Source organism: Lolium rigidum, chromosome 6 (assembly GCF_022539505.1).
Source record: "Lolium rigidum isolate FL_2022 chromosome 6, APGP_CSIRO_Lrig_0.1, whole genome shotgun sequence".
NCBI classification, from domain to species: domain Eukaryota; kingdom Viridiplantae; phylum Streptophyta; class Magnoliopsida; order Poales; family Poaceae; genus Lolium; species Lolium rigidum.
This window is the reverse complement of record NC_061513.1, coordinates 59639836-59710892: the sequence shown is the minus strand read 5'-3', so window position 1 is coordinate 59710892 and position 71057 is coordinate 59639836. Positions and strand designations below refer to the sequence as shown.

At 44.1% G+C, this 71057-nt stretch overlaps 5 protein-coding genes and 1 non-coding gene across 6 annotated transcripts; 5 read left to right on the top strand and 1 right to left on the bottom strand.

Annotated features, from left to right (window-relative positions):
• Positions 1–22945: 22945 nt before the first annotated feature.
• On the top strand, positions 22946–26872 carry LOC124665957 (extradiol ring-cleavage dioxygenase-like). The gene is made up of 3 exons (XM_047203314.1): positions 22946–23477; positions 25898–26268; positions 26390–26872. Exons 1-3 carry the CDS (start codon positions 22974–22976, stop codon positions 26580–26582), a joined length of 1068 nt encoding a protein of 355 aa, XP_047059270.1. The 5' UTR covers positions 22946–22973; the 3' UTR covers positions 26583–26872.
• A 1325-nt stretch (positions 26873–28197) lies between these two features.
• LOC124659452 (extradiol ring-cleavage dioxygenase-like) lies at positions 28198–29213 on the top strand. The gene is made up of 3 exons (XM_047197328.1): positions 28198–28452; positions 28548–28912; positions 29021–29213. The coding sequence occupies exons 1-3, from the start codon at positions 28216–28218 to the stop codon at positions 29211–29213; spliced, it is 795 nt and encodes a 264-aa protein (XP_047053284.1). The 5' UTR covers positions 28198–28215.
• Positions 29214–40037: 10824 nt separating this feature from the next.
• On the top strand, positions 40038–44153 carry LOC124668355 (amino acid permease 1-like). The gene is made up of 5 exons (XM_047205516.1): positions 40038–40101; positions 42332–42565; positions 42662–42755; positions 42843–43206; positions 43317–44153. The coding sequence occupies exons 1-5, from the start codon at positions 40038–40040 to the stop codon at positions 43962–43964; spliced, it is 1404 nt and encodes a 467-aa protein (XP_047061472.1). The 3' UTR covers positions 43965–44153.
• A 101-nt stretch (positions 44154–44254) lies between these two features.
• On the top strand, positions 44255–44328 carry TRNAV-AAC. Its single transcript has one exon. It is a non-coding gene; the product is annotated as a tRNA-Val (tRNA).
• Positions 44329–55372: 11044 nt separating this feature from the next.
• Positions 55373–57792, top strand: LOC124661130 (amino acid permease 6-like). The gene is made up of 6 exons (XM_047198987.1): positions 55373–55502; positions 55660–55893; positions 55981–56074; positions 56195–56546; positions 56766–56990; positions 57118–57792. Exons 1-6 carry the CDS (start codon positions 55439–55441, stop codon positions 57544–57546), a joined length of 1398 nt encoding a protein of 465 aa, XP_047054943.1. The 5' UTR covers positions 55373–55438; the 3' UTR covers positions 57547–57792.
• A 1147-nt stretch (positions 57793–58939) lies between these two features.
• On the bottom strand, positions 58940–60996 carry LOC124666238 (receptor protein-tyrosine kinase CEPR2-like). The gene has a single exon (XM_047203585.1). It carries the CDS (start codon positions 60991–60993, stop codon positions 59038–59040), a length of 1956 nt encoding a protein of 651 aa, XP_047059541.1. The 5' UTR covers positions 60994–60996; the 3' UTR covers positions 58940–59037.
• Positions 60997–71057: the final 10061 nt, after the last annotated feature.

Below are 71057 nucleotides of genomic sequence, written 5' to 3'. Positions count from 1 at the left end.
CCGCCCTGTTGTGGCGGCGCCTCGTGGCCCCACTTCGTCTCTCCCTCGGATTTCTGGAAGCTTCGTGCAAAAATAGGACACTGGGCGTTGATTTCGTCCAATTCCGAGAATATTCTTACTAGGATTTCTGAAACCAAAAACAGCGAGAACAACGAAGCGGCTCTTCGGCATCTCGTCAATAGGTTAGTGCCGGAAAATGCATAAATATGACATATAATGTGTATAAAACATGTGAGTATCATCATAAAAGTAGCATGGAACATATGAAATTATAGATACGTTTGGGATGTATCAAGCATCCCCAAGCTTAGTTCCTACTCGCCCTCGAGTAGGTAAACGATAGCAAAGATAATTTCTGAAGTGACATGCTATCATAATCTTGATCATACTATTGTAAAGCATATGAGATGAATGCAGCGATTCGAAGCAATGATGAAGATAATGAGTAAACAAATGAATCATATATCAAAGACTTTTCATGAATAATACTTTCAAGACAAGCATCAATAAGACTTGCATAAGAGTTACTCATAAAGCAATAAATTCGAAGTAAAGGCATTGAAGCAACATAAAGGAAGATAAAGTTTCAGCGGTTGCTTTCAACTTCAACATATATGTCTCATGGATAATTGTCAACACAAAGCAATATAACAAGTGCAATAAGTAAACATGTAAGAATCAATGCACACAGTTGATACAAGTGTTTGCTTCTAAGATAGAAAGAATAGGCAAAGCTGACTCAACAATAAAGTAGAAGATAGGCCCTTCGCGAGAGGAAGCATTGATTACTATATTTGTGCTAGAGCTTTTCATTTTGAAAACAAGAAACAATTTTGTCAACGGTAGTAATAAAGCATATGTGTTATGTATAAGACATCTTATAAGTTGCAAGCCTCATGCATAGTATACTAATAGTGCTTGCACCTTGTCCTAATTAGCTTGGATTAACACGGATTATCATTGCATAGCATATGTTTCAACCAAGTGTCACAAAGGGGTACCTCTATGCCGCTTTGTACAAAGGTCTAAGGAGAAAGCTCGCATTGGATTTCTCGCTTTTGATTATTCTCAACTTAGACATCCATACCGGGACAACATAGACAACCGATAATGGACTCCTCTTTGATGCATAAGCATTCAATAACAATTAATATTCTCATAAGAGATTGAGGATTAATTGTCCACACTAAAACTTCCACCATGAATCATGGCTTTAGTTAGCGGTCCAATGTTCTTCTCTAACAGTATGCATACTCAAACCATTTGATTGTGAGAACCGCCCTTACTTCAGACAAGACGAACATGCATAGCAACTCACATGATATTCAACAAAGGTAAAAGAGTTGATGGCGTCCCCAGAAACATGGTTACCGCTCAACAAGCAACTTATTAAGAAATAAGACACATAAGTACATATTCTTCACCACGATAGTTTTTAAGCTATTTGTCCCATGAGCTATATATTGCAAAGGTAAAGAATAGAAATTTTTAAAGGTAGCACTCAAGTAACTTACTTTGAAATAGCGGAGAAATACCATGTAGTAGGTAGGTATGGTGGACACAAATGGCATAGTTATTGGCTCAAGGATTTGGATGCACGAGAAGAATTCCTCTCAATACAAGGCTAGGCTAGCAAGGTTGTTTGAAGCAAACTCAAGTATAAAAGGTGCAGCAAAGCTCACATATGAACATATTGTAGCTATTATAAGACTTTACATTGTCTCCTTGTTGTTCAAACACCACAACCGAGAAAATATCTAGACTCTAGAGATCAATCATGCAAACCAAATTTTAACAAGCTCTATGTAGTTATTCATTAATGAGTACAAGGTACATGATGCAAGAGCTTAAACAAGATCTATATGAGCACAACAATTGCCAAGTATCACATTATTCAAGACATTAAACCATTTACCACATGCGGCATTTTCCGTTTCCAACCATATAACAATGAATGAAATAGTCCAACTTTCGCAATGAACGTTAAAGATGAAGCTAAGAACATATTTGTTCATACGAAACAGCGGAGCGTGTCTCTCTCCCAAACAAACAATGCTAGGATCCGATTTATTCAAACAAAAACAAAATAAAAACAAACAGACGCTCCAAGTAAAGCACATAAGATGTGACGGAATAAAAATATAGTTTCACTAGAGGAACCTGATAAGTTGTCGATGAAGAAGAGATGCCTTGGGCATCCCCAAGCCTAGACGCTTGAGTCTTCTTAAAATATGCAGGGATGAACCACGAGGGCATCCCCAAGCTTTGACTTTTCACTCTTCTTGATCATATTGTATCATCCTCCTCTTTTGACCCTTGAAAACTTCCTCCACACCAAACTCGAAACAAACTCATTAGAGGGTCAGTGCATAATTCATATATTCAGAGGTGACATAATCATTCTTAACACTTCTGGACATTTCACAAAGCTACTGAAAGTTAATGGAGCAAAGAAATCCATCAAACATAGCAAAACAGGCAATGCGAAATAAAAGGCAGAATCTGTCAAAACAGAACAGTTCGTAAAGACGAATTTTAAAGTGGCACCAGACTTGCTCAGATGAAAATGCCCAAATTGAATGAAAGTTGCTTACATATCTGAGGATCACGCACGTAAATTGGCAGATTTTTTTGATTTTTCTACAGGGACTACTGCTCAAATTCGTGACAGCAAGAAATCTGTTCCTACGCAGTAATCCAAATCTAGTATTGGCTTTACTATCAAAGACTTTACTTGGCACAACAATGCAATAAAATAAAGATAAGGAGAGGTTGCTATAGTAGTAAACAACTTCCAAGACTCAAATATAAAACAAAGTGCAGAAGTAAAATAATGGGTTGTCTCCCATAAGCGCTTTTCTTTAACGCCTTTCAGCTAGGCGCAGAAAGTGTGTATCAAGTATTATCGAGAGATGAAGCATTACCTCGGGCATTACGCCTAACTTTCTTATTCTTTTTCTTACCCTTAGATTTAGGGAATACATGTTTACCTCCTGGTGTAGAGGTGAATTTAGGGTGCCTTCTCCCACATCTATGACTGCTCCCAATAGTTACAGCAGGGATCTTCCGAGTGTGATTTGTCCTGTTCCTACACAATCAATAACAAGATAATCAGTGGATATTGTTCTTCCAAGAATGGTTGTATGCACACCCTTGGCTATTCCCTTAGGAGTTATAACAGAGTTATCAATAAGAGTTATTCCTTCTCCCCCTTCAACAAGTCCCCAAAGTGTCAAAGATTCATAAATACTCTTAGGCATAAGGCAAAATTCAGACATAATATCACAATTGGCATGAAAAGTTTCACCACCAATAACAACTTTAATAGTAGGGTCCCATGTTGAAGGTTCAGAGTTCACCAAAACTTGATCAAGACGGTTACGAACATAACTATAATTTTTTTTCCAAGCAAGATGCACTTGTCTCAAGAGTGTTTAATCTGATCTCAAAAAAAGAGTGTTTAATCTATTATAAATGCTAATAAGGGCAGAATCAAAGTTATTAGCTGAACTATGTGATGCAACCAATTTTTTTATGGCATTAAAAGCTTGATCCCCATAGCAATGAAGGAAATCTCCTCCCACTACAACATCCAAGGCATATCTATAGCGAATCATAAGCCCAAAATAAAAGTTACTAAGGAGCAAACTTAGAGTCATTTGAGGTTCGACTTTACGATAAGAATCAAAAATTCTGGACCAAGCATCTTTAAAACTCTCCTCATCCCCTTGTTTAAAAGTGAAGACTAATTCCTCAGGTGAAGAAGTAACAGGTGCAGAGCTAGACATGATAACAGAAGTAAAAATGCAAGTAACTAATTTTTTGTGTTTTTAATATGGAGAGCAAGACAGTAAATAAAGTAAAACTAGCAACTAATTTTTTGTGTGTTTTTAATATAAGAGCAAACAAAGCAGTAAATAAAGTAAAGCAAGACAAAAACAAAGTAAAGAGATTGGAAGTGGAGACTCCCCTTGCAGCGTGTCTTGATCTCCCCGGCAACGGCGCCAGAAAAAATGCTGGCGTGTAGTTGACGTGGGAGTTAGAAATCTTTGTGGTGTAGCTTTTCTTCAGTTCCCCGGCAACGGCGCCAGAAAAAAATGCTTGATGGCGTGTAAGACACACGTCCGTTGGGAACCCCAAGAGGAAGGTGTGATGCGTACAGCAGCAAGTTTTCCCTCAGAAAGAAACCAAGGTTATCGAACCGAGTAGGAGCCAAGAAGCACGTTGAAGGTTGTTGGTGGAGGAGTGTAGTGCGGCGCAACACCGGGGGTTACGGCGCCAACGTGGAACCTGCACAACACAATCACGGAACTTTGCCCCAACGTAACGGCGAGGTTGTCAATCTCACCGGCTTGCTGTAAAAAAAGGATTAGATGTATAGTGTGGATGATGATGGTTGTTTGCGAAGAACGAGTAAAGAACAATTGCAGCGAGATTGTATTTCGGATGTAAAGAATAGGACCGGGATCCACAGTTCACTAGCGGTGTCTCTCCCATAAGATAGCAGATGTTGGGTGAACAAATTACGGTTGGGCAATTGACAAATAAAGAAGGCATAACAATGCACATACATATATCATGATGAGTACTATGAGATTTAATCGGGGCATTACGACAAAGTACATAGACCGCTATCCGACATGCATCTATGCCTAAAAAGTCCACTTTCAGAGTTATCATCCGAACCCCTCCAGTATTAAGTTGTAAACAACAGACAATTGCATTAAGTATGGTGCGTAATGTAATCAACACAAATATCCTTAGACAAAGCATCGATGTTTTATCCCTAGTGGCAACAGCACATCCACAACCTTAGAACTTTCTGTCACTGTCCAAGATTTAATGGAGGCATGAACCCACTATCGAGCATAAATACCCCTCTTGGAGTCACAAGTATCAACTTGGCCAGAGCCTCTACTAGCAACGGAGAGCATGCAAGAACATAAATAACATATATGATAGATTGATAATCTGTTATCACCAGATTTTAACAAAGTCCGGAGATGGGCCGTGATCGAAGAAGGGCTTAGAGGACATGCATATGAAGTGTCTCTGAATCGGCCTTGTGTGAGAATTTGGGCTAGATTGCCCGTGTATCTGTATATTATGGTAGATTTAGAATTAAGAGATAAAGTTTAGTCGTACACAGCTAGGTTTATTACTAAGATAGAAAGTCCACGGACTATAAATATGTACCTAGGGTTATTGAGAAAGGAGGACGATCACGTTCACGACAAACCAATCTAGGCGCATCGCCACCCCTTGTTTCGAGGGTTTCTCCCGGGTAAGCAACATGCTGCCTAGATCGCATCTTGCGATCTAGGCAGTATTAGTTTATTCGTTGTTGGTGTTGCTCGTGCTGAAGCCTTTTTGATGGCGAGTAACACCCTTATTGTTGATGTTTTGGGGTTGACGTCGATACTTTCATGACATGCTTGTTTAGCTATGCTACCCCTCAATGTCTAGTTGCCCTTACACCTATCCTAGGTGTAAGGGCAGCATCTTGCTTGTTCTTTATTTAGTAGATCTGATCCGTTATAGTTGTTCCTTGTACTTCAAGGATTATTTTGATATCCGCATGGTTAGGCCTTACAAACGGGTTGAACGATCCGGTAGCGCGTAAGATATGGTTTATTAAGCCCTAGAGGGATTGTTCCGGGGATCAACTTCATGTTGGTTTTTAGGCCTCTTTAGGACTGGTTTTCCATCATCTTACGTATCTGCTAGGCTCAACTACGCGTAGGATGTTCCGGTTATGCTGTGAAAACCCTAGACTATCGTAGATTGGTTTAACTTGATATTGATAAAGCAGGATCCCCATGTCATTGTAAATCTAATGTGAACCATGGCGCAATCGGCTCTTTCAGCCGATCCACAGGGCAACCTAAGAGCCGATCGGGGCTCGTATTTAATGTTTACGTGTTTGCCATGCAGGAAACTAGTCGAAGTAATCCATCACCTTCCTGACCAGGTATAGGTCAGGTGGCACGCTCTCGCATCGGCATCCGGGACGTGTGCCGGAGCATTGCGGGCCGTTGCCCGAGGGACCGGGATCCACCGGCGATCCCGGGAGCCTCCCGGCTCTCCGTGTTGCCCGTCGCTGCTCGCCGGTGGGTTTTGGTAGGCAACACATTCTGGCACGCCCGGTGGGACACTCTACAACAACAACTACGTCGACATCTGCAGCAACCATGTCAAAAGCCGCCGACGAGGTGGTTGACGAACCAGTCACGTACGCAGATCTGCCTGAGGAGCACAAGAAGAAGTATGAGGAGATCAAAGCCCTCTTAGAAGCCGATCTCATCGGCTCCTTCACGAAGACCCGTTCACATGGCATCAGGTGGAAAGGGTTCTCCCCAGAAGGCGTTCTTGACGAAGTAGACCTGTCTACCCCTTCAGAGGAACGCACCAGAGCTCTGCGCCAGGAGGTTAATTACATGGTGGCTCATTCTCTACACCGCCATTCTGAGAGCTTGGTGAACGCTTTCGAGCGCGTTGCGGTGCGCGTGGTGCAGGAAATCATGAAGGATCAGTATGACCGACGTTGGCAGTACGACAGAGATGCCAAGAGAGATCATCGGTCTGACCTAGACAATGGAAGATTCTGTCGGTATGATAGAGACGACGAAGGATATGAGCGCCGCGCTAAGGGGAGGTCAAGAGAGCAGGAGGACATGGGTAGACACTGGGACTGTCCTTTCTTTAAGCACTGCTGGGATTCAGGAATGAGCCGATTGCCCACAATCGATAAGCGCCCGGAGTGTAGACGGCAGAAGAAGGACGCTGGAGAAGTTTCAGTTTTCAAGCGTCTAGGGCCCCTCCCACCACAGAACAAACGAGCTGAGTCATCTCAAGATGAAGACTTTGAGGAGTCAGAAGATGAAGAAAATGATAGATACCACCGGCCAAGGTGGTGTCCTGATGGACTCAGCCACTCCCAAAAGCGTAGGGTTCAGCGGCTACGTAGCTTGGAGCAAGCCGAGGCACAATACCTCCACACGTTGAGGAAAGCGCGGCCCGATCTGGCCGTGAAAATTCAGCAAACTTTGGACGAGGAGAGTCGTCCACATAAGAAAGAATGGCGCCCCAAGCAAGTAAAAGCCGATGCGAGTGCATCGGCTGGCACAAATGGTGTTCATACTTCCATCGGAGTTTCGTGCTCCAGGAACCGAAGAAGTGCCGATAGCACAGTTTGACTGCGGTCCACGGCCAGTCATCTTTGAAAAGCCACGAGAGAAGGGCTACAAACATATGAAGGCCCCTGTACCTAAAAGGTTATATCAATGGGCAGCCTGTCGGCAAGATGTTGGTTGACACAGGAGCGGCAGTCAATATAATGCCATATTCCATGCTACGGCGTTTGGGACGCTCCAGCGCAGATCTGATCAAGACCAACGTCACACTAAACGACTTCAACGGCCAAGCATCAGGGACGCAAGGCGTTCTGAACGTGGATCTAACCGTAGGCCGAAAGACCATCCCAACAACGTTCTTCATCGTCGTCAGCAAAAGCACCTACGCTGTCCTGCTAGGGAGGGATTGGATTCACGCCAACTGCTGCATTCCATCTACAATGCACCAATGCCTGATACAATGGGATGGAGATGAAGTGGAAGTCGTGCATGCGAGACGACTCGATCGAGGTCTCAATAGCCGGCATGAACATTTGGGACTCGGAAGACCAAGAGCCGCTCTCTGGAGTCAGTTTGGACGGCTGTGAGTGCATCGAAGTTACAAAAAACGGGGTGAGGCTGGTCTTATCCACCGGCCTGATAGAGTAGCAAGAGCAACATCCATCGACATACGTGGCAAGGCCGATCCCTGCGATCGGCCCCAAAAAATAAAAAGCAAGGATCTCACCTCAAGCATGTCACGTAGTCGTAGTAGGAAGACTCCCTCCTGTAAGGGAGCACATATAAGTTGTAAACCTTCATTGAACAATACAATCAACAAGGAGGCCGATTCCAGCAATCGGCCAAAATTATCCTCGCCATACGTTATGCCTGTGTTCAGCATCGAACTAACAGGCGACGGAAAGCTAGGGTATGGGTTTACGTCTGCTGATGAGCTAGAAGAGATTGACATTGGTCCTGGGGATAAGCCACGACCAACATTTATCAGCAAAAAGTTGGATCCGCATCTGAGGGGCCTGATGATAGCTTTGTTGAAAGAATACCCAGATTGTTTTGCCTGGGATTATACAGAGATGCCCGGGTTAGACAGGAGCATCATTGAGCATCGGCTCCCTCTTAAGAAAGGGTTTCGGCTGTTCCAGCAGCGAGCACGACAGATGAAGGCCGAAATTTTAGAAGAAGTCAAGAAAGAGATCGAGAAGATGTTGAGCGCCGGGTTTATCAGGCCATGCAGGTATGCTGAGTGGATATCTAGTATCGTACCTGTAGAGAAAAAGGACGGCCGATGGCGCGTCGCCATAGATTTTCGGGATCTCAACAGAGCCACTCCGAAGGATGAGTACCCTATGCCAGTAGCCGAGACGTTGATCAATGCAGCTGCTGGTCATAAGGTTTTAAGCTTCATGGATGGCAATGCCGGTTACAACCAAATTTTCATGGCTCCAGAAGATATACACAAGACTGTATTCAGAGTACCAGGTTCGGTGGGCTTGTTTGAGTATGTAGTCATGACATTTGGACTGAAAAATGCCGGCGCAACGTACCAACGAGCCAAGAATTACATCTTTCATGATCTGATCGGCAAGTTGGTGGAGATCTACATTGATGACGTGGTGGTCAAGTCTGTCTCAGTGGAGGGACACTTGGAGGATTTGCGACGCATCCTGGACCGAACTAGAAAGTTCGGACTAAGAATGAATCCAAAGAAGTGTGCTTTTGGTGTGACGGCCGGTCAATTCCCGGGCTTCTTGGTTCATGAACGTCGAATTGAGATCGGCCCGAAAAGTCAAGAGGCGATACGAACAATGAAGCCGCCTACCACGAAAAAGGAACTCCAATGTCTCATCGGCAAAATCAACTTCGTCAGAAGGTTCATCTCTAATCTGTCAGGGCGAATTGAGCCGTTCATGGGATTAGTAAAAATCAAACCTGATGAGGAGTTTCACTGGGGGCAGAGCAGCAGCGAGCGTTTGATGAGATTAAAGAATATCTAACGAAGCCACCCGTGTTTGTTCCGCCCCAGCAAGACATGCCATTCTATATTTACCTGTCAGTAGCTGACACTTCCATCGCCTCAGTGGTGGTGCAAGTCTATGACGGTCTGAAAAAAGTCGCTTTCTACCTCAGCAGAAGGATGTTGGATGCAGAAACTAGGTACCCTGAGATCGAGAAGTTGTGCCTCTACCTATTTTTTACCTGCACCAAGCTTCGTCACGTCTTTCTGACGGCAGAAATCGTCATCATATGCAAATCAGACGTCATCAAACACATGCTGTCGGCTCTGATGGCGTGTAACTCACACGTTCGTTGGGAACCCCAAGAGGAAGGTATGATGCGCACAGCAGCAAGTTTTCCCTCAGAAAGAAACCAAGGTTTATCGAACCAGGAGGAGCCAAGAAGCACGTTGAAGGTTGATGGCGGCGGGATGTAGTGCGGCGCAACACCGGGGATTCCGGCGCCAACGTGGAACCTGCACAACACAATCCAAAGTACTTTGCCCCAACGAAACGAGTGAGGTTGTCAATCTCACCGAGCTTGCTGTAACAAAGGATTAATCGTATTGTGTGGAAGATGATTGTTTGCAAGAAAACGAGTAGAAACAAGTATTGCAGCAGATTTGTATTTCGGTATTAAAGAATGGACCGGGGTCCACAGTTCACTAGAGGTGTCTCTCCCATAAGATAAAAGCATGTTGGGTGAACAAATTACAGTCGGGCAATTGACAAATAGAGAGAGCATAACAATGCACATACATGTCATGATAAGTATAGTGAGATTTAATTGGGCATTACGACAAAGTACATAGACCGCCATCCAACTGCATCTATGCCTAAAAAGTCCACCTTCGAGGTTATCATCCGAACCCCTTCCGGTATTAAGTTGCAAAGCAACAGAGACAATTGCATTAAGTATGGTGCGTAATGTAATCAATAACTACATCCTCGGACATAGCATCAATGTTTTATCCCTAGTGGCAACAGCACAACACAACCTTAGAACTTTACGTCACTGTCCCGGGTGTCAATGCGGGCATGAACCCACTATCGAGCATAAATACTCCCTCTTGGAGTTAAGAGCAAAAACTTGGCCGAGCCTCTACTAATAACGGAGAGCATGCAAGATCATAAACAACACATATGTAGTAACTTGATAATTAACATAACATGGTATTCTCTATCCATCGGATCCCGACAAACACAACATAGAGTATTACGGATAGATGATCTTGATCATGTTAGGCAGCTCACAAGATCCAACAATGAAGCACAATGAGGAGAAGACAACCATCTAGCTACTGCTATGGACCCATAGTCCGGGGGTGAACTACTCACTCATCACTCCGGAAGCGACCATGGCGGTGTAGAGTCCTCCGGGAGATGAATCCCCTCTCCGGCAGGGTGCCGGAGGAGATCTCCGAGAATCCCCCGAGATGGGATTGGCGGCGGCGGCGTCTGCGGAAGGTTTTCCGTATCGTGGTTCTTCGCATCGGGGGTTTCGCGACGGAGGCTTTAAGTAGGCGGAAGGGCAACGTGGGGGGGCCACACGGGGGCCCACACTATAGGTCGGCGCGGCCGGGGCTTGGGCCGCGCCGCCCTATAGTCCGGCCACCTCGTGGCCCCACTTCGACTCCTCTTCGGTCTTCGGAAGCTTCGTGGCAAAATAGGACACCTGGGTCTTGATTTCGTCCAATTCCGAGAATATTTCGTTACTAGGATTTACGAAACCAAAAACAACGTAAAACAGACAAGCGGCTCTTCGGCATCTTGTTAATAGGTTAGTTCCAGAAAATGCACGAATATGACATAAAGTGTGCATAAAACATGTAGATATCATCAATAATATGGCATGGAACATAAGAAATTATCGATACGTTGGAGACGTATCAGCATCCCCAAGCTTAGTTCTGCTCGTCCCGAGCAGGTAAAACGATAACAAAGATAATTTCCGAAGTGACATGCCATCATAACCTTGATCATACTATTTGTAAACATATGTAATGAATGCAGCGATCAAAACAATGGTAATGACATGAGTAAACAAGTGAATCATAAAGCAAAGACTTTTCATGAATAGTACTTCAAGACAAGCATCAATAAGTCTTGCATAAGAGTTAACTCATAAAGCAATAAATCAAAGTAAAGGTATTAAAGCAACACAAAGGAAGATTAAGTTTCAGCGGTTGCTTTCAACTTGTAACATGTATATCTCATGGATAATTGTCAACATAGAGTAATATAACAAGTACAATATGCAAGTATGTAGGAATCAATGCACAGTTCACACAAGTGTTTGCTTCTTGAGGTGGAGAGAGATAGGTGAACTGACTCAACATAAAAGTAAAAAGAATGGTCCTTCAAAGTGGAAAGCATCGATTGCTATATTTATGCTAGAGCTTTTATTTTGAAAACATGAAACAATTTTGTCAACGGTAGTAATAAACCATATGAGTTATGTAAATTATATCTTACAAGTTGCAAGCCTCATGCATAGTATACTAATAGTGCCCGCACCTTGTCCTAATTAGCTTGGACTACCGGATCTTTGCAATGCACATGTTTTAACCAAGTGTCACAATGGGGTACCTCCATGCCGTCTGTACAAAGGTCTAAGGAGAAAGCTCGCATTATGGATTTCTCGCTTTTGATTATTCTCAACTTAGACATCCATACCGGGACAACATGGACAACGAGATAATGGACTCCTCTTTAATGCATAAGCATGTGGCAACAATTATTATTCTCATATGAGATTGAGGATATATGTCCAAAACTGAAACTTCCACCATGAATCATGGCTTTAGTTAGCGGCCCAATGTTCTTCTCTAACAATATGCATGCTCCAACCATAAAGGTGGTAGATCTCTCTTACTTCGGAAAAGACGGACATGCATAGCAACTCACATGATATTCAACAAAGAATAGTTGATGGCGTCCCCGAAGCATGGTTATCGCACAACAAGCAACTTAATAAGAGATAAAGTGCATAAGTACATATTCAATACCACAATAGTTTTTAAGCTATTTGTCCCATGAGCTATATATTGCAAAGGTGAATGATGGAATTTTAAAGGTAGCACTCAAGCAATTTACTTTGGAATGGCGGAGAAATACCATGTAGTAGGTAGGTATGGTGGACACAAATGGCATAGTGGTTGGCTCAAGGATTTTGGATGCATGAGAAGTATTCCCTCTCGATACAAGGTTTAGGCTAGCAAGGTTATTTGAAACAAACACAAGGATGAACGGTGCAGCAAAACTCACATAAAAGACATATTGTAAACATTATAAGACTCTACACCGTCTTCCTTGTTGTTCAAAACTCAATACTAGATGTTATCTAGACTCTAGAGAAACCAAATATGCAAACCAAATTAGCAAGCTCTAAGTGTTTCTTCATTAATGGGTGCAAAGTATATGATGCAAGAGCTTAAACATGAGCACAACAATTGCCAAGTATCAAATTATTCAAGACATTTTAGAATTACTACATGTAGTATTTTCCAATTCCAACCATATAACAATTTAACGAAGAAGAAACTTCGCCATGAATACTATGAGTAGAGCCTAAGGACATACTTGTCCATATGCTACAGCGGAGCGTGTCTCTCTCCCACAAAGTGAATGCTAGGATCCATTTTATTCAAACAAAAACAAAAACAAAAACAAACCGACGCTCCAAGCAAAGTGCATAAGATGTGACGGAATAAAAATATAGTTTCAGGGGAGGAACCTGATAATGTTGTCGATGAAGAAGGGGATGCCTTGGGCATCCCCAAGCTTAGATGCTTGAGTCTTCTTAGAATATGCAGGGGTGAACCACCGGGGCATCCCCAAGCTTAGAGATTTCACTCTCCTTGATCATATTGTATCATACTCCTCTCTTGATCCTTGAAAACTTCCTCCACACCAAACTCGAAACAACTCATTAGAGGGTTAGTGCACAATAAAAATTAACATGTTCAGAGGTGACACAATCATTCTTAACACTTCTGAACATTGCATAAAGCTACTGGACATTAATGTATCAAAGAAATTTATCCAACATAGCAAAAGAGGCAATGCGAAATAAAAGGCAGAATCTGTCAAAACAGAACAGTCCGTAAAGATGGATTTTATTAGGGCACCAGACATGCTCAAATGAAAATTCCCAAATTGAATGAAAGTTACGTACATATCTGAGGATCATGCACGTAAATTGGCTTAATTTTATGAGCTACCTACAGGGAGGTAGACCCAGATTCGTGACAGCAAAGAAATCTGGAACTGCGCAGTAATCCAAATCTAGTACTTACTTTACTATCAAAGACTTTACTTGGCACAAAAAAACATAAAACTAAGATAAGGAGAGGTTGCTACAGTAGTAAACAACTTCCAAGACTCAAATATAAAACAAAAATACTGTAGTAAAAACATGGGTTGTCTCCCATAAGCGCTTTTCTTTAACGCCTTTCAGCTAGGCGCAGAAAGTGTAAATCAAGTAACATCAAGAGACGAAGCATCAACATCATAATTTGTTCTAATAATATAATCATAAGGTAACTTCATTCTCTTTCTAGGGAAGTGTTCCATACCTTTCTTGAGTGGAAATTGATATTTAATAATACCTTCCTTCATATCAATAGTAGCACCAACGGTTCGAAGAAAAGGTCTTCCCAATATAATGGGGCAAGATGCATCGCATTCAATATCCAAGACAACAAAATCAACGGGGACAAGGTTATTGTTAACCATAATATGAACATTATCAACTCTCCCCAAAGGTTTCTTTTTAGCATTATCGAGCGAGATTAACATCCGGATAACAGCTTTTTAATGGTGGCAAGTCAAGCATATCATAGACTTTCTTAGGCATAACGAAATACTTGCACCAAGATCACATAAAGCATTACAATAAAAATCTTTGACTCTCATTTTAATGATGGGCTCCCAACCATCCTCTAGCTTTCTAGGAATAGAAGTTTCAAGTTTTAGTTTCTCTTCTCTAGCTTTTATGAGAGCATTTGTAATATGTTTTGTGAAAGCCAAGTTTACAGCGCTAGCATTGGGACTCTTAGCAAGTTTTTGTAAGAACTTTATAACTTCAGAGATGTGGCAATCATCAAAATATAAATCATTACAATCTAAAGCAATGGTATTATCATCCCCAAGGTTGGAAAAAATTTCAGCAGTTTTATCACAGGCAGTTTCAGCAGTTTTAGCAGTTTCGGGTAATTTTGCGCGCTTTGCACTAGGAGTAGAAGCATTGCCAACACCAATTATTTTATCATTGATAGTAGGAGGTGCAGCAACATGTGAATCATTAGCATTGCTAGTGGTGGTAATAGTCCAAACTTTAGCTACATTTTTCTCTTTAGCTAGTTTTTCATTTTCTTCTCTATCCCACCTAGCACGCGAGTTCAGCCATTAATCTTATATTCTCATTAATTCTAACTTGGATGGCATTTGCTGTAGTAACAATTTTATTTTCAATATCCTCGGGTTTAGCAGCCATTTTATTAATTAAAGAAGATTGTGACGTGAGACATGTATGAGATTCGGTCTTCAGCATTTGCAAGTTTAGTTTGCAACCCAGAAATCTCCATATTCAAATTTTCAAGTTGATTTCCTATGTTCTTCAACAAGGTAGATTGCTCATTCATAGTTTTAGTAAAAAATTTATTTTGCTCATATTGTGATTGCATAAAGCTCTTGGTGGATCTTTCAATTTGTAACATCTTTTCCTCATTAGGCGAAACATATCTACCATAAGAGTTATTATTAGCAGGATTTGGCCTAGAATTTTGAGCAACCAATGAAGCTAACGGAACATTATTAGGATCAACATTAGTCCTACCATTCACAAGCATAGACATAATAGCATCTATCTTATCATTCAAGGAAGAGGATTCTTCAACAGAATTTACCTTCTTACCTTGTGGAGCTCTTTCCAGTGTGCCATTCGAGTAATTAACCATCATATTATCAAGGAGCTTTGTTGCTTCACCAAGAGTGATGGACATAAAGGTACCTCCAGCAGCTGAATCCAATAAATTCCGCGAAGAAAAATTTAGTCTCGCATAGAAGGTTTGGATGATCATCCAAGTAGTCGATCCATGGGTTGGGCAATTTTTAACCAAAGATTTCATTCTTTCCCAAGCTTGAGCAACATGTTCATTATCCAATTGTTTAAAATTCATTATGCTACTCCTCAAAGATATAATTTTAGCGGGGGATAATATCTACCAATAAAAGCATCCTTGCATGTAGTCCAGGAATCAATACTATTCTTAGGCGAGAGATAGCAACCAATCTTTAGCTCTTCCTCTTAATGAGAAAGGAAACAATTTTAATTTTATAATGTCACCATCTACATCTTTATACTTTTGCATTTCACATAGTTCAACAAAATTATTAAGATGGGCAGCAGCATCATCAGAACTAACACCAGAAAATTGCTTCCGCATAACAAGATTAAGTAAAGCATGTTTAATTTCAAAGAATTCTGCTGTAGTAGCAGGTGGAGCAATAGGTGTGCATAGGAAATCATTATTATTTGTGCTAGTGAAGTCACACAACTTAGTATTTTCAGGGGTGGCCATTTTAGCAGTAGTAAATAAAGCAAACTAGATAAAGTAAATGCAAGTAAACTAATTTTTTTGTGTTTTTGATATAGCAAACAAGACAGTAAATAAAGTAAAACTAGCAACTAATTTTTTTTTGTTTTGATATAATGCAGCAAACAAAGTAGTAAATAAAATAAAGCAAGACAAAAACAAAGTAAAGAGATTGAGAAGTGGAGACTCCCCTTGCAGCGTGTCTTGATCTCCCGGCAACGGCGCCGGAAAAAGAGCTTGATGGCGTGTAACTCACACGTTCGTTGGGAACCCCAAGAGGAAGGTATGATGCGCACAGCAGCAAGTTTTCCCTCGGAAAGAAACCAAGGTTTATCGAACCGGGAGGAGCCAAGAAGCACGTTGAAGGTTGATGGCGGCGGGATGTAGTGCGGCGCAACACCAGGGATTCCGGCGCCAACGTGGAACCTGCACAACACAATCCAAAGTACTTTGCCCCAACGAAACAGTGAGGTTGTCAATCTCACCGGCTTGCTGTAACAAAGGATTAATCGTATTGTGTGGAAGATGATTGTTTGCAAGAAAACAGTAGAAACAAGTATTGCGACAGATTTGTATTTCGAGTATTAAAGAATGGACCGGGGTCCACAGTTCACTAGAGGTGTCTCTCCCATAAGATAAAAGCATGTTGGGTGAACAAATTACGAGTCGGGCAATTGACAAATAGAGAGAGCATAACAATGCACATACATGTCATGATAAGTATAGTGAGATTTAATTGGGCATTACGACAAAGTACATAGACCGCCATCCAACTCGCATCTATGCCTAAAAAGTCCACCTTCGGGTTATCATCCGAACCCCTTCCAGTATTAAGTTGCAAAGCAACGGACAATTGCATTAAGTATGGTGCGTAATGTAATCAATAACTACATCCTCGGACATAGCATCAATGTTTTATCCCTAGTGGCAACAGCACAACACAACCTTAGAACTTTACGTCATCGTCCCGGTGTCAATGCGAGGCATGAACCCACTATCGAGCATAAATACTCCCTCTTGGAGTTAAGAGCAAAAACTTGGCCGAGCCTCTACTAATAACGGAGAGCATGCAAGATCATAAACAACACATATGTAGTAACTTGATAATTAACATAACATGGTATTCTCTATCCATCGGATCCCGACAAACACAACATAGAGTATTACAGATAGATGATCTTGATCATGTTAGGCAGCTCACAAGATCCAACAATGAAGCACAATGAGGAGAAGACAACCATCTAGCTATCGCTATGGACCCATAGTCCAGGGGTGAACTACTCACTCATCACTCCGGAGGCGACCATGGCGGTGTAGAGTCCTCCGGGAGATGAATCCCCTCTCCGGCGGGGTGCGGAGGAGATCTCCAGAATCCCCCGAGATGGGATTGGCGGCGGCGGCGTCTGCGGAAGGTTTTCCGTATCGTGGTTCTTCGCATCAGGGGTTTCGCGACGGAGGCTTTAAGTAGGCGGAAGGGCAACGTGGGGGGCCACACGGGGGCCCACACTATAGGTCGGCGCGGCCGGGGCTTGGGCCGCGCCGCCCTATAGTCCGGCCACCTCGTGGCCCCACTTCGACTCCTCTTCGGTCTTCCGGAAGCTTCGTGGCAAAATAGGACCCCGGGTCTTGATTTCGTCCAATTCCGAGAATATTTCGTTACTAGGATTTCTGAAACCAAAAACAACGAGAAAACAGCAAGCGGCTCTTCGGCATCTTGTTAATAGGTTAGTTCCAGAAAATGCACGAATATGACATAAAGTGTGCATAAAACATGTAGATATCATCAATAATATGGCATGGAACATAAGAAATTATCGATACGTTGGAGACGTATCAGGCTCCTGTGTTGAAAGGCCGACTCGGTAAGCGGATGTTTGCATTATCGGAATTTGATCTCCGGTATCAACCTGCGAAAGCAGTCAAAGGACAGGCGTTGGCCGATCTTATTGCTGAACGAATCAACACTGATATAGCAGCACGCGTACGTACGTGCATGGGCCATGTTTTTCGATGGATCGGTTTGTGATGATGGTTGCGGCATCGGCATTCTACTCGTGTCGCCCCGGGGGGCAACCTACTCCTTCTCCATCAGGCTATCTACCTCTTGCACCAACAATGTCGCTGAGTATGAAGCAATACGTAAGGGGATGGAGTTGCTTATTGAAGCCGGGTGGAAGCAGTGGAACTTTTTGGAGACTCAAAGTTGGTGATTTCCCAGCTCACGGACGAATATAAATGTGAGAGCAAGTCGCTCTTCCCATTATGGATGCAATGCCGTGAGCTGATTGCACAATTTAGGTACATAAACTTCCATTGGGTCCCGAGGTCGCAGAATATCGAGGCGAACGATCTCGCACAGATGGCGTCAGGCTACAAGGACATAGTAGATGGAGCCGATGTCCAGTTACAGTTCATGGAGCCGGATGATTGGAGAGCCGATATCTTCAATTACTTGAAAGATTCGGCTCGGGGGCACCTAAACGGATAAGGTACAAGGCCATGAAGTATGTCCTTATTGGGGATGACATGTTCTACAGGACTTTGGAAGGATTACTTCTCAGGTGTTTGGGGCCAGCCGAGTCAAATCGGCTCTTACACGAGGTACACGAAGGCGCCTGTGGAACTCATCGATCGGCTCATAAGATGAAATGGTTGATCAGGCGATCGGGGTTTTATTGGCCCACCATGCTGGAGGATTGTTTTACTTACTATAAAGGGTGTCAAGCATGTCAGAAGTTTGGGAAAATTCAGATGGCACCTGCATCAGCAATGAACCCCATCATCAAGGCTTGGCCGTTTCGAGGTTGGGGTATGGATATGATCGTCAAAATCAATCCTCCATCGAGCAAAGGCCATGTGTGGATTTTGGCCATCACAGACTATTTTACTAAATGGGTGGAGGCCGTTCCTATGAAGTCAGTAGCATCGGCCGATGTTATTAATTTTGTGAAGGAGCATGTCATTCACAGATTTGGGATTCCCCAGACTATCACGACCGATGGAGGTTCGGTTTTCGTTTCTCGCGAGTTTAGAGAGTTCGCGAGGACATGGGGATTAAGTTGATCCGATCGTCCCCATACTATGCTCAAGCAAATGGGCAAGCCGAAGCGTCCAACACGAGCCTTATCAAGCTGATTAAGAGGAAAGTCGACGAGCACCCTAGACGTTGGCACGAGGTTTTGTCAGAGGCTTTGTGGGCTTATCGCATGTCATGTCATGGAGCGATAAAAACCTCGCCATACAATCTGGTCTATGGACAAGAAGCCGTGTTGCCCTGGGAGATCACAGCTGGGTCGAGACGTGTCATGTTTCAGAATGACTTAATAACGGAAGAATACGCAGCTCTGATGAGTGACAGCGTCGAGGATCTGACGGAACTAAGACTTTGGTCGCTTGAGAAAATTAAAGAGAACAAAGCCAATGTAGCTCGTGCATATAATAAGAAGGTGAAGCCAAAGGAGTTCCACGTTGGTGATCTGGTATGGGAAGCTGTATTGCCATTGGGGACTAAGGACAAGGTGTATGGTAAATGGTCTCCAAATTGGCATGGGCCGTACAGGGTCGACCAAGTTTTAAAGGGCAATGCATACATGCTCGAGGAGCTGAGTGGTGCGAAGTTCCCGGTGGTCGTCAATGGTCAGCATCTCAAGAAATATTTCCCGAGTATGTGGGATGATGGACAGTGAAATATGGGGGCCGATGCATGAAATCGGCCAGTAAACAATTAATATGGGGGCCGATGCATGAAATCGGCCAGTAAATTTTTTTTTTTAATATGCAAAGCACAGCCGATGCACTAACATCGACTTTAGAACTAAAAAGCCGATGCGTGGCCATCGACTATAGAGGAACAATTGTCACCAGCAAGCAACAGGTCACCGTTTGAATTTTGGGGGTGGCCTTGCTGGCGTTTGTGGTACAGACCGATGCGTTGCCATCGGCTCTTTGAGCATCGATTTATTTTGATAATTGGAAGATTTAAGCATGGAATCCTTCTTCAATTGATTAAAAGGGGATTTCTTACAAAGAAGAGCCGATTGCTCAGGAAAGGAAGAACAAAAGAAGAGCAGATTGCTACTACTAGTCCTATGCTAGTAGTCCCTAATCTAAGGGTCGTCGCTTCCCTCGTTGTCGCCGTCGTAGCCGCCGTCGGCGCTGCTGCTGGCGAGCTCCTCGTCGCTGCTTCCGTAGCCCTCGGCAGGGGCTTCTTCCTCCTCGTCGCCGTCGTCGTCATCGTCATCCGACCCGGCGCAGAAGCGCTTCGCCGGCGGCTCGTCGGAGGTGGTGTCGTCCTCCTCTTCCTCCTCTTCGTCGGAGGAGGTGAAGTCAGTTCCCCGTCGACGAGGAACCGGAGGTCGTCCTCCCCGTCGGTCAGGGGCAAGTCATCATCTGACCCGACAACGGTCAGGGGTGGGCCATCTGGCACGAAGTCGAAATCCCAGTCTCTCTCATCCCAATGCTCGGGAGCGCGCTTATTGTACGCCTCCATCTGGTTGTACTCCGGCATCGACTCACTCGAGGAAGAGGACTGGAAGGAGAGAGCCGATGAAGCAGAGGAGGAGGAGGAGTCCATGGTGTAGAGGAAGGCTTTTCGATGGCTAGTACTAAGCAGGGGGATGAAGAAGCGAGTTGCTCGACGCGGTTAAATAAAAAGGGATATAGTGGAGATTTAATGTTGTGGCGGTTTCCGAGGACATGGTGCCAAAACTGTCAAATCATGCAGAGAAGTGGAGAAGGCAAGGCATCATGATGAAAGGATACTGTGACGTTTCTGCTCTGCCACGACGTGACCCTACGAAGAAAAAAACGAGTGGTTTTGAAATTATCATTGCCAAAACCAGGGGGGCATGTGTTATCACCAGATTTTAACCAAGTCCGGAGATGGGCCGTGATCGAAGAAGGGCTTAGAGGACATGCATATGAAGTGTCTCTGAATCGTCCTTGTGCGAGAATTTGGGCTAGATTGCCCGTGTATCTGTATATTATGGTAGATTTAGAATTAAGAGATAAAGTTTAGTCGTACACAGCTAGGTTTATTCCTAAGATAGAAAGTCCACGGACTATAAATATGTACCTAGGGTTATTGAGAAAGGAGGACGATCACGTTCACGACAAACCAATCTAGGCGCATCGCCACCCCTTGTTTCGAGGGTTTCTCCCGGGTAAGCAACATGCTGCCTAGATCGCATCTTGCGATCTAGGCAGTATTAGTTTATCCGTTGTTGGTGTTGCTCGTGCTGAAACCTTTTTGATGGCGAGTAACACCCTTATTGTGGATGTTTTGGGGTTGACGTCGATACTTTCATGACATGCTTGTTTAGCTACGCTACCCCTCAATGTCTAGTTGCCCTTACACCTATCCTAGGTGTAAGGGCAGCATCTTGCTTGTTCTTTATTTAGTAGATCTGATCCGTTATAGTTGTTCCTTGTACTTCAAGGATTAGTTTGATATCCGCATGGTTAGGCCTTACAAACGGGTTGAACGATCCGGTAGCGCGTAAGATATGGTTTATTAAGCCCTAGAGGGATTGTTCCGGGGATCAACTTCATGTTGGTTTTTAGGCCTCTTTAGGACTGATTTTCCATCATCTTACGTATCTGCTAGGCTCAACTACGAGTAGGATGTTCCGGTTATGCGGTGAAAACCCTAGACTATCGTAGATTGGTTTAACTTGATATTGATAAAGCAGGATCCCCATGTCATTGTAAATCTAATGTGAACCATGGGGCAATCGGCTCTTTGAGCCGATCCACAGGGCAACCTAAGAGCCGATCGGGGCTCGTATTTAATTTTTACGTGTTTGCCATGCAGGAAATTAGTCGAAGTAATCCATCACCTTCCTGACCAGGTATAGGTCAGGTGGCACGCCCTCGCATCAGCAGCCGGGACGTGTGCCGGAGCATTATGGGCCGTTGCTCGAGGGACCAGGATCCACCAGCAGTCCTGGGAGCCTCCCGGCTCTCCGTGTTGCCCGTCGCTGCTCACCGGTGGGTTTTGGTAGGCAACATAATCAACTTGACATAGTATTCAATATTCATCGGATCCCAACAAACACAACATGAAGGATTACAAATAGATGATCTTGATCATGATAGGCAGCTCACAAGATCTAACATGATAGCACAATGAGGAGAAGACGACCATCTAGCTACTTGCTATGGACCCATAGTCCAGGGGTGAACTACTCACACATCGATCCGGAGGCGATCATGGCGATGAAGAGCCCTCCGGGAGATGATTCCCCTCTCCGGCAGGGTGCCGGAGGCGATCTCTCGAATCCCCCGAGATGGGATTGGCGGCGGCGGCGTCTCCGGAAGGTTTTCCGTATCGTGGCTCTCGGTGATCGGGGGTTTCGCGACGAAGGCTTTAAGTAGGCGGAAGGGCAGGTCGGGGAGGCGCCACGGGGGCCCCACACAACAGGGCCGCGCGGGCCCCCTGTTGGCCGCGCCGCCCTGTTGTGGCGGCGCCTCGTGGCCCCACTTCGTCTCTCCCTCGGACTTCTGGAAGCTTCGTGCAAAAATAGGACTCTGGCGTTGATTTCGTCCAATTCCGAGAATATTTCCTTTGTAGGATTTCTGAAACCAAAAACAGCAGAAAACAACAACTGGCTCTTCGGCATCTCGTCAATAGGTTAGTGCCGGAAAATGCATAAATATGACATATAATGTGTATAAAACATGTGAGTATCATCATAAAAGTAGCATGGAACATAAGAAATTATAGATACGTTTGGGACGTATCAGCTCGCCGCCAGGCCGACGCCGTCTCCACCATCCAGGGCCGCCGCCCTTGCTTCCGTGGTCCCAGACCTAGACGAGAGGAGCAGCACCCCGCGGCCACCTAAGCACCGGCGAGGCCGAGACGAGGGTGGGAGAGGAGGGCCGCCGCACCGCCAGATGCCGGGGCCATCCCTTGGCACGGAGACCTGCCTCCATTCCGCCGCCCGATGGGACCCGCGAGCAGATTCCCACCGCCCCCATCACCGGTTGTGCCAGGCTTCGCCGACGGCAGCCTCAGGGGACGGCGAGGAGAGGGAGGGAAAGGGAGAGAGGGTGGGGAAGGCGGCGGGTGGTGTTAGGGTTTCCGCCCCCTCGGTCGCCTAGAGGAGACTGCTAGGGGTACCTTATCGATCTCCCTACCATTGCCTCATTGCTTACGGCCTGCTTCCGTAACCAAAACATGGAAGGCACGAAGAAGTATGCGTTTTGGGCATCTCATACCAACTCTAAACTTCCAATCATATGCCATGCTCTTCTTCTATCCCACCAGACACACGGAGGATTCTTGTCTAAAAAGGGATGAGACGACTCGAGAACTCGGAAGGTCAGAGCTTGCGACACCAACCACGATCGCTGCCGGCCCGCGCACGCGCATAAGGAGAGGCCCTCCCCCGATGGGGCAGACACAAGGCAGGCACAAATCGCACGCGAAACACGCGACGCTGGGCGACGACGACCGGGAGCCAGAAGCCGCCGCAGCGAGGCGCCGCCCACCGACCACGGCCACCACCGCCGCCATGGACACCTTCTTCCTGTCGCACGGCTCGCCCACGCTCTCCATCGACGAGACGCTCCAGGCGCGGCACTTCTTCCAGTCGTGGCTGCCCGCGGCCGTCGCGGGGCCGGAGCGGCCGCGCGCCATCCTCATGGTGTCCGGCCACTGGGAGACGGCCACGCCGGCGGTCAACGTCATACGCGGCAGCAACGACACCATCTACGACTTCTACGGCTTCCCCAAGCCCATGTACAAGGTCCGTCCCTCCCTCCCTTCCCTATTGCTCTCCTCTCTCGCGCGCGAGGGATTCCGTGGGGGGAATTCCCCGGCCGACCCCTCGTTCTGGTTCGATTCAGATGTGGCCATAGCTGATTTGGTCGGTCAGAATTGGACCCTTATTTGGCAAGTACTAGATTGCCCTTGCGTGGTATAGGAGGGTAGTACCACTTTCAAATTTGAATAAACCTTCGACATCCTTTTATAGACGGATAGAGTACATCTTTATGCTGCTTTACGAAACTAGCATGCTTAACTTAAGAGGATTTACTCTTTGAGTACTTGAATTTCGCGCGAGAGAAAACCAGTATTAGGGCATCTCCAGCGGCGCGACGGAAACGGACGCTGAGCAACTGTTTGCGTCCGCTTTGACCGAAAATGCGTCTGGCACCCTCTCTAGCGGTGCGACGCAAAGTGACCGGTGCGTCATGCGGCAGGTTTGCGTCTCTGCGGACGCTGCGCGGACACGGAAAGTGTCCGCTCGCGTCTCCACCGGGCCCGCCTAGCAGCGAGTCTGCATCGAGGGCACCGCTTCGGCGGTCAGCGCTTCCGCGTCTGCGCCGCAGCCTTCGCCATCAATGGCGCGACTGCCTGTTCTGCGCACTAGCGGGCGGCGGCTGGGCTTCTGCGCCGCCTTCAATAACATCGTATCCCGCGCACGGCCGCCCTTAAAAGTCCACCGGCCGCGTTCATCCTTCGCCCACACTTCCACTCGCAACACCACCGCCGCAGCGCCATGGGGAGGAAGAACGATTTCGAGGCCTCCGGCAGCGGCATCAAGAGGGTGCCGCTCCCCGTCACGGTGGGGAGGCTCATGCACGACAAATCGTTGCCGTGCGACGACGCCTGGTCCGGCGTGCAACTCCCTGGCGGCTGGCGACTCAGCTGCCGCCGGGTGCCCATCCCTCCCGTCCCTGCGCGCGAGCCAGATCGGAGCGCGGAGATCCGGCGACGGAGGCGGTACCTGCCACCGGACCTCCGCAGTAGGTGATACCGGAGCTCATCGTGCTCGACAGCGACGAGGAGCAGTAGTAGGCGTTTAGGTTTTTTTATATATTTTAACTATGTAAATTATGTTTCATGTTTAAAAAAATGATTCGGCCAAAAAATGCGTCGTGCCGCTGGAGCCACCCCCGACGCAAATAGACGCGCGGTCGATTTCGACCATTTCGGCCGACGCAAACGGACGCGCGCGGACGCTAAAATGCGTCGGTCGCTGGAGATGCCCTTATGCGACTCTTGCAAAATGGTTAACCAAATTGAGTTGTACAGGCACTTTAACAGTACGTTTACCCCGTTAGGATACATTTCGGTTACAATTCACAAACGGTTGTACTCAGTCTCGATGGTTAAGGTGTTTACCTATCAGATCATTTTCTCCGCAGTTGCTAGGATCATGTTTATGCAGCAGATTATTCTACTCCGTATCTGAAACTGCATTATAGTAGTGCCACCGAAGCATGATTTGGTAAACTAGAGACATCGAGTAACCATGACATAGCAAGTTATATTGAACATCACTTGATAGACATTAAGGGATTGTTTGTTGCATTACATGCGAGGAGACATGCCATAGAAATTTCCAGTTGCAACATCATAGGTGGTTGGAAAGTCTCCGGCCGGTCTGACTTCTGAGCCTGATCATCTGGTTGTCACCGCAAATGGAGTGGTATGCAACACCTACCCAATCTCAGTATCACCATATTCACCAACCCCCATGGCTCCATGTGCCCCCCATTGCCTCGTCTACCTGCGAGAGTATCGATGACTTCACCAAAACAAGGTGGGCGAAAGGCGTGCTATGCACTATCATTTGCGGGTTGATTGACAAATAACGCATGAACCATATATGGTTGCGGCTGCTCAAGTCTTGCTGTGGCGTTGTTATGGTTTTCAGAACCACTACTGTGGTACAGCATCTGAGACTGAGTGTTGCCCCGATTCCCAAGTACAGTACTACCTCTGTCCGTATTTAATCGACTCGTGAGATACACGTACATAAGCTACTTTGTCTGTACAGCGTGCGTCAATTTAATCTGGAGGGAGTACTTAGGTAACACAATAGATATGGCCTGGAAGATTTGCAAGTTCCCCCACAAAAGGAAACAATAGTTTTGCAAGTTGCATGCTTATACCGAAGCAAAGCTATTTGGTAGTGATTTCTTTGTGCCGTTCTGAACCTCGTTGAATGGTGCCAAATCCTTTTGTAGAACAGAAGATGCATATATTGCATTTCCACCCCAGGTTTACTGCAGCTACATTCTCCTTTGGTGACGATACACACTGATCATAATCGTAAAAGCTTGCACTCTACAGTTCATTTTCCACTGCTTATTTCGCATGGAACTCCTTCGGATTTTAGTGTTCTCTAACTGAACTGTAATTCTCTGAACAATCCAGCTTAAGTATCCTGCGCCCGGTGCTCCTGATCTGGCCATGAGGACGAAAGAGCTCCTCGAGCAAGGCGGGTTCGGGCCTGTCAAGGAGGACCGTAGCCGTGGGCTAGACCACGGCGCGTGGGTGCCGCTGATGCTCATGTACCCGGAAGCCGACATCCCGGTGTGCCAGCTCTCTGTGCAGACCGACCGCGACGGCACCTACCACTACAACCTCGGCAAGGCGCTGGCGCCCCTCAGGAACGAAGGCGTCCTCATCCTCGGCTCCGGCAGTGCCACCCACAACCTCCGCAAGATAGGGGCTCCGGACTCGCCGGTGCCGGAGTGGGCCTCCCAGTTCGACACCTGGCTCAAGGATGCGCTTCTCTCCGGGAGGTAATGTTAACCGTGGTCATGACCAGAGCAAAGCAAGTACTCATTTCGAGCATGCTCCTACCTCCTACATTTTTTTCTTTCCTCTGAGAATCTTATGTTCTTTTTCGTTCGTCATGGACAGGTACGACGACGTGAACCACTTCGAGCAGAAGGCACCCTACGGCAAGATGGCTCACCCGCGGCCGGACCATTTCTACCCGCTGCACGTCGCTATGGGCGCCGCCGGGGACGAATCCAAGGCGGAGCAGATCCACCAGAGCTGGTCCAACGCCACCCTCTCCTACTCCTCCTACCGTTTCACCGCCAAGAACTGACGGCCTCGATTGGCCTGTGTCGGTCGAGTCGAACCCCTGTGAATGCATCTGCTTGAGAGGCACACGCGGCCGTGTATTTGTTTGCACTACTCCATCCGATCCATATTGAGTGTCGCTGATTTGTACTAAATTAACGACACTTCATAATATGTATCGGAGGGAGTATGATATTTACGTGCCGTGGCTCGTGTTGTAATTGAGGTGTGATCCTTGACAGTGTATTACTCATACATCATACATTACATGTTACACTTTTTTTTTCTTAATACAAAAAATCTCACAATCCACAACTTTGATGTGCCCCTAAACTACATATTTGTACATATTAAGCTATGGTTGATGGAGGCATGGAGCCATGGAGGAGAACAACTGATGGAAGAAGTCGATTTGCAGATCAAGCCTAGAGAACTAAATTTAGGTGGCTACAACCTACAATAGGGTGGAGTGACAGTGATGCAGGGAATATAGCAGAGACCATGAGTTTATGATCATGCAGTATACACATAATAACATTGCTCGCATGTACGTACCCAAGTGGATGTTGGAAAATACAGACGCTAGAATTCTCTCTAAAAACTTACAAGGATTTGGTTGGTGCAGTCGAACAACGCATGCAGGCCCAATGAATGTTCAGTTTGATCGTCGATATCACAATGCAGTCAGGCCGTGCCAACTTTGAAAGGTAAAATTCATGATCCAAGAGTAGGAAATGGTTTCAGGATTTTTGAACTGAAACCTAGTACTCCATCTATTCTAAAATAATAATTCCTCCGTTTATAAATAGATGTCCAAGGTTTGCTAAAACTGGATATATCTATACACTAAATAGCGTCTAGATACATCTAGATTTAAAAAAATCTCAAATGTCTGTGACAGAGGTAGTATAAGTCATATAAGTTTAGTTAAAAGTTAAAGCCTACCAAACTTGAAGAAATATTTAAGGAAAAAATATCAATATCGACAATATTGAATGAACATATTTAGAAAATATACTCTGATAATTCAACGTCATTTATACCGTTAATTCAACGTCATTTATGCTGGTAAAGCTAATTTGACAAAGATGATCCCGCTTGCTTAATGCTACTCACCATGGCCCTTTAGCCTCTCTTTTTTGCGATGAATGTCTCTTTAGGTTGTCTGGTAAATTCTTGTGAACCAAGTAACGAATAGGTGAGAAGATCTACTAGCAAATCGTGATAGAAGCCTTAAATGTTTTTAACCCACATAGTCAATCTAGTGATTCTTTTCATCGACACTTTCTTCAATGGATTACGTAGAACATACTGTACTGTATATTGGAGGTTCAACCCTTCAATCGTTACTTTATTTCATTTTTCTCGGTGCTCTTGTTACTTTGTAGTATTTTTTGATAGATCGCATAGTGAATCAGTTGATTTTATTTTCCCTTGGACCAATTCGCGTAAAGAAATTCGAATCAGAACAGGACATTTTTCTTAGGTCTGCTACACACGAGAATGTCAAAAGAAGAAGTGCTGGGACGAGCCAGAAGTTAGAACTAGACCCAACAATGACCACGCTCGCGCCTGCCTATAAGTAGTGTCGGCGCCGCAGCACCAAGCCAAAGGGCTACCCTACAGATCGAGTGCGGACACCATAGTCGGAGGTAGCCATGGACACCTTCTTCCTGTCGCACGGCGCGGTCACGCTCTCCGTCGACGAGACGATCCCGGCGCGAGCCTTTTACAAGTCGTGGCTGCCGGCGGCCATCGCGGGCAAGCAGGCGCCGCGTGCTATCCTCGTCGTGTCCGCCCACTGGGATACGGAGGCCACGCCGACCGTCAACGTCGTCCACGGCACCAACGACACCATCTACGACTTCCACGGCTTCCCGGAGGCCATGTACAAGGTCGCCTTAATTCAACTTCAACATTTCTACTTACTCGCTGCAAATGTCCATGCCACGAACACAATCTGACACAGTTCAGTCGCACGAATATGCAGCTGAAATACCCTGCGCCGGGCGCGCCTGACGTCGCCGAGAGGACCAAGAAGCTCCTGGAGGACGCCGGGTTCGGGCCGGTGAGCGAGGACCACGGCCGCGGGCTCGACCACGGCGCGTGGGTGCCGCTGATGCTCATGTACCCGGACGCCGACATCCCGGTGTGCCAGCTCTCCGTGCAGAGCGGCCGCGACGGCACCTACCACTACAACCTCGGCAAGGCGCTGGCGCCGCTCAGAGACGAAGGGGTCCTCGTCATCGGCACCGGCACCGCCACGCACAACCTCAGCAAGATGGGGCCTCACGATGCGCCGGTGCCGCAGTGGGCATCCGAGTTTGACACCAAGGATTCGCTCCTGGACGGGAGGTAATATAGACCACGGTGACGACGAACTTAATTGCAAAGCCGACCGCCGTGTCGATCGTGCTGTGAAGTTTTTATTGACAAGTTATCATTCGTTCTTGGCATGCCCAGGTACGACGACGTGAAGCAGTATGAGGAGAAGGCACCCTATGCCAAGATGGCACACCCTACGCCGGATCATTTCTACCCGCTGCACGTCGCGCTCGGCGCTGCCGGGGACGAGTCCAAGGCGGAGCTGATCCACCACAGTTGGACCAACGCCTGTATCTCCTACGCCTCGTACCGTTTCACCGCCAAGAACTGATGACCTCCGGATCAAGTTATTAAGTTTAGTTTGTAATAAATTGGATGCTGAAATTGTGGGATAAACTCGTTTATGTTGTATTATCTTAATACAACAAACTACTGATCAGTAAGAACTTTTAGTATTTTTAATCCATATAATTCATAAGATAGTAGGACATTTTCAGCAGGCCGGCCTATTTCAAATATAAAATGTGTACGATCTGTTTGGGTCGGCCTGCAGATAGCCCAGAGGCCTGGTCCTCCCCTCATTCGTTTGGGGTGCTTGAAAATTCCAGCAAGATGGCCCAATTGGTCCGCCCTAGCCGTTTTGCCTTTTTTTTTTCTCATTCCACCCAATTAGCATATATCATCAAAAAATGAATTTAATAGCTAATAAATTACAACAAATTAAAGAATCACATAATTCACATGCCATAGTACCGAACCGAAGTGCAAAATGGTACGAGTTTCATACGGAATATACAAACTAAGATATATAGGTGTGATCACACATTGCATTATCGGCGATAATGATCATTTGCGTCTTCTCAAACAAAGTCCAGGTTTGCCGTGTTCATGATGCTCAGGTCGGCGAACAAGATCTAATTCTCCTCGGCGAACATTAACAACTCTCTTTTTGAGGTCAATCTCCCGGTGTCGCTTTCCATACCTCTTGGCATTATCCTCCTTAGAGCATCTCTAACAGAGCCCGTAAACAGCCGAACTGAAAAATGGAAGTTCGGTTTACCGATCTCGTGTTAATGGGTCGAGAAAGAGGTGGCGCGGAACAGAGTCCGTAAACCAAAACTGGTTTACAGTCTCTGTTCCGCGACAACAGCTTCCGAACCCGTAAAGGTAGGGTTTTTCATAGAATTGGCATATGAAACTACCAAATGCAAACAAGTGATGCATGGTTCATAGCAAAAATTTGCTCAATCGTTGTGGTCTTCGAAGTCTTTGATTTGGCGCGGGGTGTCTTCGGCGCCGTCGGCTTGGCTAAGGCGACCCCTTTGGTGACAGCCAGGACAGCCGGGATTGCACCGGTGGCTGCAACACCGGTGGCCGCAGCAGTAGCTTGCGGGACCACGTGATTTCCCGCGCGCCGCCGCTTGAGGAAGCTCGTGGGCGCGGCTAGGCTCATGACATCGGCGGGGCGACGGGGGTGGGTAGGGTGGCGGGAGCTTCGACGGCCACGGGAGAGGGTGGCGAGGCCTCGGAGCTAGCTCCGGCGGCAGGCAGGGTCGATTCGAGACTCATGCCGGCGAAATCGGGCGACGGTGGTGCAGAGGATGGTGAGGGCGTGCAGATCGGCGGCGGCGGTGGCAGTTGGGAAGAGGTGAAATTTCCATCGCGCGCAAACTAGGGGTTTCGTTCGGTTCGCTCGTTTGACCCCTACAAATACAGGCTGAGTTGGGGTTTCGGTCTCGGTCTGAAAACTTTATTTCAGTTTTGACTAGTATACGATTGGTGATCTGTGCCGCTTTTCGACTAGTTTTGACTAGCAGTTATTATTCGGTGGCTGGCACACGGTGCGTGCGTACAAATTCTTGGTTCCGCGATTGCAGCGGCATGTCTGTGCTTTACGGATATGTGAGGATGCCTCGATGAGATAATGTACAGTCAGCAGAAAGAATGTGCAATCAGCAGAAACAATGTGCTGTCTGAACTGAAAACCCTTTTGATGGCGTCAAGTGATCCATGACTCACGATGATGGATCGGACAGCCGCTTCATCTGGGCTCTGCACTTGTGCCTAGCTACGTGCCATCCGAGTAATGAGCCAAAAGTAGCTTTCCTCATTTGCAACATCAAGCAAGACCCAAGTCTTCAAGAGAAAGTTGTTTTCCTTGTTTTGAACAAGAGTGAGATAACGCTTGGATGCCCCCTTTCTCCATACGAATGGATTAAAGTAGCACGGTTTTAGTTTTGTGAACTGCTAAGAGCATCTCCATCGGTGACCTCCAAATAGTAGCCAGCAACACATATGCCGGCTACGTATTGAAGTCGCCGGCCACACACGCCAGTTTATTTTGGATTGCCACACCGGTTGTGCCCCAAATCAATTCCCAGAGAGAGAGGGTAGGAGGGAGATGTGAGTGTGACGGGTGGGCTAGGCTAGGAGAGAGAGTGGAAATACAACGTGGAGTTGTTGTCGGCGCGCCCGATAGCATCCCTTCCCACAGGGTTCCTTTGGTGTCCGCCAACTCTTGTATTAGATTCGGGTTGAAGTGGATTTTTATTGGGAGTGCCAGTTGTCTTCCCTTAGCTAAGAGATGATCTCTTATGAAATAAGAGAAGATTATTTTCTTCATTGTATGACTTGTCTTTCCTTTACAATTTCCTACTAAAAATAATTAATTCTCATTTATTGCAAGGCATAACAATAAGAGATAATGCATTGTACCATTTATATTTATCGTCTTCTCTAAAGGACGTGGACTACTAAGAGAAGACATGTCCCCCCTACCATTGTACATGCCCTAAGAGCATCTCCACCGCCTCACATAGGCCCGTAACTATATCTAGCAATGGCGCCGACAAACGTGGTAGCAGCATTGGGAGCCAACTGCCCACAACTAAGCCCCGTAAATGGCCGGTCCCGAACACAAAATATCATAATTTATATTTGCAAACAACAATTCGACTAAATAAAATTATATAACCAAATAAATAACATTATTGAACCATAGCACTAGAATAGCTCATGCTGCGGTTTCCTATCCTCGTCCACAAATGTTCCGCTAGATCATCTTGAAGTATTTGATGAACCAGTTCATCATGAATTTTGTGATGTATGGAGAGAAAAGCTCGAAAGTCGGCTGGCAGCTGGTGATCAACTTTGTCGAGAGAGCCCTTGCAATTATATGGATGATCATCTTTCACCAAAGATGTGTGCTCACTCTCGACGATCATGTTGTGCTTGGTCACACAAGAATTCATGACCTCCCACATCCGGTTGACGACCATTGGAGAGTAGGGTCCGGCGATAATAAAAATTTGGTGTAGCACACAAAAAGCCCACTCGATATCCTTCCTACAACTTTTCTGGCACTTGGCAAACCAAGAATTCTTCTCTGTGAAAGGGTCACAAATTATCTCCACAATTGTCGTCAATTTTTGGAAATGCCATCGGCTAGATAGTATTTGTTGTTGTATGAATGGCCGTTGAACTCAGTTGACCTCAGGAGCGTGAACTTCAGCAAGTCTAGCAAACACCAGAGAGCGCTGCAACATGTTGATGCCATTGTGAGATCCAGCCGTTCAGAAGAAAGCATTCCAAATCTACAGATCATATATGATCCTCCACAGCTTCATGAACAACACTGATGTGTAGTATGACCTTTGTACATCCCCTGCGAAGCGAATGGGGAGCTCTATCATGCCAGTGCATGTAGTCGATTCTTTCAAACATCCCGAGAAACACTCGTTATTTTTTGTTCTAAGATCCGAGTCGTACCTTCTTAATTTGGCGCTCTGAGATAGACTGGTCGAAACTTTTCCATGGATGACCTGTAAAACTTGTATACAATGTCCTGGCATGTCAATTCATCCATATGAATATATTCATCATGTGTATCACGTGGGAGAGCCATATGCTAATAGCTCAAAGCAGTCGTGCATTTCTAAACTGTAGTGAAACCAAACAATCTTGTGCAATTTTTTTTGCAGAGGTAGTAGTGTCATCATACTCGCTCACACAAATCAGACTCTTCATCAACAACTCTTTGTTTATCATGAAGCGTCTTTGAAAGTTGTTACGTGTATGTGTTGGATTGTCGGCAAAATAGTAGTCTCAAGCATTAGAACACCCTGCATGCGCTGCTTGTCCTTTTTATTCTTCTTATTCTCCTTCCTAGAACCTCCCCACCGAGGTTGGGCATTAATCTTCGCCCATGAACGAAGAAGACAAGATATGATCACCGGCTTCTCTTATCCATCGACAGCAGCATCGGCTTCGTCTAGCTTGCATCACTGATGCATCATCATCGTATCATCACTATCCATAGAATATTGATCTAACAACGAAGAAAGTAAATAAAGGATCACTCCAACGGAATAAAGAAAACCTCCAAAAATATTTTTACCTAGTCACTTAATCAAATAAGTTATGGGCGAGGTGGGAGCAAAGTGGGTGTGAGGTACTTCTGTACGCCTTGTGATCGGAGAGCCGCGCCATGACATTGAGCTCCAGAGGTCGGTTGAGGTGCGAGGGGGTGTTCTTAGACTTCCAATGGGCGTAGCAGATGGCTCGGTTGGAGAAGGGGTGGCAACATGGGGAGGCAAAGCAAGGGTGGCTATGCCGTGTTTTTGGTAGCGATGGCTGGACCCTACGATGTCAAAGGGAGGGTGGTGTAGCGGCGGATCTGCAACGGAGTCGCGGGAGAGAGACGAGATGGTTGGGGGAATGGCTAGGTTGCTGGCAGTTTGTACCCGCCTATCTATTTTTGTACGTGCATGTGTGCCTCCTGTGCCGACCCCTACAGAGGGTTGCCGGACACAATTTTGAGCAACCAAAATGTCGGCATCGTTTTGGAGGCACCGATGTCAGCCCATTTTTGATGGCTCTCCAATAGGCCATTTAGGGGGCATTGTGTGTGTGTGGGGGGGGGGGGGGGGGGCCTATTCAGACACATGAGTTTGTCAAACATTTTTGTTAATTTGTGTTTACTGGTCTTTGAGTAACTTGGTATTATTTTCTAGTCATTTTTTTATGTTTCACTGAGTTTAGCGGAATTTCCGCCACTTGTGTGAAGTATATGACACTTTTTTATTCTTTTTCTAGTTTTTCATCTTCTGCAGTTGCATCTTTTGTGCAATTGCACTTTATTATCAGAGTCGGTTAGTTTTTGTTATGCCTCGATCAATTTAATGAAAATTCAGTTATTTATGCGCAATTCCACTTTTATTTTATTTAGTTTATACTACTCCTTCCGTTTTCATGAAGGTTGTCTGGGATTTATCAAAAATTAGATGTATACAGACAAGACAAATCTAATTTTTGACAAATCTCATACAACCTTCAGAGGACGGAGGGAGTACTCATGATTGCATTTTTTGTGCAATTGCACTTTTATTTTGTATATTTGGATTTTTTTAATGTGTTGCACTTTATTTTTAGTGTGTCTGCAACTTATTTGCAGTGGGATTACATTTTTATTCTGTTTTGTCATTTCTTGCTGCAATTGCACTTTGTTTTTGTTGTAGCGGCTTGATAACTGCAAGAACACAGATCGATTGTAGCTAGTCGAACAACGATGAGCTACTGGTTAGGGTCTTAATGTCCCTTGTTATTATTATCTAGAGGATACTTGTAAGTTATTCTAATTCCAAGATAAAGTATATAAAAGTTGTTTGTGTTGATAGCTAAAGTAAATAAGAAAAAAGGGGAGTGGTGTTTTGGAACATGGGAGCATATGCTCCCTATATTTTGAAATGCATCTTACACATATTTTAAATTTCAAAAATATTGAAACAAAAAATTCGCAAGTACATCTTCACGTGCTAAGCGCTCACAAAGTCGTTTCATAAAAAATGAACTTATTATCTGACGTGTGTAAAAATGACAAAATTCAGTGCTGATAACAATGCTTTTCACAGGATAAGTTTTCTCTTTTTTACATAAGCCACAAAAAATATTATTTTTTCATGAAACTTGACGCATACACATATATTATGGAGATGTACATGTACAATTTTTTGTCAAAATTTTTCCACACTTCAAAATATGTTTTGTTGGTAGAGGGAGCATACGCACCCGGGAGTCGAATTGAATTTCCGAGAAAAAAGAAATAAACTAATGTAACCAAGAGATAGAGAGTGTTGAGAGTATGTTTGTGGTATGGTTGAGGGGTTTTCAAGGAGTGTAGGTTCCACCACTAGTATTGCTATTACTTATAATTAGAATGAATTATATATTTTCCCAGCTATGTGTGGGGGAGAGCTCCATAATAAGATGCGCCCAGAAAGTTATCGGTCATCGCATCTGTGAATAAGCACAATAACTATTCTTCTGCAAGCCACATATTGACTATTGCTATTAAGGGTTTTACCCAATGGTTATCGATATGAGCTTAGTGAATCCCTCCTTATCCCCCTCATCCATGTGTTAGAGTGTCGATACGGTAATGTCACTTCCCGCCGTTCACTCTACCACACTTCAAAGGGTAGTTTCCTCCTTTTCCATAAGCCAAATATTATGTTGTGCACTTCACATACCATCAAGAAGAGTACTAACACACATTCATAGATCAAAGGTATAAAACATCTTTATTTCACATCATAATATTACTAGGGTTTCTCCATATCTCCCCAAGAACAAATGGACTACTCATACATGAAAGGGATAAACATCATGGCAATATGAATACGAAGGTACAATTGCATACAAGTGTAAATTCTAATAGAGTTCGGATCATAACCAAGTAGACAAAGGAGAACGGTGATGGAGACGTTGATGATGATGATGGAGATCGATGTGTTGCCCTTCAAGATCCTAGCCTCCTCCTCTTCTGTGTTGGTGGAGATGGTGATGGAGGCGGTGACAGAGCAGCACGGCTCCGCCCCTAGGGCGTGGATGATGAAGTGGTGCCTCTCCTTGCCTCCTCCCACCTTTATATAGGTGCTGGAGGTTGGTTTCGCAAACCGACAGTGCCTAGGGCAGAATATGCCCATCGGGACTTCACAAATATTGTTTCGTTTGACGAAACAGACCCAACGGAGCCCGGTACGGGCAGGGATTACCCGTACCGATGGTCGTTAAACTTGCATATGCTTTCGTATTTTGCTTGCCATTTCTTTATTCGGACTCCGATTGAGATGTTCTTCAGCTCGTTGAACTCGTATGGACGAGGGCTACAACACCATTGCCTTAGAACTTAAATATAAGATGTTGGAAAATTATCACTTTTCCTACACCTTATATGGCTAAGTCTGGCGTCTGTAATTCTCCCATCTTGTACCCTGTTGGTCCCTTTTTCTCCCTTTTTCCATGATCTCCAATAACACCTGAATACATGTCAAAGATAAGGGAAACATAACAAAATCCTACTAAAACTACTAAATATGCGAAGCTCATATGAAAATGAACAAGAACTCGTAAGTATGCAAAATAGGAATAGGTGTATCTAGTTGGAACATGAAATGAGTTACAATATGATTAATAGTATACTTAAAAACCTCAGTAAATAGTGCTAAATTTCGATCTATCAACTTCCCCAAGCTAGCTATTCGCCCTCGAGTGACAAAGTGAAAAAGAATACTAACGAGAAATGAACTTGGGTAGAAAACTCATAAGTATGAGGTGATATCCTATACTTTCCCAAGCTAGAAGTAAGATGTAACATAATCATACAAGGAAACACTAATTCAGTTATGTTGGTCCATAAGAGATCACTTACAGCTTCTACGCCTCATGTCAAAAGTAAATCTTCCTTGAAATAAAACTTGTGATCCTCCTATTTCTTTTTTTATGTTCGTATATTAAGAATAACAGATCATGTCAAAATAGGTATAAGCAATGAATTATGTTAGTTACGCCCACATCAATTGATCAAGGCTATCAAAACACTTTACTATACATTCATTGTCTTTCAAGAATATTCATCTAATAATAGTGATTCCATGCCAAGACTTGAGAAGTGATACTTTTGGATTTATTTGACAGTTTCCCAGCAAAAGTCATGAATGTCCTTTTAGTAAGGATTGCCACAATCATGGGGTTAGTGGACTTTCTAGCATCCCAAGAGTGTGCACAACAGTCATATTGACATGCGTAAAGAAATATCATACATTAATGACACGCGTAAAGCAATATCTCGTATTTATTCACAACCTTACATCTTGGCATGTGTCTCAGCTACGACTAAGTTTCAATTCTATCAAACAACTCCTATCAACAGTGCTATCAAATCTATCATCATATCTACGGGGTTGAATATCTTCATGGTTAAACTCTTAAGACAGTTGAACATTACATAAGTCATCATTGAAAACTTTTTCTTATCATATTTGATATTCTCAAGTGTAGAAATCATGGCAATCTATTCTAGAGGATCACAATATTTTTCTCAAGCTGGACAAAGATTTGAACATAGTGCATCAAAGCTCTAACTCAGCTCTTATGGAGATCAACAAAAAGAAAGTGCATCCCTTAAATAAGTACGAAACTTAACTTACTCAAGCAAGTCAATCAAAAACAGTTGGATACATGCTTAGTTTTATTGAATGAGAGCATTGTACATGGTCCTACACATGCTAAAGTAACTTCCCCAAGCTACTGGTTAGGGTCTTAATGCCCCTTGTTACTATTATCTAGGGGTACTTGTAAGTTATTCTAATTCCAAGATAAAGTATATAAAAGTTGTTTGTGTTGATAGCTATAGTAAATAAGAACAAAGAAATAAACTAATGTAACCAAGAGCTAGAGAGTGTTGAGAGTGTGTTTGTGGTATGGTTGAGGGGTTCTCAAGGAGTGTAGGTTCCACCACTAGTATTTCTATTACTTATGATTAGAGTGAACTATATATTTGCCCAGCTATGTGTGGGGAGAGCTCCATAATAAGATACGCCCAAAAAGCCATCGGTCATCGCACCTCTGAATAGCCACAACAACTAGTCTTCTGCAAGTCACATATTGACTATTTCTACTAAGGGTTTTACCCCATGGTTATCGATGTGAGCTTAGTGAATCCCTCCTTATCCCCCTCATCCATGTGTTAGAGTGCCGATACGGTAATGTCACTTCCCGCCGTTCACTCTACCACACTTCAAAGGGTAGTTCCCTCCTTGTCCATAAGGAAAATATTATGTGGTGCACTTCACATAACATAAGGAAGAGAACTAACACACATTCATAGATCAAAGGTATACAACATCTTTATTTCACATCATAATATTACCAGGGTTTCTCCATATCTTTCCAAGAACAAAGGGACTAGTCATACATGAAGGGGATCAATATCATGGCAATATGAATATGAATGGTACAATTGCATCCAAGTGTAAATCCTAATAGAGTTCGGATCACAACCAAGTAGACAAAGGAGATCGGTGATGGAGACATTGATGATGATGATGGAGATCGATGTGTTGCCCTTCCAGATCCTAGCCTCCTCCTCCTCTTCTATGTTGGTGGAGATGGTGATGGAGGCGGCGGCTATGGAGACGGCGGCGGTGGCGGCGGAGCAGCAGGGCTCCGCCCCTATGGCGTGGATGATGAAGTGGTGCATCTCCTTGCCTCCTCCCCTCTTATATAGGCAGTGGAGGTCGGTTTCGCAAACCGAAGGAGCCTAGGGCCGAATATTCCCACCGGGCCTTCACAAATGTTGTTTCGTTTGACGAAACGGACCCAACGGATCCCGGTATGGGCGGGGTTTGCCCGTAGTGATGACCGTTAAACTTGCAGATGGTTTCGTATTTTGCTCACCATTTCTTCAGCCGGACTCCGATTGAGGTGTTTTTGGGCTCGTTGAACTCGTATGGACGAGGGCTACAATACCATGGACTTAGAACTTAAATATAAGATGTTGGAAAAATATCACTTTTCCTACGCCTTATATGGCTAAGTCTAGTGCCTGTAATTCTCCCATCTTGTACCCTCTTGATCCCTTTTGCTCCTTTTTTCATGATCTCCAAATAACACATGAATACATGTCAAAGACAAGGGAAACATAATAAAATCCTACTAAAACTACTAAATATGCGAATCCCATATGAAAATGAACAAGAACTCGTAAGTATGCAAAATAGGCATATGTGTATCTAGCTGGAGCATGAAATGAGTGACAATATGAGTAATAGTATACTTAAAAACCTCAATAAAATAGTGCTAAATTTCAAGCTATCACGGCTTAGAAGCACAACTATGATTGAAAAAAGCTAGCTAGAGTGTCACTGCCTCACTAATAGGCATTAACTTGGAGTAGATTATCAACAAAAAATGTGTCACAATTTGGTACACTCCCTCCTTTTTATAATTACCCTGAGTTCTAGGTTTAAACCAACTCAAACTTTGTTAAGTTTGGCCAATAATATAGAAAAAAGATTATTTATTCTATATTATAAATACTAACATTTTTTTCTATATATTTGGCCAAACATGTTAATGTTAATAAAGTCTCCCTCCGTCCGTTAATAGATGTCCAGTGGTTCATCTAAATTTGGATGTATCTATGCCTAAAAAATATCTAGATACATTCGAATTTAGACACATTTTTGACATCTAAAAATGGACAGAAGTAGTATGTTAATTGGTCAAGCATTACAAAGTTTGACTGTAATTAAAACTAGAACGGAGTGCTTCACAAACATGTAAAGGTTGATTTCGCCCATTTAGTGCTTGATTGAGTACTAGCGAGTTGAATGTGGTCATAAAGTAAACACTCTCCTTCTGCTAGCGCCATTTTTATTTCTACGTACATAGCCAAAGTAGGTTCAGTATACCCGCCTGCTACATATGGATCGTGGCCAGATACACCCTCTGTCGCCTAGCCGGCCATATGTACTGGGACAGAAATTTGCCCGAAATTAGCTCAAATTTGTTAATTTTCTCCAAACAGAAGGCTATCAACAGCTGTCACTTGCCATAATAGATGATCGTCTGCTCGTCTGGTGTTTGCCTCGACGCGGAAATGTTTTCCTTTTCTGCGAGGGGCCGCTGAAGGTATTCGTGGGATTCCGTGGGGGATTGTAATTGAGGTATCGCCGCATTAAAAGAATGAATGTACAGTGAAAGGCCGGTCAGGTGCAAGGCATCGCCGGCTCTATATATAGCCGCCGCTTGCAGGTGCAACTGACTCCATCTCAGAAATCAAGCGAGAGAGATAGAGACCGAGAGAGAGGAAGAGATGGACGTGGAGAAGGTGACGGAGGTGGCGCCGGAGGTCGACGACGACGGCCGTGTAAGAACAGGTATAACACACGCGACCCACCCTCTCGGTCTCTCCCCTTCCTGAGTCTGTTTCTCGGAGTTGGAGTTCGTTGATTCGTTCGGTTGATGCAGTACTGTCAAACTCGCTCGTCCTTGTGCCGACGAGACATGGCTGGACTGGTTTTCACTGTCCTCCGTCCACAGTCGAGAGCTAAGGTAGCCGCCCGTAGAACAGTTCATGTTTCGTGGCAGTCTCGCTCAGGTTTTAAGGAAACGGTAGTGGTGATGGAATTGCTAACCGCCTCATCTCTGAAATCCCTTTTTTTTAGGGAAATATCTCTGAAATCCCTCGAGTACGTCCCTAAATCTATCGTATTGGAATTGGTAAACTTCCCATTTAGCTTTGGAATGTGTGCGATTCAGAAGAAGATTGGCTGTTACACTGCAAGCTAGCTGGGTAGCATCACAATCATCAAGAATAAATTCAACCACTATGCTTAAAAATTAGTGTGACCAAGTTAGCATACATTTGATTTTGGAAACAGATGTTAGCATACATTAGAGAAAATTAGTATCAGTTCGTGGTTAGGACTTAGGAACTCTGCGTTGACAGAGCAAAATGGTGGAGCAGAACAGATCAAAAATTGCTCATGATTACCAACTTGGCCTCTTTGAGATTCAGAGCTGTACCTTTACATGCCTTCTGTTTCCATGCATACATGGCTAACTAGTCTAAAATGCTACTCTCTACAAGGCCATCTCTGGCCCTGTTGTTTCACGCATCACATGTTCACTTGTCCAGATTGACATCCACCCATGGAACCGCGCAGAAATGCAGGCACTTTGCATACTATTACCGGAAAACTACCATTTTCTGATAACTTTCCACCCATTTTGTGAAGCTTCTGTACCACATCTTTTAGGACATCCTGAATTATGGGAACCGGGTTGGTGGCAGAGTATTGATGCGGGAATTAGGTCCGAATGCCATATATATGCACCCAACAGATTACAGCACGGAATCTGTTGCTAATTCCGGTGACTAGGCAGGCACTACTACCATATAGCAGCCTTGTTGCAACTCCAATGCAGTCTAGTGGTGTGTGAGATAGTGGCACGAAATGTTGTTGCTGCAGCAGTCATTGTCATACTGTTTTAGCATCAGAATCCCCGAAAGAGTGGAGAACACTATTCATCGTCGAATCCTCAATAGTCTAATCTAATGGAAGTTGTTTTAGTGTGCGCCAAAATGCCTTTGATGTGGATGTGGCTGTAAACCTGTAAGGCTATATTCCTGTAACATCGATCCTAACACTGCTATAGATTTCATGGAATCATTGCATCAAAGTATAATAACTGATTCCATGATGAGGACTGTGTTGTGAATCTAGTCATACACAGTGAGGATGTTCTTGAGAAAAAATAACACGCAGTGAGGAAGAATGTAGAGGGTACAATTATGTAGTCTATACACTGATTGACTTGTTAAGTACAGAATCTAAGCGTGCACGTCAGAAAGCATACGTTTGATTACCTTTAATTCGATAGGAAGTACCTGATGTCTAACTGAATCATGCTGCTTCATGCTTGCTGGATAATGGATACCACATCATAATCCACATCTGGATGCAACCGGACGCAGGTTTCTTCCTGAAAAGGTTTTCTCTCCAGGGTGGATGCTTACGTTGTCCCAAAAGAGTCTCCTTGTGCTGTTTTATGCAGTTCAGTTATTGGGTTAGTATATCACGACCCAAGAGTATCGCAAAGAGATCTCGCTTTAGGTGTTTAATAGTTGCCACTTTGCTTGGGTGCCTAGATCAAAGCCCATAGAAATGGTGCTGCTTTTGGACCTGGCGAATAAAATCCAGTGCTTATATTGACAAGTTGTCAAAGTTGCTAGTTTGTACTACTAGTAGCTCCGTCAGTTGATACGCTTTACGTAATGTTGTCCAGCGCATGGGCAGTAGATCGAGTTAATGGGCTTCACTTTGCCGAATGTATTCATCACTAATGGTTGTTGCAGATCCTTCTGACTTTTGAGAATATGATGATTCCATCTCACTGGTTGGAGGTTGACTTGCAAGTTGCAATCTACTCTCTCCACTGTAATTGGGACTTAACTGAGATGTCACCATGCTATTTCTCTTACCTTATGGTTACAAACTGCAACTGTCACATCATTTGCTTAGTCTATGCTTGACTGTAATGCAACAGTTATGCATGCTGCACGTCAGACTGTACTGAAGTTGTAATGACTCTGGAACTGGGCAGGAACGGTATGGACGGCGACGACGCACGCCATAACGGCCATCATCGGGTCCGGCGTGCTGGCGCTGCCGTGGAGCGTGGCGCAGATGGGGTGGATCCTCGGCCCCATCGCCCTCATCGGCTGCGCCTACATCACCTACTTCACCGCCGTCCTCCTGACTGACTGCTACCGCTCGCCGGACCCCGTCCACGGCAAACGCAACTACACCTACATGGACGCCGTCCGCTCCAGCCTCGGTAACAAAACAACCCTCAAACTTGTCCTGACGTTGGCAGCGTGGATGAAATGTTTGTGATTCTGATGAGGGCTTCTGAATTTTGGATGGTGTACAGGGCCTAGGGACGTAGCTGTGTGCGGCATTGCACAGTACGCGATCCTCTGCGGCGCCATAGTTGGTTACACCATCACAGCTGCCACGGGCATCATGTAATTAAGCTCAAAAGATAGCCTCTGCGAATTATTTTCAGTACTGTCATGTCATGATACTGAAAGACGATGTTCGCTGTGGTGCAGGTCCGTGGTGCGCAGCAACTGCCGCCATTACAAGGGCCACGGTGCGAACTGCAGCCAGGAAGGGACGATGTACCTCGTGCTGTTCGGCCTCGTGGAGGTAGTGCTGTCCCAGTTACCGAGCCTGGAGAAGGTCACCTTCATCTCGATCGTCGCCGCCGTCATGTCCTTCACCTATTCGTTCGTCGCGCTCTTCCTCAGCGCCGCCAAGTTCGCGGCCAACCACAGGGCCTACGGCACCATCCTCGGCAGTAAGATCGGCGGCCCCGGCGGCGTGTCCGCGCCGACCAGGACGTGGAACTTCCTGCAGGCCCTCGGCAACATCGCCTTCGCCTACACTTACTCCATGCTTCTCATTGAGATCCAGGTAATCAATTGAGTTCCGTGCACATTACATTTCCTTACGAGTAGATCGTAGTGCGCGCACTTGAAGCTCGTGACGCTGACTTGCAATGGCGTCGCTCGTGTGTTTTGCAGGACACGGTGAAGTCGCCGCCGTCGGAGAACGTGACGATGAAGAGGGCGAGCCTGTACGGCATCGGCGTGACGACGGCCTTCTACGTGTCGCTCGGCTGCATCGGGTACGCGGCCTTCGGCAACGACGCGCCGGGGAACATCCTCACGGGCTTCGACGAGCCCTTCTGGCTCGTGGACCTGGCCAACGTCGCCGTCGTCATCCACCTCGTCGGCGCCTACCAGGTGTACGCGCAGCCCGTGTTCGCGTGCTACGAGAAGTGGCTGCGGAGCCGGTACCCAGAGTCGGGCTTCTTCCACCGGGAGTACGCGCTGCGGCTGCCCGGAGGACGCGCGATGCGGTTCACCATGTGCAAGCTGGTGCTGCGCACGGCGTTCGTGGCCGCCACCACGATCGTCTCGCTGATGCTGCCTTTCTTCAACGCGATTCTGGGGCTGCTCGGCGCCGCCGCGTTCTGGCCACTCACCGTCTACTTCCCGGTGACCATGTACATCACGCAGGCCAAGGTGCCGCGCGGCAGCCGCAAGTGGCTGGCGCTGCAGGCGCTCAACTTCGGCGCGCTCCTCGTGTCGCTGCTCGCCGCGGTGGGCTCCGTGGCCGACATCGTCCAGCGCCTTGGGCACGTCACAATGTTCAAGACCAAGCTGTGATTGATCGATCGTTGGCCAGCTGAACGCTTCTGCTGTTCTGCATATTTGCTTCACTGTTCTGCTGCCCTGTTTGCTAGCTAGCTGTTGGGACGGTTTGGTCGTGTTATTATTGTGAGAGCTACGTTTGTTAGTGTGTATGTTGATTGTCATGGTTAGGGTGGTCGTGTACCGAAGCGATGGTTGGGTACTTCTGTGGAGTTGCGAGACAATCAGGTTGTGAGCAAATTATTCTATTGTTGAACGGTGATAATTCTGTAGTAATATATTTATTCCATGGATTTAACACCAATGGTTTCGTGGTGTAGTTGGTTATCACGTCAGTCTAACACACTGAAGGTCTCCGGTTCGAACCCGGGCGAAGCCATAATTTTTTTTCCCTTTTTCGTCACCGTTCACAATTGTTTTTCCTTTTTTCGTCACCGTTCACGAAATGCAAACTGATCGTGGATTTGTTCTCAACTAACCGAACAGATTGCCCAATAGGCCCAACCACTTGAGCCCAGTTTACCCCAACTTTTTTTTCTATATCCATTCCGTGGTCATCTTTGTTTCGTCTCAATATATTGGAATGGCCCAACCAATTGAGCCCAGTCTACCCCTGACTATTTTCTGTTAGCCATTCTCTGGTCATCATCGTTTGGGCTCAAAATTTTGAAATGGCCCAACGAATTGAGCCGAGTGTAGCCCTAGCTATTTTTCTGTTAGCCATTCTGTGGTCATCATCGTTTGGACTCAATATTTTGAAATGGCCCAACCAATTGAGCCCAGTCCAGCCCTAGCTATTTTTCTTGTTGTCCCCAGATTCGGGAACTTACCAGAGCTTACCACACGCTGATTAAATGTGCAGCTATTTATATACTACTTGCAAACTAATGTTTACAGATATAGTATCGAGTAAACATAGGTACAAAGGGAACCGTCTCCTAAGTACCTTTGCAAAGCCAGTCCCATGCACAAGAAGTCTCGAATACAAAGAAAATGATACTAAGTGTCTAGTTTTAAAACTGGTTAAGAAAACTTCTGAAATGTGGCTCTGTGTTATGGTTTGTCATTATCCTTAGCATTCAACATACAAAATCATCCTTGTCAATGTTAAGTTGTTTTTGGTGTGGGTAAGCTAGTCAGCTGGAAACATGGAATCGACAAGAATAACCATCATATCAAGTTTGGTATCGGGTTAACAAAAAAATGACATATGATAGTTTGCAACAAGACCGTACAACAAATTTGAAATGAAATTAGTAAACAACAACTATACATATAATATAGAAATATTATAACATAACTTAGTGAAACTATGATTTTTATAAGAAAACTAATTGAAACGGTGTGAAGCATGATATCTGGTAGAAAATTGATCAGTTGCATTGAACAATCAATCTACAAACAGGGTGCGAAGATCCATACTTGTTCCATATTTGTTTGATAGAAGAGTTCTAAAGATCTTGTGTTGTATTAGCAGCCTACAAAATTGATTTCGCACCATTTCTCTCCGGATGTTTCCAAAATGAACACACATCTCATCTGCATCTCTCGTTTTGGAATAAGGTCACCACCCACAATATAAACAGCCAATGTTTGAGGATGAAGATTAGATAGTTTGGCTCGGGAAATTTATTGTGATTACATTGCCGAGGTATTTAAGTGAGCCATTGATAATTCTTTGGACATCGAGAGAAATATTGAACTTATTTACGATATCAACTCAATCATTACTTTTAGTATTCAAGTAAGTTTCTGTTAGACCAGACTGCTCCCTCCTGAGTAGGATTCCCATAGGTTTGTTGAACTAAAAACAAAGCATCCGGCGAGAAAGTTATGACTCAACTCAGTGTATATTTTCTCTGCCTTATTGCATTTTCTTCTCTGCCTTAATAATGCATAACCACAAAAACAAAGGAGGATGAGTTCTTCAAACTTGTCTTAATTAAAAGTGCAAACATCTTTGCTGTAAATACCTTTTGGAAAGCTAATATTCGAGTGATATCTGTTCAGCGAAATGCGCAGCAACTGTATCTTTCAAAGTCCCTCTTTACATCCCAATTTTCCAAAGTTGATTACTACATTTGTAACTACTGATGCTAATATCTGCCATACTATATAGTAAAGCTCTACACTACAGTACACCTACCTGTAGTATATGTGATCCTTTGTAACAGAAAATATAAAAGATTTTGAGTACTGTGGCCATAGCGTTTGGTCGGAAGCTTTGGGCGGCTAAAGCTCTCTTCTTTGGGAGAAAAGTGGTTAGGCAGGCCAATTAATGGTTTGCCAAACCAAAAAAGCAGCAACATAGGAGAGCATCCTTTTGTTCTTGGCACACTAGCTATGATCGAGCAGCATGGCTCATCACTGTCCATGTGTCCATGTAATGCGCTTACTCGAGAGGCACTAGCCCATGGGTTGGATGCATGCAAATCTATGATGCTGCCAGAATGAGTCTAGATGCGATGTATTTTGTTGGACACACGTAAAACCGTGCAAGGTTGGTTGTTAGAATTTGTGTTGACGTGAAAAGCAGACCTTGGGGCAATCGAGAAGAATTGAGCCGTCTATATGCGGAATTGTGAAGAGAAATGTTCACCTTGAAGGTGCTGGTGGTTGGCGTTGGTGATAATCGACCATCCGGCCGGCCGGGCAGAATTCCCGGAAGTTGCAGAGTACGCAACTAACAACGCGCCGCTGAAAACGAACACCAGCAGAGCTTTTTGACATCTGACGACAGACTCGTGCGTCAAAATGACATGCACTGGAGTTGAGTACGCGATCAGTACTGTGCTGGGTAAGACAGGGAGAGCATTGCGATGCATGCAATGCAAGCTAAGCCAGAGACAGCACACCTTCAACAGAAAGGTTAGCACTGCCACAACTACGACCACATACTGCATTTTCTCTGCCTTTAATCAACGATCAGATCTGCTTTGGAGGGATCAGGATATGGCAAACACCAATTGTTATTAGTTTACCGGGCGATCGATCGATGGGGACGCGCACGATTATTTTCCTTCGTCCCAATCCTGTTCCCATCAACCAAGCCATGATCATGCAGCGAGCCGATCAGGATATCGTTTATATCATACGTTCACAATCGCAATCCCCCTAAAAGGCTCACGAGCGCACCAATGCAATAGAAATAGAAACAAGGGCCATGATGAATTGATTAGCCACCATCCAGGCCACAAGGTCGCTGATGGAGCACCGGACTCCCGTGCCGCCATGTGTGCCACTGTGCCTAGTGCGAGAGGAAAGGGAAGAGGAAAAGGGTTGTGAAATGTGGCGAGCAGCAGCCGGACAAAGCTTTATTTTTCCAGTGAAAACCACATCGCCAACAACCGGTGTCGCCACTCGGCCAGGCACGCAGGGCGCAGGCTGGATTGCCCGTGATCGATCTGGTATCGTAAGCGTTTAGTCTCCTCGATCACTTGACAATTCTCTTGCTTTGCTGTGTAACTGCTGAGACGATGTGTGTCTCACGTAGGCAGACTGCGCGTATACGTGTGGGGGCAGCGGCGTGATGTAGAGTCAGTTTCGGATTGAGAGGTGGCGGAACAAAGGGAACAAAAGCGTCGAGGTTGCGCTCCGCATCGGCCTCCACGATCGGCCCCGTCTACTCTGTTCACGTACGTCTCTAACTGAATGACGATGGCACAGCTGCAAAACCGTAGGCCGTGCAATTTTGTTGTTGTGTGCTGCTATGTTGCGCATCTATGTTTTTTTGTCAATGAAAGACATGTTACTGGCTCAATGCCTCAATCTGTGCATGGGTGCATCTATGTCTTTACTGGTTTGTTCCTTATCGTGATATAGTGAAACCCAGTCAGCAAACTCATATGGATAGAAAGCATTCTATAGCTCCACAAAAGCATTTTCAATTATCCCCTCAAAAAAGAAAGCATCTTCATTATTACCGTTGCATGTAGTTTTCTCGACATCAACCCTATTATCTCAACCGGTCTTTTTATACCGTTACGTCCGGATCAAGCAACTTTATGTTGCCCTACTCTTTTTCCTGCCTCTTGTGGGTTGGCGATGTCTGCTTCTTTCCTCTTACAGCCAGTATGTTGCTACCTCAGCCAAATCCTTCAAGAGTTAACTTATTGAAATAAAGGCAATGACTCACCTAGAACCTTCCCCTCTCCAACTAATACTTGTGAACCGTAGAATCCTATCATCGGAGATGTTATTGTGTCATGAGAATTGCAAAAGGCAGTGAACACAACAAACTAGAAGGTCAACCTCATAATCTGGTAAAGTAAGCAAAATCAAGAGGGAGCACAAAACTAATATAGCTCAACAACTTCCCTAAAATAAGCTTAACTAACTCTCCTCCCCCAACCCCTTCAATGGAATGTCAAGGAAGACGGTGGCATTGACCTTCTTTGGTTGGTTAAACCACCCCACAGAAAGAAAACATCTTAAGTATTACTATTATCTCAATCGAACTTTTTATATCGTTAGATCCTGATCAAGTTGCTTTATGTCGCCCTTCTCTTTTTCTCGCAACTTGTGGATTGATGATGCGTGCTTAGTTCCTCTTCCAACATGTATGTCGCTTCCATAGCCAAAACCTCTAATATCGAGCTCACGTACGCCGGAAAATTTGGCAATGACAGACCTACCAACCTTCTCCTCTCCAACTAATACTTGTGAACCGCAACCCCAGCATCGGAGTCGTTATTGTGCCATAGAAAACACAACAAAGTAAGAACACCCACCTCATAATTTGGTAAAGAAGGGGAACTCTAGAGGGAGCACATAACTAATATAGTTCAGCAGCTTCCCTAAAATAAAATACACTTATTTAGCTCTCTCTATATCTATATATTGTTCTCTCTCTCTCTCTCTCCCTCCTTTAGAGGCATGACATGAATACGGTGGCTTTGATGCTCCTTGGATGGTTAAACCCTTGATAGGAGGAAATCCGAGAGTTGATAACTCCATTGGCTAATACTTTCACACAAATTTGAACAAACTTTTGTAATTGCTAATGTACTTGCAGAAATGATTGACTATTAGTTGAGTAGCAATAGTAACAAATCGGTTATATTTAATATTACTTTGGGATAACTACATTAATGGATCTGAATTCTGAAGTATTGTTATGGTGATAGTTTGCCTTCAACCTACCATTTGTGGTGGTTTTGTCATTGTAATTCGTAAATAAATCAAAATAATTCAGTGGTGTGTGTGTGTGTGTGCGCGCGCGTGCGTGCGTGTGCGGGGGTAGAGAAAACATTTCACAAGCTAAGAAGTCCATTTCATATTTTACCCCCTAAGCAATGTACACTCATATATTAAAAATCACCATGATGCGGGCCCATGTTGTCATTGAATCTGAGTCCATGTAGAATTTACATCACAATATATTATGGTAACGGTCCTAAATTCTTGATAAAATCGGATCACTAGTGCAAACTCCAAATTGGGAGAATGATCCAAAAAATATGAGAACTCAAAATGTAAATTTTACTTTCATTAAGTTAACTAAAATTTAAATGCAAACTTGTCCTAAAGTTTTAAAATATCTTGATAAATTTATTTCGCTTTGAATTAGATTCTTCTATTCGGTAAAATTCATAAGTAACTCTTATCATTCTCTTGTGCCTTTCAGTTTTGATCCATTCCCAACTTCCTATCTAAAGTTTTTTTGCTCTTATTATGAGAGAACAAGGCCCTAAGGTTAAAGCATGATTATGACTTTAGGTGGATGGCTCGTATGTAACCACTAATCAAGCATTAAAAATTGGAAGTATTTGGTTCACATGTGAGACAAGATTTACACATGGAAAAAAATTCAAGCTACAATCTTTGATACAAGTCATACACCCTTTAGTAGAGAATTGCACTGGAGCACATAGGTCCTCCCCTCCCTTGTATCCCACCGTCCTTTTTTACATCTCGCAGTTCATTACTAGTACATGCTCCAGGTATAATATCAGCTATCACGGATAAAGCCCGGTGATCAGGGGATACGTGAGCACCCCTGGCTACTCAACACGTGTCTAACGGCATCCAGTAATCCGTTAGCACTCTCCAAAACGTTTTTCACTTTTTCTGTTCAAAATGCATGTGACCGATTCCTGGGAGAGAGAATAGAAAAATAGGCAGTATTCAACATCTTGTTCTTTTGTCTGTTATCTTCAGAACTCTTTTGGCAGAGTTCTGTTTCTCTCTCCAACAGAGGTGGGGTGCGGTGTGGTGGCCGGACGTCCGCCGTGGCCTCGGCGAAGAAGATGGTGGGCTTATTGGGGCGTGATTCCGGCATCGCGCAACCACCACCAACGAGGCCAGGTCCTGAGGCGGCGGTGCCATGGGGGCGGCGTTGCTCGGGCGCAAGGACGACTAGTTGCGGCACCTCGACGGATTTTCCCGACACATCTGATTTTGGCCTCCTCCGATTTGGCCTGCTCACCCATCTGATTTTGGCCTCCTCCTACATCTGATTTGGGGAAACCATAAGCAGAACAGAGAAGGAGCTCCCTCCACCACGCGTCGTTGTTCGTCTTTGTACGGAGAAGGAGCTCTAAAGCTTGCGGCCACGACGGACGAGCTCCTCGAGGCGGCGCGCCGCGCCGACGCCGGGGACTCCCCTCGCCACCTGCACCTCCGGGGCACTCTCCCCTCCTCCACGCTGCCGCGCTCCTCCGGGATGCGCTCTTGTAGCGCCTGTCGCCCACCGCCGCGGCCCCGGTGGACGAGCTCCTCGAGGCGGCATGCCGCACCGACGCCGGGGCTCCCCTCGCCACCTGCGCCTCCGGGGCACCCTCCCTTCCTCCACGCCGCCACGCTCCTCCGGGATGCGCTCCTGCAGCGCCTGCCGCCCATCGTCGCGGCCATCCCATCCGCCTCCGTCCATGCGCGGGACGGAGATTTCGCGGGGACGGGATTGAGTTCTCCATGGGCACAAATTAGCCAGAGGAGGGCAAGAGGCTGTCCAAAATCAATTTTAACCCGCTCCTCTGCGAGCGCTGATTGACTGGTCATCGTTGGCATTTTTGGAGCGCTGTCTACCATGGCTGCACAGTGAATGCATATGCAGCTCAGAGGCATGGAGGGAGAAAAGTAGATTTCACGGCCGTTTGATCATCATGAGCATCTACTCGCGGAGAGGGAATCTAAAAGCAAATCCAACGGTATCTAGAGGGTGCTCACGTATCCCCTGATCACCAAATCCACTCTCTAGGTAATCAAGTCTATAATCATATCGCAAACTTTACATGTAGGGTAGGCATGGTGATGGTAATTATTAAATGTAGCAGAGTTAATTAATGGTCCATGAGTCAAAAGTAGTAGATTGTAGATTTAAATGCAGCGTGAGCCACAGATGTTCATTACCTCAATTCTGAAGTACATCACATTGACAACTTTATTTTTTAGTTTGATTACTAAATTTTGAGAATAGTTTACATTCTATGGTAGGTACGGATTTCTAACATGAAATAAAAGCAAATTTTATTCCACCAAGAATGTGAGTGACAAGGCTGTGGGCAAACACTTTGAATTTATGTGCTTGGAAATTATAATTATTGTAAGGAACCACCAATAAAAATATTTGGCATTGTACAACTAAAATATTTTTCTTATTTCATATTTAAGTATGTCTTGTAATAAATGCCATTCAAAGTAGTTATCAGTCTGGTGGTACAAATTTTACAAAATATCTAATCATTCAAAATAGTGGGTAAGTTTTTCAAATATTATACATTATTATCTAATATTTGCTTTCACGGAGTAATTTTCTCAGCCGGTTAAAAATGATTTATTACTACATTAAAAAAATGATTTATTACATCTCGCTCTCTTATCTACTCCAGAGTTTAAATGACAATTAAATGCCATGCGGTAGAAAGTCAAGGATCATAATGATTTTAAATGCTACTAAATGTTCTAGAATTTATTGTCCCCTTAAATTGCAGTGTATTCCTCGCGTATAATTCATTTTTCTTTACGAAATGGTTTAATGCTTTTAAATGCTACTTTGTTTACATATCATAAAGGGCTCGGGGCGGTTCAGATATGAGGGCTGTGTGCCCTGAGAGCCAAAAGTTCACGTTATAAAAAGTCATTGTGATGGCCATTCATGTACTCTCATACTTTGTAGTTCTTCATCTTGTTGGTTAGATGGTTATGGATGACGTTCTTGTTTATAAACATACAAAGTGATATTTTTGACGCACTTCCAACATCTAATGCTTATTGTGTGAAGTATCTAAAATATAAAAACCTAAAAATATGTACATATGGATGTTTCTCCGTGAAGTATACCCAAAAAATAATTTTAGAACCTTCTAATCAAATATACACTATCTTGCCATTTTACCAATATACTTCAAGACTATTATCTTCTCTCCCCCCCTCCCTCCATCCATCTCAATCTCTCTCTATCTATCTAGCTCCTTCCTTCCCTTTAGAGGTATGGCAATGAAAGAGCAGCACTGATGTCCCCAGGTCGGTTAATCCCTCTATGAACTAAAGGAGGAGCATAATTATTAGATTTTCTACATATTTCACACAAATTTGAACGAATACTGGAAAATTTATTCTATTTGTTATAATTGTTGACTCTTTTTCGTGTGGTAATTTTTTTGTTCCCAATTTAACATCGTAGACACATTATGAAAAATTATATCACACCGAAGTATCACGTGGTAGTTGAAATGTAGGTCACGAGGATGCTACAACACAAAATGTTTTGGTAGCACTCATAAAACTCTTGAGAAAATCATATCACTCAAGCTAAGTCCAATTTGAGAAAATTACTCGTAAAAAATATGAACATGTACGTCTAGTATAAATTTTATTCTTATTAAATTTATCTTGTATTGAGATGTGAACTTATCTTAAAGAGTTAAGAAAATCCTTATAAATTTAATTTACTTCGAGTAAGACTCTTTATCCTTAGTAAAACTAGAAAGTTCTTTCTAAAATGGATCAAATGTAAGTTCAAAATTGTCTAGAAATCAAATTTCACTTGGTTAAATGATTCTCCTTCATTTTTTGTAAATGTAAAGATTCAATTGATATTATATATGGAAGAGAAAATATTGGATAAAATTCCAAATGCAGTTTATTAAGTTGTCTTAAATTTATCTCCACTTTAAAAGTTGAATTTTAAAAACTATTTTTCATTAACAAGCTTTACACTTTAAATTACAGTGAATATTTAGGGATTTTATCAAGGGGAACTTATATTAAAATTTAATTTTGATTCAATAATAATCATGATTTTCATTGCATTTATATTTTAAATTTGTGATCATACAAGTATTACAAAATATCTCATACATCAAATTTACATTTTCTTCATAAAAAGTATCATACAATGTGGATCTAAGGCCTCTTTTGGTCAAACATTTTTATTGGTTTTTTGGTGTATTATATCTTTAAAAGAAATTGTATATGTCTTTTTTATTTTTTTAGGGTTTCTAACCATAGTATTTTTTTTCCGATGGCCTATTTAATTTGCATGTCATACCAAATGAAAAATCCATTAGGCTCGGCTTTATAAAATGTTTTCTTTTTTCATGAAATTTATAGCATGTATGTAACCTTGCGGAGAAGTTTGTGTGGTGCACCTAAACAACTTTGTTTTTCAGTTGTGTGTGATTTCAATTCCTATACCATGCATGTAATCCTTTAGAAGAGTTGGATTCATTGTTGCATGGAATTTGATCTTACTTTTTCCTTATTTGTTTCTTTACAAACTTGCGAACCAAATAGGTTTTAAGTTTGATATGATGATTTTCAATATTCCACTTAATTTCTATATTACTTTATATTTTGTGATGTGTCATCCTTGTCACCTGCAACATTATGCTAACACGAGTCCTCTAGTTGAAAAGAGGTTAGTTTAAATGGGTTCAAGCATGAAGTGAGCTTGTTAACTCGGGTAAATGAGGATATTCATCCAAAATTTGTTAAGCCACACTATGTACAATTACAATTAGGGAGTAAAAGTGGATCCTACTCTCTTTTCTTAAACCAGTAGCCAAAATATATTACTCTCTCCGATCCATAATAAGTGTCGGGGCTTTAGTTCAAAAACACGTATGATGGGTCGGAGGGAGTAGTAAACATCATTGGGTATATTTTTTGATTGAAGGCTTCTTTGGATTGATTGTAATAACATTTTCACATTAATTTTTAGAGTATTTTGAATTTTATGATGTTTTTACTACGGAAATCTTTTAGATTTGGTAACCAAATCCTCACGGAATCTATTCATACGGCCCACATTCGAAGGGAATATGAGTTCATACCTCAATTTAATTTTTCTTTAAGAAGCTTTTACCCTAACTCTCTACTCTCTCTCCTTTCAATCGTTTAATAATTTTAAGTGTTTACGCTGAACCACCCAAAGGCTTATATTGATGAATTCATGTGATTTAAAATCATGTATGAAACACATTGACATCTCAGGGCCTCTTTGATTTTAAAGATTTGAATATGAATCGTGGAGGATTTAAATCCTTATGAATTTTTCTATGGTGGTTGTTTGAGTTGTAGGATTTATCCCATGGGACTTTTTTTTTGCCTTAAGAATCCTTTGCACTCTATTTTGCGTTTAAAAAATCATTTGCACTAGATTTTATAGAAAATCAAATATATGCCTAAACCTCTTTTCAGAATCCTTTGGATTTCATGAGATGAAATTAAACAAACTTTAGTACATTGGCAATCATACGTTTTTCCTATTTCTTCATTTTTATAATTATTATGCTAATCAAGGATGCCCTCAATCGACCCGGAGGAATGGAACCTGGGTACGCGCGCACCCATTTACGAAAAGTTCAAAAAAAATGCTATTTAAAATTTTCAAAAAAATGTGAAGTAAAATTTTGCATGTACATATTATGTTGATACTTACTCGTGTGAGTTTTCACGAAAAAATATCATTGTGTGTGGCTTGTATAAAAATGACAAAATATCCAAATAAGAATAGTGAACAGGAATTTGTACTATTCACAGGAATAGGAATTTGCATTTTGTCATTTTTGTGTAGGTCATACACAATGGTATTTTTTCGTGAAAACACACATGAGTAAGTATCAACATAATATCTACATGCAAAAATTTACTTCACATTTTTTGGAAACTTTTAAATAGCATTTTTTTGAACTTTTCGTAAATGGGTGCGCGCGCACCCAGGTTCCATTCACCATTTTCGTGCCCTCAATCCTGTATTTTTCCTGCTTGTAGGTTTTCAAATGTTTGCAATCAACCCTACTGTATTTATTGTTTAGCGCATTGATGTGTCAACTCGAAGCATTGGATACGGAATCTGGGCAATGGAGTCCGACAGTGCCGATCAGGAACCCTGGTGTTCTAGAGGCCACATTGGCGGCCGTATCACCACCCTGCCCACGCTCCCAAGTCCTATAAATACCAACCTACCAAACCCCCATCCTGGAGCGGAGGTTCATTGCCGCACCCGTCTCCCACACCCTCACGGCACGGAACTCCCGACCAGGAAGATGGACAAGCACGCCGCCGCCGCCGCAGCAGAAGACGTCGAGACCTGCGAGCACGAGCGCACAGGTGCGCCGCCGCTCCGTCTGCTTTTTATTTTGGCCCGATTTCCACGGGATTTGTTCAGGGGCTTTGGTCATGGCGTTGGCGTGTGTGATTGCTGGGGTTTGATGGATTAATCGATTGGCGGCGGCGCCGGTGGCGGTTTTCGTTTGCCCTGTTTCAGGTACGGTATGGACGGCGACGGCGCACATTGTGACGGCGGTGATCGGCTCCGGCGTGCTGGCGCTGGCGTGGAGCGTGGCGCAGCTGGGCTGGGTGGCGGGGCCGCTCGCCCTGGCGGGCTTCGCGTGCGTCACCTTCTACACCTCCACCCTGCTCGCCAACGCCTACCGCGCGCCCCACCCCGTCACCGGCACCAGGAACCGTACCTACATGGACGCCGTCCGATCCTACCTCAGTACGTGCCCCCCGCCCTGCTCGCGACCACCTCATCTCCCCCTGTTCGGTTAATTAACTCAACGGCAATGCCCAAAAATTTTCTCAGGTCCTAGAGAGGTGTTCATGTGCGGAATCGCCCAGTACGTGAACCTCTGGGGCACCATGGTCGGCTACACCATCACCGCAACCATCAGCATGGTGTGAGTACCAACCCACAAAATTCAGTTCCGCTTCCGTTCCTCGTGAATCAAGTTCTGCCATAAGTTCATTCAGGGATATACTGAATCCTGTTTTCCTTTTCTGCGCTCTGTTTCCTGAAGTGCGATCAGGAGGTCGGATTGCGTCCACCAGAACGGCCAGGGCGCGCGCTGCGACACGCCGGGCACCGTGCTCATGCTGGCGTTCACCATAGTCCAGGTGGTGCTGTCCCAGTTCCCCGGCCTGGAGCACATCACGTGGCTCTCGGTTGTGGCCGCGGTCATGTCCTTCGCCTACTCCTTCATCGCGCTTGCGCTATCGGTAGCGGAGTGGGTGTCTCACGGTGGCCACCCCAGTGGCAGGATTCAGGGCGCTGCTGCGGCCTCGTCCAGCAAGAAGATGTGGGACGTGCTCCTTGCCCTGGGGAACATTGCCTTTGCCTACACGTTTGCAGAAGTGCTAATTGAGATCCAGGTAAGCATGATGATGGTTCAGATGCTCTAATTTCAGTAATGATATGTTTGTTCACAACTCTAATGTTTCATCTTATGATGATGATTCTGACGCTCTAATTTCAGTAATGACACAGAACTTCAGAAAGGATCTTTGTTTCCCGTTTCAGAACATTACTCCAAGTGGCGATGCTTTTGTCACTAACTTATCATTACTTGTCCTTACTTGTTTTGGTGGCAGGATACACTGAAGTCACCACCATCTGAGCACAAGACCATGAAGAAGGCAGCAATGTATGGAATTGGAGCCACCACCGTATTCTATATCTCTGTTGGCTGCGCTGGATATGCCGCATTTGGTTCAGATGCTCCCGGCAACATCCTGACGGCCTCCGGATTAGGGCCCTTCTGGCTCGTTGACATTGCCAACATGTGCCTCATCCTCCACCTCATTGGGGCATACCAGGTCAGTGCATATCAGTTAGAATTTCAGAATTACAAATTAACCATAAACCTGACGAGCTGAGCTGCATGAAGTTAACCTTGCAGCCCTACTGTCTAGTAGCTTAAGCTGAATGCTTTCCTCGATGCAGGTTTATGCACAACCCATATTTGCTACAGCGGAGAGGTGGATTGTCTCCAGGTGGCCAGACACCAAGTTCATCAGCAGCGCATACACCGTCAGCATCCCGCTCATGCAACGAGGCTCGGTGACAGTCGCGCCTTACAAGCTTGTATTACGGACCGTCATAGTTGTGGCAACAACTGTGGTGGCGATGATGATACCGTTCTTCAACGCAGTGCTGGGGCTCCTCGGTGCTTTCAGCTTCTGGCCGCTGACCGTGTACTTCCCCGTCAGCATGCACATTGCCCAGGGGAAGATCACCAAGGGGGTGAAGTGGTATCTCCTGCAAGGTTTGAGCATGACCTGCCTGATGATCTCAGTGGCAGTGGGTATAGGCTCTGTGACTGACATTGTGGATAGCCTGAAGGCCTCTACTCCTTTCAAGACTGTCAGCTAGAGGGCGATGTACTAGTCTTGTAGAATAGTGGTTGAATCTGTAGGCTGAATCTATGTACTGTATCATTTTTCTCTGATGTCCACGCACTGGGAGCTGATCAGTTCCGCAAAGAGAGTTCACAGATTAGCAGACGGCTATAATGACCCATTGGGCTATTTCTGTTTCCTCTCTAAATAAACTCAGAAGAATGACTAACATGAAACAGAAAAGAATGTTATTGAATGATCAGCACAATTCTGTCAGAATGATACAATGACATGTTCCTCTTTGGCTAAAAATGTGAGCTCATTCAGAGTGTCAAGACTGCTAACTTTCATGACCTTTCACTGCAGTTCATTACATCATATCATAATGATGCTCATAACATTAATCCGGAAACTGCAAGGTACAGGACTGAGTTTATACAGAAACTGCATGGCACATGACCTATATGGACAAGCTATGAGAGGCTACTACACCTTCAAATTATATTAACAGCCTGCTAGTTACTGGCTTCATGCTCACTAGTAAGACATTCTAAGGTCCTAATTGGCTGCTCCAGGGTGTTGTTATAGGTCCTTGTCTTGTTGATGGTGGCATCTTACAAAGAAAAGGTTGCCTGCCCCTACTTATTATTCTTGTTCTTTGCCCTCCATATTACCGTAGTAGTGACAATGTCGATAAGCATTTCCACACTTCTCGTTGGTCGCTCAGAAGGCACTTGAATAGTGCACACAATGGCATTGTTCGAGATCTTTTATCATGTCTTCTGATACATAGTAGCTAACTTTTGGAACAAGAACATCTGAAGTATTTTTTTCCACCAAAATGTGATGATAGCCCAGGACACAATACTCCAGTTCAATGTCAAACTGCTGGTCTGTCTGGGATTACGCCCAGTAAACAACTCTAGCAATACAACACACATCTGTAAGCATCGCTCTTCTCTGTCGCCTGCATTTCAGATATAAGCTGATGTAAGACTCAAATATTTCAATCTTGTATCTTTTTTAATAGTTATATGCATCATGATCAACTATATCTAATATTTCATAAATATGCACAAGGCATCCGGGAGTTACTGCATAAAGAATACATAACGCATCACTCGCCAAGTTTATCAATCAACTTTAATACTAACTGATACCCAAAATGTGTAAGAAAATTATATACCCACAAGGCAAACTGCATCCATTAATGGAACTGATATCAATTGACAAATACTACTCTATATAAATTATAATGTTTTAGTAATCCAATTCAATAATTAGTTCATCTTCATTTGGCACTGTTATTTACCAGGACAGGCGAACTACCTGTTAAGTCGTTGACAGAACATTATTACACTTATAAAATACGTGTCATTAAGCATAAGTCAAATAGTGAAGTGACCAATGTCTAGAACTTACAAGGAGCTATGTAACCCTAGGAACTGGCAGAGCAGCTGATTGAATGCCTTCTGGGGGATGGAAGGACTCGACAACCCACTTTGAGACACTGTCATCACCACTCTCAGGTGTCTTGCTTTCTGTTGAAAACCTCAAGCCTGTTATTTTCATATCTCAGACATGCCAATGAAGATAGGAGAACAGCCAAAGATGACACCATGATCAGCACAGCAAAAAACCGTCTCCGTGAGAAGTTATGATGGTTGTCGGTCCATTGGCAAGAAGGTAAACTGGTGACAGATTTCCGCCAACCTTCTGAAGTGTCGTTGACACAAAGGTCAGAATTTTCAGAAAATGCATCATCTCCAGCTACCATCAAGAACTGCGGAGAGATTGGTCCAGACAAATTGTTGTGAGAGTAATCAACATAACTTAGCTTCAACGACTGCAGTCCTCCAGGGATTTCACCAGAGATCATGTTATGAGATAGGTTGAGTAAATTCAGCACCAAAAGGGAGCCAAGTGTGTCTGCAATTTTGCCAGACAAAGAATTCTCTGCAAGATTAAGGTCAATTAGGCTGTTGCAGAGACCAAGTTCTGCTGGTATTGACTCTTCCAGTGCATTTTGCTCCAAATTCAGGTATGAAAGTTGCTTCAGATTACCAATCTGTGCAGGGATTTGGCCTGAGAATCTGTTGTTGGAAGCATCTAGCTTCTGCAGCTGAGAGAGATTTCCCAACTCAATTGGAAGTTTACTAGATAAGTTGTTGTTCTGAACAAGCAACTGATTTAGATTGGCTGAAATGCCTATATCAGAAGATATACCTCCAACAAATCCATTGTCAGCAACATCAATTATCACAGCATTAGGCAATCCCCACATACCATGAGGAATGCTCCCATTGAACTGATTTTGACTTACTCTAAACCTCTCCAGTGTCTTGCAAGAAGTGTAAGAGCTGGGAAATTCACCTGAGAAGTTGTTGCTCAAAGCCAGCAAGAACTGCAGATTGTTGTTTTGGCACATGAACTTTGGAAACTCACCAGAAAAATAGTTCTCTGATATGTCAATTGCATTGAGTGGTGAGAACCGGCCAAGGTTGGCAGGGAACTTTCCTGCGAACTGATTTTCATAGGTTGAAAATGACTCAAGAAACTGCAGGTCCCCAAGTCCTTCAGGGAGCTCACCATGAAAGTTGTTCCTGTATATATGGAAGACCTTAAGCTTCTTCAGTCTAACGATTTCCTTGGGCAGTACACCACTAAGCTGATTCTGAGACACATCAAATTCAGATAACAACGTCAGCTGTGCAAGCTCAGGAGGAATTTCACCAGTCAGGTTGTTCTGGTAGAGCTCAATCTTCCACAGGTTGCGCAAGTTGGATATGGCCTTCGGGAACACACCGGTCATTTGATTGCGTGAGAAGTCCAGAGTCCCAAGTGAGTCCAAGTCAAAAACTGAAGCTGGTATCTCTCCTCTAAGGTTGCATTGCCCCAAAAATAGCCATGTCAGATTCTTCAGGAGTCCAATGCTTTCAGGAACATAATCTTCATCGAAATTGTTCTCTCCTAGGCCTAGTTCAGTTAAGCCTGATAGTTTGCTGATCCATATAGGGAAGGCACCAGAAAAACTATTTGTTGATAAATCAAGAACTTTTAGTTTGAGCAATGATGAAAGATTGGGCAATTGGCCTGCCAAACTGTTCACTGACAAATTAAGAACTTGCAAATTTGTGCAGTTAGTCAGTGTACCAGGAATAATGCCTGAGATGGAATTTGCACTGAGGTCCAAAGTATTTAATTGGCGGAGAATAGAAAATGATGGCGATATTGTGCCTGATAGTGAGGCATTTGAGAGTGATACTCCAGTGACCTCACCAGAAATTTTATCACACGTTACACCGTAAAATTCACAGTGTGAGTGAGATTGATCCCAGTTGATTAGGTAATTTTGTGGATCATGTAGATGACTTTTGACATTGAGGAGTGCATCTCTTTCCAGAGGTAAGGATGTGGATATACCAATATTGGCAAATAGGAGAAAGCACCAGAAATATATCTGAAACTGTGAGGTCGACATACTGCGTTCCTGAAAATAAGGGCACCTAAAATTAGTTTGGGCACACTGGATATGATGAAAATATAAATACCAAGATATTTCCACAAAAGTGGACAATGTTTAAATTTCAGAACGAATGTCAATGTGAAAATATAAATACCAAGATATTTCCCCGTCATCTTTGATTGTAGCTGACGGGGAAATTGAAGTGTGAAAAGTCTCCAAGACAAATCATTGTACGGAAGCCTGCTACTGAGTAATCATTGGGACCAACCTATAAAAGAGATAGTTCTTGCTGGCCCAGTCTCCTAACAAGTATCAGCCTTCTCATTCTAACCAGGACAAGTTTGCGACTAGTACAATGAAATTATCCTACTAGTCTACACATACGTCCTTCCCAAAAGAAATGGGTGGTGCTGATGGTTTTGATGTACCTCAAGATAAGAAGGTTTCAGTACTTCCGTTTGGCATTTCCGAGTTTCAGTAATTCTACTTGGCAAGAAGCAGAGATGATGTACTCTCTGAAGACCAAGTTTCTTTCTAAGTTGGTAAGCACCGCAGACTTATATAGAAACCTAAGCAGATATTTTAGCTGGTACTTGTAATATTCCAAAATCTTTTCCCAGCGTCTCGGATAAATAGGATAGGATCTTGTATGTGTTCATACTTCATGTCAGAATTTGACTCATTCAGCTAGTGGGCTCACGGAACGATTCCATAAATTCTTGGAGCAGAACAAATGTCCTCATTATCCTTGTCCCTAGCTCGCATATATGGCAATGGCCTCCGTTCAAAAAACGAAAAAAGTAGGATATGGCCCGTTGTCTAGTATTGCGTCACATGATGGTGAAATGCAAGTTCTGGCGCATGCAGTTCAAAAACAGGGGATCACTCATCACTGCCGACCACATAAGATCGAAGGGTGCAGGGTTCTGGATGAGACTCGACTACATGATCTGCAAATGGGTTCTGCTACATTAAGTTCCACGCTTTCTGCATGCATCCTCTTGGCACATAGCTAACCTATGTTTTGTGCAGTACTGATGAACACAAATACGTCACTGTCAGTTACATGAACCATACGTATGGAACGCTGATTCCCCTGTCTAATGTCCCTACCAGCAACATTTCTCTATTGTTTTGGTCAGAATAGATAATCTACCCAATCAACAATATGTTATGTGGGTGTGGCTAGTAGCTCCCACTACCCAAGAAAACCAAATAGCAGTTCATGATATACTACTGCATATGAATATGCACCAAGCATGAATGTTCAGGTTAGAAAATTGCTGAAGCTCAATCGTAGTAATCCCTACATCGATATTTCTGGTAATTCTCATATAGTACAAGTGAGATGACATTATTGTATATAAACTTAACCGGCGATCAAACGGAGAAATGTAAGTGCATAGACAGGCAGCCAGGGCAGGGGAGGGAATTGAGAAACGCACCAGCAGAAGAGAGGAAGACGGCAAGCAGCAGAACTCCTGGGCCTCTGACTAAGCAAAGTATAGCTGCTAGCAGAGGGCCAGAGGAGAAGAGAGAGCAACCGCCGGGCGAGGTCTCAGCTAAGTAGTGGAGCGAGAGAGGTGGAGCAGAAGAGAGGAAGACGGCAAGCGGCCACGCAGGCAGGAGGCGCGCGCGCCTCTCGCTCTAGTTTGCGTCTGGCGGAAATGCTCTGAATCCTGGCGCCGTCTGATGCGTCCGTATATATAGTGGTGGCGGTTCATTGCGTCTCGGGATTCGCACGCACGCACGCCCTGATGGGGACAGGGTTTTCGACGACACGGAGACCAAAAACTTGACGTGGGCCGTCCCGTCCAGCGCCCCGGCGAGCTAGCCGGAATCTTCCATCCTGTGGATGGATATCGCGCCGCTCCATCGGTGGTGGTGGTGGGCGCTGCCGCCCACTGGGACGAAAGCGACGCCCGCGTCGCCCGCCGGTCTCCGGCCCGGCCGGAGTGCCTATGCCGACGTGCCGCGCCCCGGTGCCGGCCGCGTCGACGGAGGATCGCAAAGACGCTGAGTCACCGGTACTAGAATTCCGACAAGAGTACCGCCGGTGCTTCTCTCCGATCCGGACTGCTGCCCGGCCTCGTGCAAAACAAACTGTAAACGAAAGGAGCAGGGCGGCCGTATTTCCTCCACCTGTAAAATAGCTGCTCTCGATAGGTTCGGTAGAAAACGAAGCACCAATCAACAAAGCCTGGACAATCATGGATGAGCTAGGAGACGTACAAGAACGGCACAACAGAAATTCAAACGTAGATTCGAGTCAAAGATCTGCTGATCCACCTCACCACTGCCCTAGTACTGGAAGCAAATACTATAAGGGCGGATAACAAAAGGATACACCGAAAGCTGCAGACCAGCCCCCACAGGGACAATACTCTGCCAATCATTCCGATTACTAGTACCAGCGTACGATACTACTACTAGGTACTCCCTCCGTTCTGAATTAGTTATCGAAGATTCGGATGTTTCTATACATAAAATGTGTCTACGTACATCCAAATCAGCGACAACTAATATGTAATGGGTTCATAGGATCATCTTGATTGTACATAAAGGTTGCAATCAACTTTGACTCCTTGAGTGATTTGTTTGGCTAGTATTATGTACACAAGACCGAAGCACACAGTTTTGTATGGGCATAGCTGATTAGATTGTGACGTGAACCCCGTGAACTGCTAGGCATGGGGATGCCACTCATAGGAGCAGACCAGCAAGTACCTCCCTGTTTGACCGAGGAGAGACTGCTTGGCTTTGCCTGTCCATTATTCTGCTAATCTAACGCTACTAATAAACAATAGAGCGTCAGTTAACCGCCATTGCGTCAGCTCGTACCGCGGACAGCGAAACGATCCGCTGCTGGATTCGTTCCCTGTGTCAAATGTTAAAAACTACTACTGCAGAAGTGGACGTCCCTGCTCAAGAACATGTCGATGTTTGCATGTGATGATGTGAGCATTTACCTATCGTTGAGGTTTGTGTACAGTAATGAACTAATAAATGGAATTCACTGCAAAAACATGTTCAGCAATTCTTCAAACTCCCCAAGTGCGAGATCTTTGCATGGTTAGTTCATGGAAATCGTGTTTGAATGTTGAAGCGCCTCCATAAGGCTAGCCATAGTGCTAGTATCATAGCTAGTATCATGCATATTGGTCCCACAAAAATGCTGATGTGGCAGCTAATTAAGGAGGAGAGAGGAGATAAGAGTAACATAGGTAGATACTGTATCATAGCACATGTCACGAGAAAAGTTAATGCCAAACAAATCTTGTGCACAAATTTGCATTGAGATTCTAAAAAGCAATAAATATAGCATGACTATGATACTACTTCATGATACTAACCACTATAGAGATAGTATCATACACAAGTATCATATGCATGATACTACGACATGATACTTAGCACTATGACCAGCCTAAGCGAGTGAGGCCAAATTATGGCAACTGCCAGCTCTCAACCAAGTTAAAAAATTGGCCGGGCACCTACCGATTTGTTGCCGTTTCATTCTCCGTGTTTGGAAAAGCTTGAAATCATAGCTTGTCCTCATTGGTCTTCAGCTAGTAGGAAAATGCCTACCCGTTGCGCACAAAAATGGTCCACTTGTGGCGTAGGGCCATGCACCACACATATCAGGCCACTAATATCTCCTAACCTGTGGCGCTCGTGCTGGTGCGCCACGGGTATATGAACTACCCGTGGCGCACGGCCACGGGTAACTATGCACAGTACGCCACGGGGTATTTTTTTCAATTTTTCTAATATGTTTTCAAACCCTAGATCTAGATCTGATGGCAGTTTTGCAATTGCCCCCCTCCCCCCGCGCCGCCGGACGTTTTTGCCATCGAGTCCTCACCAAGCGCGGAGCATGTCATGGTCGTTTGAAGATGAGCGGAGTAGGGCATCGTCGCTCATGGCAGGGGCGGAGCAGAGCGTCGTCATCCATGGCAGGGACGAAGCAGGGCGCCGACGTCCATGGCAGGGGCAGAGTAGGGCGTCATCGTCCATGGCAGGGGCGGAGCAGGCACCGTCGTCCATGGCAAGGGCCGAGCAGGGCATTGTCTTCCATGGTGGAAGGAGGAGACGATGGATAGAAAGGAGAGGAGGAGAGGAAGGAGGAGAGACGATGGATGAGGAAGTAGGAGAGGAGAGGAGGAGGAGGAGAGGATGGAGGAGAGAATGTGCGGTGGAAGGGAGGAGCGAGGAGGATAAGGGTAGATGGCTATTCACATTTCGAAGGATGAAAAGTTAGCAGTTTTTCCTTCTTTCGAACTTTTTTTCTAAAAGCAGGAAAAACTCATGTTTCTGTTTTGAATTTGAGGAATCCAAAAAATTTCTAAATGACTATAGGTGGTTGAAATAAGATGTAAATTTTTGCGTAGATACATTTTCATATAAATGTTTTTTTTCATCGGAGGTCGTATGCAACTAGAAATCCCGTTTTACCGAACAACACCGACATTATGCAAAAAAAAAGTCGAAATTCATGTTTGTTAATTTTTGATGACTGCAAGTGCACATACCAATTGTAACTAGTTTCGAAATAAGAGTATCAAACCACGGAGAGCTGTTGGTAGAGTTCTTTATGCCCCTCGCTACTATTATCTAGAGAGTACTTAAAATTTATTATAATTCCAAGCTAGAGTATATAAAGGTTGGTTGGTGTTTGAGAGCAAAAGTAAACAAAAACAAATAAGTAAACTAATGTAACCAAGAGCATCGAGTATGGTTTCGGGAGTGACAATATGGGTAAGATGTTCTCGGGGATTGTTGGTTCCACCACTAGCATTAACTAATAGCAAAAACTAGATAAGTCATATCTTGGCGCTACTTGTATGTGGGAAAGGCTAGAAAGTTGGAATATGTGTCTGATAACACATCCCTGAATAACCACCGCAATGATCTTTGGCAAGCCACCTTTTTTTCGATAAAGGGAATATATTAATATCAAAAGATACCAATTACACCCAGCCTCTGCAACAACGCATCACCCTAATGGCACTACGGATGCACACAGCCAAAAAAAGAAAAGAAAACTAAGAAACAAAAGTCCCGCTATAGTATGTCGGGCCTAACAACAAGCAATACATCCACCGCCAAGACAACACCCGAAATACGTACTCTCCAAAAACGACGCCTTCAAGAAGGGAACAGTGCTCTAACACCGTCATCGCCCGATCAAAGATCTTAGGTTTTCACCCTGAAGATAGCCCCCGCTCTCAAAACAATGCCTCCAACAAGGTCATTGTCAGGCACAACCAGTTAAGGCCAGACCTTGAGTTTTCACCTATTGGTCCATCATAATTAAGGGATTACCCCGTAGTTATTTGTTGAGCGTTGCGAGTCCCTTCTTATCCCCTTCTTCTATACAATAGTGTACCGCACACGGGATGTCACTCGTCGCCGTATGCACTACCATACTTCCAAAAGTAGGTTTCTCTCATGACCAAAGGCAAATATTATATGGTCGACATCATATAGTGTCACAAGAGAAAACTAACACGATCATAGTACAAAGCCATAAATCATCTTTGTTCATATCATAATATAGCTAGGTTTTCTCCATCTCTCCCCAAGAAAAAAGAAACTACTCACACATGAAGGCAATCGACATGATCTGAAATATATGAATGGAGTATGGTAATACAATTGAATACAAGATGAGATCCACACTAGGGATTGGATTACAACCGATCGAGTAAACAAAGGGGACTGGTGTTGGAGACGGTGTTGATGATGATGACGATGATGTAGATCGGTGTTGAAGCCTTCAAGATCCAAGTTCCTTCTCCTCTTGAGTGGTGGTGATGGATGAGATCTTGTGGAGGCAGCGGCTATGGAGTCTTCAAGGCGGCAGGGCTCCGCCGTGGAGGTAATTGGTGATGGGGTGACTCTCCCTTGGCTCCTCTCCTCTTTATATAGGCCTAGGGCGGTCTTCAATAAACTCTCCCACATTGCCTATGACCTAAGGAAGGTCTAGGAACAAACTGGAACGGATTCTGTGAAGAAACGCGTCCAGAAAGGCATTTTCCGCGCGTCCAGGCCCATGGTACGGGCTGACGGTGCGGGTGGACCTGCCCGTACCGATGGTCGCTAGACTCGCAGATGCTTTTCGTATTTTGGCAGCCATTTCCTCATACGAACTCCGATTTGGGTGTTCTTCGGATCGTTGAACTCGTATGAACGAGGGCTACAATTCCCTTGTCTTAGATATTTATTTTGAGATGATGAAAAAATATCACTTTTTCCAATCCTCAAATGACTAAGTCTGGTGCCTGCAGCTCTTCCATATTTTCCTCTCTTGACCCATTTTGCCTTGCTTTATACATAGTTATCCATAACACCTACAAACATGTAAAATACAAAGGAAACATAATAAAATCCTACTAAAACTACTAAATATGCGATGCTCGTATGAAAATGAAAAGAACTTGTAAGTATGCAAAATAGGCTTAGGTGTATCTAGTTGGAGCATGAAATGAGTGACAATATGAGTAATAGTATACTTAAACACCTCAATAAAATAGTGCTAAATTTCGAGCTATCAAAATCCCCAAGCTTAGCTGTTACTCGCCCTCGAGTGACAAAGTGAAAAAGAATAATAGCGAGAAATGAACTTGGGTAGAAAGCTCACAAGTATGAGGTGATAGCATATACTTCCCCAAGCTAGAAGTAAGATGTAACATAATCATACAAGGACACACCAATTCAATTGTGTTGGTCCATAAGAGATCACTTACAACTTCTATGCCTCATGTCAAAAGTAAATCTACCTTAAATAAAACTTGTGATCCTCCTATTGCTCTTTTCTTTTGTTCTATGTTCATATATTAAGAGGAATAGATCATGTCAAAAGAAGCATAACAATAAAGTGTTTCATTAGCACCCACATCAATGAATCAAGATTATCAAAACACTTAATATATATATTCATTGTCTTTCAAGAATATTTATCTAATAGTAGCGAGTCCAAGCTAAGACTCGAGAAGTGATACTTTTGGATTCCTTTGACAGTTTTCGAACAAAAGTCATGAATGACCTTTTAGTAAGGATTGCGACAATCATGGGGTTAGTGGAGTTGCTAGGATCCCAAGAGTGTGCACAACATCATACATATGTTAACACACATAAAGCAATATCATACATTAATTTATATGTTGACACACGTAAAGCAATATCTCATATTTATTCACAACCTTACATCTTGGCACGTGTCTCAGCTACCACTAAGTATCAATTCTATCAAACAACTCCTATCAAGAGTGCTATCAAATCTATCATCATATCTACAGGGTTGAATATCTTCATGGTTAAACTCTTAAGATAGTTTGAACATTACATAAGTCATCACTGAAAAATATTTCTTATCGTATTTGATATTCTCAAGTGTAGAAATAATGGCAATGTATTCTAGAGGATCTCAAAAGTTTTCTCAAGCTGGATTAAGATTTGAACATAGTGCATCAAAGACCTAACTCAGCTCTTATGGAGATCAACAAAAAGCAAGTGCATCCATTATATAAGTACGAAACTTAACTTACTCAAGCAAGTCAATAAAAACCGCGGGATACATGCTTGTTCAAAATTTTATTGAATGAGAGCATTGTACATGGTCCTACACATGCTAAAGTGACTTCCCCAAGCTAGGCTCTTGGAAGAACCAAACTTGAATAGATCACCATAAGAAAAGAGAAAATGCAATTTTCAAAAGAGAGTGTGAGAAGTGGTTAACTCCCCAAGCTTGATTAAAGCAAGGACGATGCACTTTTACCGCTGCGGTGCGAATGAACTCTATTTCATTGGACAATAATCTTTGCTTCAATGAACCTTCTTAGATATGGCACGGTGATTTTCTTCCTCAAGAACCTGCTTGAAAACTAAAAACAAATATGTTCTTTTGGAAGCACGGGGTTAGCTCACAAGTGATGAAAGCATAAGTCTCACGAGGTCGGTTCATCAACCTAAGCACCACGCTTAAGTCAACAAACTAAGTCTAAGAGCTATACAAACTCTTGGATTTTATGAAGTGCAAATGAGGCAACATATGAGACACAAGTGTGCAACCCTATGTGCTTAATTAAAAAGGAGAAGTCTCACTTAAGGCGGAAATCTCGCTACAAGAAATTTATTGAGCAAGGTTCGAGTTGGAAGGTTTTACTATACACTTGTTGTTGAAGTGTTGAGTTGAAGCAACCAAGTGGCTAGTGCGGACGTTTGAACGGTAGGCACACACCGTCAATGTTTCCACACAAGGTTCAAATCCCTACGAAAATAACACATAAAGTAAAAAAACAAATGGTTCGGTGTATGACCGGAGTTCATTCACCCAACCGTGAAAAAAAAAAGAAACAAAAAGAGACATGAAACACTACAGAGAATTATAGGCTGGGAAGTTTCAAACGTAAGTAAATAAGGTACACCAGAACATTTATAAGTTAACCCACTAACTTCAGCTTGTAAAAAAAGTTTGAGTTTATTTTTTGGTATACCTGTTCTTATTGTGTTCTGTCGCCCCTGGTACGGGCGGGTGGAACGGGCTGGTGCGCCCGTACGGGTGCTCGCTATTTCTACTGGAAATTCTTCAACTTATAATTATTTTTAAATAATGAAGAAAATATCTTTAATATTTTCCATTTATTACTTAACAAGAAAAATAGAACTTTTGGTTTATAACATTCTTTTTAAGAATTTCTTACATTTTTCCTTATTTATTAATTTTATTTAATCCTTTGAAATTATTTTTATTCAAGAAAATTGAAATTATGGAATTTTATTGAAAATAATTTACAGAATTGAAGTGTAATATGAAAAAACTACCTAATTTTTATTATGATTTTTGGATTTTCTTTGGGATTTCTAAATTTATTTGATTTATGAAAAGGCTAAAATTCCCTTGGGCACACCGCTCAGGTCAACCAGCTGGTTAGGGCGAACCAGCTCACCCGAGCCAACCCACTGGCCTCACTCTCTCGCTCACACGTTCGCGAAACCTAACCCTATTGCCCCATTCCTCTCTTGTGACACAAGTTCGCCTCCGCCGTCGTCGTGCTCCTCCTGCTTACTCCGGCCTCTTAGCCCTCACCACCGGTCGCGTTTGACGCGCCGCTCGACACTCTGCCTTCTGGTCCAATTCGATCAGACGAGCTCGTCCTCAACTGCTCGCGCGCAACCCTACCCATGTCTGGGGTATCGGCGATGGTGTGTGCCGCCGCTGGGGGTGGTGCTCGTGGATGCTCTGGTGGTGGTGCTTGGCGTGGCTATCGGCTGGGTCGCGGCTAGGCGCAGGTCGCGCCGTGGGGCCCCTGTGCCATAGTGCCGCCATGGTCGTCACCCTCGATCGCCCCAGGTACTGCCCCTCTGTTCCTTCTCTGTTATTACTTGCTCTGCTACTGCTCCAGTGGCTGCTAGCCATGGTCTCTAGTTGGCTATGTGTTCTGGTGCTAGTTGGTCTTGAGGAATCCCTATTGTTGCCTATTTTAACCAGATGCTTAATGGACTTGTTCTAGGGTTCTTAGCTCATGCTAATGTTAGGTCTAGCCCCTGATTTACTACAATAGCTCAATGATTGATGAATTGGTTCAGATGTTGGGCTCTGTTGCTGTTATAGTAACATGCTTTTGCTAATTATCCTTGCTCCTTGCCTAATGTGGTCATGTGAAATATTATTCTAATTCTTGTCCCTATTATTGTTGGTTCAAGGAAGCTTTCCTTGATGTATAAATTCATTTACTTGGGCTATGCTTGGAACTAGTTAAGTAATTTGCTTAACTGTGTAATAACTAATATATTGGATTTATTGGAGACTCATGCATCAATCTTAACTAATAGATTGGATTTATTGGAGAGTAATGCATAAATCTTAAGGTAATGATGATTTGGCTTATTTTGTTGATTGGTTCCTGGTGAATGGAGTGGTCTCATCAGTAACATGTTGCTCTTCATTGATTTGAGAGGATTTGGATGGATTTGATGGCTTAGTCCATTGATTGCCACTATGAAAATAATAGGTAGGCAATAATAGGTTCATTAATGAGATGCTTTGCATCAGTGAACCACCACTTATGGTTTTA

What these genes read in the sequence shown, in the direction of transcription:
- LOC124665957 (XM_047203314.1), top strand. Translation starts at nt 22,974, where the DNA reads ATGCTCTTCTTCTATCCCACCAGACACACGGAGGATTCTTGTCTAAAA. An exon ending in TCCCCAAGCCCATGTACAAG is followed by an intron (nt 23,478 to 25,897) that starts GTCCGTCCCTCC and finishes TGAACAATCCAG; the next exon opens with CTTAAGTATCCTGCGCCCGG. An exon ending in GATGCGCTTCTCTCCGGGAG is followed by an intron (nt 26,269 to 26,389) that starts GTAATGTTAACC and finishes CGTCATGGACAG; the next exon opens with GTACGACGACGTGAACCACT.
- LOC124659452 (XM_047197328.1), top strand. Translation starts at nt 28,216, where the DNA reads ATGGACACCTTCTTCCTGTCGCACGGCGCGGTCACGCTCTCCGTCGAC. An exon ending in TCCCGGAGGCCATGTACAAG is followed by an intron (nt 28,453 to 28,547) that starts GTCGCCTTAATT and finishes ACGAATATGCAG; the next exon opens with CTGAAATACCCTGCGCCGGG. An exon ending in GATTCGCTCCTGGACGGGAG is followed by an intron (nt 28,913 to 29,020) that starts GTAATATAGACC and finishes TGGCATGCCCAG; the next exon opens with GTACGACGACGTGAAGCAGT.
- LOC124668355 (XM_047205516.1), top strand. Translation starts at nt 40,038, where the DNA reads ATGGACGTGGAGAAGGTGACGGAGGTGGCGCCGGAGGTCGACGACGAC. An exon ending in CGCCGTCCGCTCCAGCCTCG is followed by an intron (nt 42,566 to 42,661) that starts GTAACAAAACAA and finishes GATGGTGTACAG; the next exon opens with GGCCTAGGGACGTAGCTGTG. An exon ending in TGCTTCTCATTGAGATCCAG is followed by an intron (nt 43,207 to 43,316) that starts GTAATCAATTGA and finishes TGTGTTTTGCAG; the next exon opens with GACACGGTGAAGTCGCCGCC.
- LOC124661130 (XM_047198987.1), top strand. Translation starts at nt 55,439, where the DNA reads ATGGACAAGCACGCCGCCGCCGCCGCAGCAGAAGACGTCGAGACCTGC. An exon ending in CTGCGAGCACGAGCGCACAG is followed by an intron (nt 55,503 to 55,659) that starts GTGCGCCGCCGC and finishes GCCCTGTTTCAG; the next exon opens with GTACGGTATGGACGGCGACG. An exon ending in ACCTCATTGGGGCATACCAG is followed by an intron (nt 56,991 to 57,117) that starts GTCAGTGCATAT and finishes TCCTCGATGCAG; the next exon opens with GTTTATGCACAACCCATATT.
- LOC124666238 (XM_047203585.1), bottom strand. Translation starts at nt 60,993, where the DNA reads ATGTCGACCTCACAGTTTCAGATATATTTCTGGTGCTTTCTCCTATTT.